This window comes from Populus euphratica, unplaced genomic scaffold (assembly GCF_000495115.2).
Source record: "Populus euphratica unplaced genomic scaffold, PopEup_1.0 scaffold204.1, whole genome shotgun sequence".
NCBI lineage: Eukaryota > Viridiplantae > Streptophyta > Magnoliopsida > Malpighiales > Salicaceae > Populus > Populus euphratica.
The window spans coordinates 72,730-143,613 of record NW_011500087.1 but is presented as its reverse complement, the minus strand read 5'-3'; the positions used below and the strand labels follow the sequence as shown (position 1 = coordinate 143,613).

At 31.6% G+C, this 70,884-nt stretch overlaps 5 protein-coding genes and 3 long non-coding RNA genes across 24 annotated transcripts in view; 2 read left to right on the top strand and 6 right to left on the bottom strand.

The window, feature by feature from the left end:
* LOC105109006 (probable trehalose-phosphate phosphatase 4) overlaps positions 1–2,857 on the top strand; it is a 6,725-nt gene extending 3,868 nt beyond the window's left edge. For 2 of the 6 annotated variants that reach the window (XM_011003564.1, XM_011003566.1), the window contains exons 2-11: positions 3–70; positions 295–554; positions 654–794; positions 984–1,055; positions 1,171–1,296; positions 1,486–1,539; positions 1,640–1,741; positions 1,897–1,974; positions 2,070–2,210; positions 2,302–2,646. In XM_011003564.1, the coding sequence (XP_011001866.1) occupies positions 378–554; positions 654–794; positions 984–1,055; positions 1,171–1,296; positions 1,486–1,539; positions 1,640–1,741; positions 1,897–1,974; positions 2,070–2,210; positions 2,302–2,484 (1,074 nt within the window). In that variant the 5' untranslated portion in view covers positions 3–70; positions 295–377 and the 3' untranslated portion in view covers positions 2,485–2,646. Of the gene's footprint in view, positions 1–2; positions 71–294; positions 555–653; positions 795–983; positions 1,056–1,170; positions 1,297–1,485; positions 1,540–1,639; positions 1,742–1,896; positions 1,975–2,069; positions 2,211–2,301 lie in introns of all 6 variants that reach the window. The other 4 variants (XM_011003568.1, XM_011003563.1, XM_011003567.1 and 1 more) reach the window with 4 other exon arrangements.
* Positions 2,858–2,896: 39 nt separating this feature from the next.
* Positions 2,897–13,194, bottom strand: LOC105109004 (uncharacterized). Of its 7 annotated transcripts, XM_011003561.1 has the most exons (12): positions 12,879–13,194; positions 11,201–11,477; positions 9,913–10,101; positions 9,208–9,300; positions 8,913–9,095; positions 8,727–8,829; positions 8,429–8,614; positions 6,008–8,007; positions 5,519–5,848; positions 3,997–4,568; positions 3,468–3,590; positions 2,897–3,354 (listed from the first exon to the last, which is right to left on the bottom strand). In XM_011003561.1, the coding sequence occupies exons 2-11, from the start codon at positions 11,429–11,431 to the stop codon at positions 3,581–3,583; spliced, it is 3,897 nt and encodes a 1,298-aa protein (XP_011001863.1). In that variant the 5' UTR covers positions 11,432–11,477; positions 12,879–13,194; the 3' UTR covers positions 2,897–3,354; positions 3,468–3,580. The 7 variants fall into 7 exon arrangements, with proteins under 7 accessions (XP_011001863.1, XP_011001858.1, XP_011001857.1 ...); XM_011003556.1 differs by having other exon boundaries at positions 5,519–8,007; positions 11,201–11,506; positions 12,879–13,193; XM_011003555.1 differs by having other exon boundaries at positions 5,519–8,007; positions 12,879–13,193.
* Positions 13,195–28,700: 15,506 nt separating this feature from the next.
* LOC105109003 (abscisic acid receptor PYL8-like) lies at positions 28,701–32,086 on the top strand. The gene is made up of 3 exons (XM_011003554.1): positions 28,701–29,091; positions 30,608–30,823; positions 31,349–32,086. The coding sequence occupies exons 1-3, from the start codon at positions 28,951–28,953 to the stop codon at positions 31,565–31,567; spliced, it is 576 nt and encodes a 191-aa protein (XP_011001856.1). The 5' UTR covers positions 28,701–28,950; the 3' UTR covers positions 31,568–32,086.
* Positions 32,087–34,705: 2,619 nt separating this feature from the next.
* LOC105109002 (ATP-dependent zinc metalloprotease FTSH 11, chloroplastic/mitochondrial-like) lies at positions 34,706–43,269 on the bottom strand. 2 transcript variants are annotated; one of them, XR_839162.1, is made up of 18 exons: positions 42,456–43,269; positions 41,796–41,949; positions 41,597–41,689; positions 41,428–41,513; positions 41,221–41,344; positions 40,734–40,853; positions 40,339–40,389; positions 39,903–39,964; positions 38,681–38,738; positions 37,918–38,043; positions 37,757–37,837; positions 37,339–37,468; positions 37,093–37,241; positions 36,517–36,798; positions 36,287–36,376; positions 36,130–36,183; positions 35,356–35,570; positions 34,706–34,984 (listed from the first exon to the last, which is right to left on the bottom strand). XR_839162.1 is itself a non-coding variant. In XM_011003553.1 (17 exons), the coding sequence occupies exons 1-17, from the start codon at positions 43,022–43,024 to the stop codon at positions 35,415–35,417; spliced, it is 2,385 nt and encodes a 794-aa protein (XP_011001855.1). In that variant the 5' UTR covers positions 43,025–43,269; the 3' UTR covers positions 34,706–35,414. The 2 variants fall into 2 exon arrangements, 1 of the variants encoding a protein (XP_011001855.1); XM_011003553.1 differs by having other exon boundaries at positions 34,706–35,570.
* Positions 43,270–46,874: 3,605 nt separating this feature from the next.
* On the bottom strand, positions 46,875–53,696 carry PTB2 (polypyrimidine tract-binding protein 2). Of its 5 annotated transcripts, none has more exons than XM_011003544.1 (11): positions 53,548–53,696; positions 52,861–53,095; positions 52,578–52,787; positions 51,318–51,380; positions 51,163–51,236; positions 50,709–50,804; positions 50,427–50,484; positions 48,444–48,548; positions 48,272–48,353; positions 47,762–47,874; positions 46,875–47,574 (listed from the first exon to the last, which is right to left on the bottom strand). In XM_011003544.1, exons 2-11 carry the CDS (start codon positions 53,044–53,046, stop codon positions 47,215–47,217), a joined length of 1,347 nt encoding a protein of 448 aa, XP_011001846.1. In that variant the 5' UTR covers positions 53,047–53,095; positions 53,548–53,696; the 3' UTR covers positions 46,875–47,214. The 5 variants fall into 5 exon arrangements, with proteins under 5 accessions (XP_011001846.1, XP_011001847.1, XP_011001849.1 ...); XM_011003545.1 differs by having other exon boundaries at positions 53,638–53,688; XM_011003547.1 differs by lacking the exons at positions 52,861–53,095; positions 53,548–53,696 and adding an exon at positions 52,383–52,440 and having other exon boundaries at positions 52,578–52,765.
* Positions 53,697–63,888: 10,192 nt separating this feature from the next.
* The window catches only part of LOC105108999 (uncharacterized), an 18,791-nt gene continuing 11,795 nt past the window's right edge, over positions 63,889–70,884 (bottom strand). The window contains exon 2 of the long non-coding RNA XR_839156.1: positions 63,889–64,163. This is a non-coding gene — a long non-coding RNA (uncharacterized LOC105108999). The remainder of the gene's footprint in view (positions 64,164–70,884) is intronic.
* Positions 64,285–65,079, bottom strand: LOC105108995 (uncharacterized). The gene is made up of 2 exons (XR_839152.1): positions 64,640–65,079; positions 64,285–64,448 (listed from the first exon to the last, which is right to left on the bottom strand). It is a non-coding gene; the product is annotated as an uncharacterized LOC105108995 (long non-coding RNA).
* LOC105108996 (uncharacterized) overlaps positions 70,413–70,884 on the bottom strand; it is a 530-nt gene continuing 58 nt past the window's right edge. Inside the window, exons 1-3 of the long non-coding RNA XR_839153.1 lie at positions 70,865–70,884; positions 70,639–70,707; positions 70,413–70,505 (exon numbers count right to left, since the gene is read on the bottom strand). The exon at positions 70,865–70,884 is cut by the window's right edge and continues 58 nt beyond it. This is a non-coding gene — a long non-coding RNA (uncharacterized LOC105108996). The remainder of the gene's footprint in view (positions 70,506–70,638; positions 70,708–70,864) is intronic.

The following is a 70,884-nucleotide window of genomic DNA, read 5'->3' as shown; positions in this document are numbered from 1 at the left end:
AGGATGCATGTCAGAAGAAAGTTTTGAGCCACACTCCAAAACCCACTCCTCATCAGTCATTCTCATCTTGGTATGCTTTGACAATGATAGAAATTAATATATGATTCAAACTTTAATATATAGAGGTAACTGCATGGATGGGTCAATGTCATTATTAATGCCCTTTTGCTCATTTTTTAAAAAAGATTAATCACTTTGTTTATTAATTAGAAGTTTCAATGATATTTTCTCTTTATATTGGTTTTTGATCTAATTGTGGGTACTCGAATGTTTGATATGTTGGTTTCATTGCAGATTCTTTAGATATTAGCTTGCTGAAGAACCCCCGAAGACGCTAACTGAGACAGAATGTAAGTTGATTTTTCCGGTAAACAGATATGTTTAAGAGAAATTTTGCAAAGCTTAACCAGGCCATGGGATTTCAAAGATCTTCCAACAGGCAAAAGGTGCAGCCTGGTATTAGTGATCTCTCTTCAAATGAGAGAGCACCAAATTCATGTCATCCTGTAATCAATGGAGCTGTTTCTGATGATGCAAATAACAGTTCATGGATGGTGAGTTCAATTTCACCAGTATTTTCCATTGCATTAAAGTCAAACTTGCTTCTAATTTCCAGCAAGCATCTGACCACGATATATATACCAAACTATTAGGTGGACCATCCTTCAGCATTGACCTCATTTGATCAGATGATGAAAGATGCAAAGGGGAAGAAGATCGTCGTGTTTCTAGACTACGATGGGACTCTCTCGCCGATTGTAAATGATCCCGATCGTGCTTTCATGTCTGATGAGGTAATCACTAATGCTAATGCATGTAAATGAGGAGAAACTTTTCCGAAACATGATGACGCAACGTTTTCTCTCTCGTATCTGAGTTAAATCCACAAGTATAAGAGACCCATGTTGAATGTATTGAACAGTTACATGAAAATAATGCGGACTATAAAATTGTTGTTAAAGCATTAAACCCTCAATGTGCAGATGCGTGCAGCAGTTCGTGAAGTTGCGACATACTTTCCAACAGCTATAATCAGTGGTAGAAGCAGAGATAAGGTAACTACATAGGAAGATTTTTTTGCTTGCTTTTAGCAATCTTTCTATATATTAGATTTTTGGTGCAATTTATGAGGCAAAGTTTGATAATGTGTTCATGGTGTCCTCTCGGCAGGTGAAAGGATTTGTTCAGTTGAATAACATATATTATGCTGGAAGCCATGGGATGGACATTATGGCACCACCTAGGCCTGTTAGGTCTAGTGATGGGAAATATCATACTGTATCCCTTGACAGAAAGGTAAATATGAGTAGTCCATTTTTCCTGTTTTTTGGTCTGGAGACACGTTCTTTGCAAAGAAGCATGAGAATGAGTTAACGAAGAAGACAGGGGGGGATGCTCAATCGTAGTAGAACGGTTTTCGAAAAGAAGAACGGACATTCGCTTAATTCCCTCATAACTGATCACATGCTTTGTTCCCTTTGGCAGGGCAATGAAGCTGTCTTTCAACCTGCTCAGAAATTCTTGCCTTCAATTCAAAAGGTAGGTCGGCTTCTTTATTTGTGAACATCCATTTTAGTCTTAGCAGACACCAATTCCAACTCATGGTCATATAGTGACAAATTCTGTGTGTTTGTAACAGATTCTGAAAGAACTGGAAGAGGCAATTATGAAAATACAAGGTGCCAGTGTAGAAAACAATAGATTCTGTGTCTCTGTACATTTTCGACAAGTTCGAGATGAGGTAAAAATAAAGCCCTAAGCCCAAATCTTTTAGTTCTGTTTCATTCCAGCATCGCCATCACCACAAACTATCTATATAAAGCATGACATTATGAGTTAATTTGCATGGGAAGAAAGGATTTTGAAATACAAGGATTGTTTTCGTATCGAATCCAGGATTATGGGATCTTAGAGGAGAAGGTGAAGTCTATTCTGAAACACTATCCAGACTTTCGTTTGGGTTGGGGTAAGAAGGTACGCACAAGTGTCCTTAACATTCTATCAATCTCTAAATGTCTGTAACTGATTAACATGATTGTCGTCTAATGTTTCTGTGATTCTACATGAAGGTTATGGAAATACGACCATCAATAGAATGGGACAAAGGCAACGCCCTGGAATATTTGCTCGATACTCTAGGGTTAGGCAACTGCACCGATGTTCTCCCAGTCTATATCGGAGATGACCGGACAGATGAGGATGCTTTCAAGGTACTGTTCAAGGAAACGGTTGCTTTAGTTCAGAATTCCTGCTACAAGATCAAGTTGCTTAACCAGTCTCCCTTTGTTTTCACTCTTGCAGGTGATTCAAAAGAGAGGCCAAGGGTATCCAATCGTGGTAGCGTCCAGTCCGAAGGATACGAAAGCTTCCCACTCCCTCCATGACCCGTCCGAAGTCTTGACTTTCTTGCTACGTCTAGCAAGGTGGAGGAAGGCCTCTAGTTCGAGCAGGTCTCTGTCTCAGATCTGGGGTGTAGGTAGCTAAAAGTTGAGACAGTCCTGTGCGGAGAGGAATTTTGTATGGAAATAGATGTGTGTTTATACATACAGTGAGGAAAGCCAGGAGCCATTTTATTTGTTGTTTTGTATAGTAGTATCATATGCTCACGGCTTGTAAATTAGCCAACATAAATAAAGAAAAATGTTTGTGAATGACTGCATCCTGACTCACCCAGATTGTATCAAAACCCAGTAGTTTACTTCACCACATTAATGTCGAAAAATCTTTTAACTGTTTTAAAATTTCTGGCCAAAACCCCCTAATGATTTTTATTATTTGAAAGACTTGTCAAAAAATATTTTCTTAAAAACTATTTGAGCCTGAAACTTTACACAAACAAGACTGGGTGGACTATGCTCAAAAATAAATAAATAAATAAAGGGAATGGGAGGAGCAAAAATAAATCAGAGGAGAAATTACCGTTTCAAGATTAGAATCTGAATCTCATACAACTCAAGATGCCCAACGTTGACAATTAAACGCCAATGGCTTCCAATAGTTGGCTGGGCATATTGGTTTGAACCCTTCTCTAAGATAACTGCCACTAAAAAAGATCCAACTTCGATATTCTCCTGTCTAATCATTTTTTTAACACTGTTTCATGTAAAAACCTAATGGGTGTTGAAACCCATGGTTTGTATTGAAGAAACTAAAGCACAACCTGTACTTCTCATCTATTCCTCCGAGTCTCGTCTCTCAGGAACCATTAGGGGGGCACTCGGAACAATAATCCTCTTGACCTTCTCACCTTTTCAATTTGCCATCTACCACAGCGTGCACTCCCTCCTTCCTTGCATTTCTTCATCACGTCTTTCAGATCTTCATGAAAATGGGTATAGTCGGTATCTATCCTTTCTGTAAAGCATGTGCAGCAGGCATGCTGGTATAAGACATTGTAAACCAGCGACCAAAAGTTCAACCTTCCCCTGAGAGGGGCAAACTGAGGGGCAGGGTGAAGTGAGGCTTACCCGTGTAGTTCCTCTTCATCCCACCCACTTCGTCTGCCTGGTTCAGATATGCAAGAGGAAAATCTGGTTTCTGTGAATGAATCATTCTTTGGCATGCTGATCTAGCCACGTAATCAAACCCTCCTGAGAAGATAAGTACATCAACCATATCAAACGCTACTCTGATGAAATATGCAACAGGCAATTAACGTGTGTAAATCAAAAAAATTCAAGGTACAAATGAAAATGGCAATTCAAGTAGCTTGGCAAGAATGCTATCCAGCTGAATAGTTCCCCAAACATGCTTGACCATAAATTTTATAATCTCCAAAATAAGTTTGTCCTTGTGTCAACCAGTAATAATGAGCGGCATCCTATCAAGCACATTTCCACCCAAGCTACTTGAATAAACTCGTATGGCCTCAGTAGGGGCAATCCACTTTTCAAGACACAACTTCATAAAACAACTCGGAAGCTCTTTCTAGAAACCTCTTAAAACTTTATAGCACACATTGAATAGGCCATCTATGACAAGAGGAAGAGAAAATACCTGTGAACCCGGGGTGAGGATGGCTGATCTGGAGAAGAAAGATCAGAATCTCTTCGGGTATCTTGTTGCTCATTAATGCCTCTTGATGAATCTTCACGAAGATGTGGTGATGCCTTATCAGCTGTGAAACGAGCTGGTCCTGCAAATTCTAGATGCTGATCAGGAGAATTGTAGCCTGCATTTTGGTCATATGGATAAAGCATAACTACAGATGCAGAAACTCCACTAGTAGTCACAACTGGTACTGGTGGATACATGCCATATGCCGCATTGGTAGAAACACGGTCCGTGGAGTTCGAGAACCTAAATGAATTGCGGGGATGGTATCGTGGAAGAGGATCTTGCTTTGAGTTCCATGACCTGTCAGAACGGCGATTATTTGCTGTACTCCTATCCATCCTAAAGGATGACTTCTCCCCCTGGTTCTGACTTTGACCACGAGCACCAGATCGTGGTCTTGGGTTGTTGTTCCAATTTCCTTCCCTTTCATCATGGTGGTCCTTCCGGTCATAGTTGTAATTTCCCCCATGATTTCTAGTATTGGAAGATTGTCGATCCCTGAAAGATAATTTCTGAAGACAGAAAAAAAAACTTTACAATAAACCACAATCCCCTCCAAACATGAAAAATAAAAAGGAAAGGTCGATCAACATCAAACCAAAACATGAAGAGTCACAAATTCAATTAAAACCAGTATCGAGATACAAATTACAAGAGGTCTTATCAGTTCAGAGGCAGCACAATATGGCTCAAAGCGAGTCATTTATCAAAATATTACAGCTTCACTGAGCCGCTTCTACAGAGTTATCTACAACTATATTGCCATTCTCATACTTCTAAGAGGGCATATCTAATACTTATTTTGCATCACCCGGAAGAGCATGCAATGTATATATGAGCTAAGATGACCTTGGATAGTCTGCAAGTTTATGAAATTTTTCTTTCTAGTGACCCAAGTATCAACTGAAATCATAGACAAATCAAGAACGAACTAATCACCCTTAGCCAAGAATTCAAGAAATCCCAACTCCTATCCTCCAGAAAGCCCTCTTTTCAGAACCTCTAGAGTTAACCTGTTGATAGAAAGAGATCACCACGGCATTACAGAACACATGTTTACATTTCAACCCAGGACCTATTTTCCTCCTTGCATCAGATCATAAGGATACCCTCCTAAACAGAGACAATCCTTGGTTTAAAAGAATGAGGTAAAGCTTAAATTTTAACATTATCTATTGGAAAGAAAAAAAACCTTTCGCCTCCATTAAATGGCATCCATTATAAGCCACATAAGAAAAATATCTTTAGCAATTGAAACTTGCTGCAAAACGAAGAAAATACAACTACGCGAATATACTAGTAGCACATACAATGGAATCAAACTTTCATGAGATATAATAGAACAATAACCATGGCAACAATTCTTGCTGATATCCTGGTCCTCAAGTTACATAGAGAAATGAAAGATGTCAAGCATAGTTCTTTACCAAAAGAATTTATTGGGGGAAAGATGTCAATTTACCGGATTGGGCAGGTAAGTTCCAGTTCCACTACGGTATCTAGGAAGATCATCTGCATAATGTTGATAAAAGCTCGTCTGCCTACTAGATCCTGGCTGGACAGGAGATACAGGGATAAGATGAGGACCATTCATATGTTGAGTGAAGAGATTCATGTTTGCAGGTCTTCCAGGACCATCCCACGGGAAATGTCCCTGGAAGTACATCGGTGGTACCACAACAGGATATGGAATGGGCAAGGAATCTTTATTTGGAGCATATTGGCAAAGCCGCCCATACTGTAGATTATTCCAGTGGCTTGCAAAATCACTATTCAAAATGTCAGATCTGCTCTGTTCAGAATGCACTAAGGAAGAAGCATTATTCACAGATGTAAAAGTATTTAAATTCTCTGACTGGTCAACATTCTCAGATGAATCTAAAATTTGATTCGAGTGATTATTTTGAGAATTGTTGAATTCTTCGTCCCTATCAGATTTTCTGGTGGATACAATTGAGGTTCCTGCTTCAGTTGGAAGGTTGTAAGATGGAAACGTAGTTAGAAAAGGCACCGGTGGTCCTGCAGGATAAAATGCAACAGGTAGTGCTCCATGGTTAATGTTAGTTCTCTGATGCGATTCGGGACCCACAAACATTGGAGCAACTGGAAGCATTGAATTTGATCTACTCATTGATGATGGATCATAACTAGGTATTTGATGATTCCAAACATGTGAAGAAGCACCAACACCAGAAACCACGCTTTCTGACAGTTCAGTGCCTGAGGTTGACAGCCGAACCAACTCTCTGTCATCATCATCCGGCTGAGAAGATATGTGATTAGCTGATTCATCTCCATGCTGCCTTTCATTCTTATCCATCCCATATGCAATAGGTGGATCTGTAGAAGGAAAAGATTTCTTTCCCTGCTGACCCTTCATTGACTTATGAGTCCTCAAAAGTGACCCATCACCATTATCTTCAGATTTGCTTCCTGAGGAGGATGCTTGTGAAACGGGTACAATTCTTAAACTGGCCAATGAATAAGCATCAGACTCCCTATGTATTTGATATTCAGCACCCTCACTGTAATTTTCCCTAATCAGATCTCTGTCTTCTGTAATTAATTCATGATCCCTTGGTGAGAAACTGCCGGAGGTACTTACATGGGTTGAATGGACATGGCTAGACTCAACAGAAGCAAAAGGTTGCCTATGCTCCTGCAATCGAGATTGGGAGCTTCTGTTCTGTTGATTTCTTACAGAATCTGCAACTGGCTTAGACCAAAAACCATGATCGCTCACCTCTTGCCTAAACTCTGTAGATGCCAATTTAGCATCAACCTTTTCAATCATCACTTCTTGATCCAAGGTCATTCCAATGCTTGGAAAATAGTGGGAAAATGGATATGGAATAAAACTTGGATGATAATGCATGTTCGGCACCCAAGGGGACTCAAAAGGAGGAGCATTTATGGGAACTGTACCAGTCATTTGTTTTTGACCATATCCAAGATTAGCAGGTGGTATTGCAAAAGGCAGTTGACCAGAAGCTAAATTCACAGGCATCTGACCCTGTTCGTTGACACTATAACCACTGAAAGATGCCATGTTAACACGATCTTGCTCTTCCTGATGCAACTGCATTGTTTCAGAAAGAGAAAGGTGGTCTTCCGTGGTTCCTTCACCAGAATCACCAAAATAGCTATTTGAAGCACTAGTAGAATCAACAGCAACATCAATGCTCTGATGGGATAGGCTATGCCTTGAAGATAGTGAGTCGTCAGTTGAAAATCTTGCACCATGGTTCTCCAAAACCTCAGGAACCAAATTTCTCCTCCTACTATTTTGTGACCTCATAGAAGCAGTCTGGCCATTTACTGTCTCTGATGCCTTGTTACGCCTCCCTCGAGAAGGGACTTCACTGGATGTAACAATTAGTTCAGGACTGGATTGAGTCGTTGCGAACTGATATCGAGAATGCCCTTCATTCCCCAAGTACTCTGTTCTGGAACTTGTTGTCTTTTCATTATGTGCATTCTCATTCAAACTATTGGATCTTAAATTTTGATTATTATGATCCGAGTCTGTGGAGTTAGTCAAGTTGGCCTGCATCCTCTGGCCTAGATTTCCAGATATAGCTGATATCTCACCAGATGTGGATGTTAGTTTTAAAATGTGGTTGCCATGCTTGGAGGAAACACCATCAGATACATGAGCAGCATGAATCACCCCAACCTTAGATTGATGACCAGAAGGATCCTCTTTTGTCTTTTTGCTGCTTGAGTAATTTCTAAAAGTCTCAGAACCATCAATTATATTTGACTTGATTGGCCATTGAACAATGTGATCGGGACTTGGAGCATCAGGGCGATGACCTTTACAATGCCTATCCCAGGTATTCATGAAAAACTGGTTGAATTCAGCAAGTAGATTCTCTTTTGGACAGTCAAGTAATCTGGCCAGACGCTGAGCTCCAAAAGCAAAAGCACTACGAATCCTATAGAAGTTACCTAGCAAAACAATGAGGAATTAAGCAATTAGACAACACTATAAATGAAAAAAGGAACATAAATAAAAGATGCAATCCCTATCTGATATTTCCAAGATCACATTTAACAAGAGAAGCATGTGACAACCACTGAAACTGCCTCAGTCCTCAAAACATAGGAACAAAACATAAATCATTGCTGAGAGACCATTAAGAAAGCACTCCTGCTGACAAACAGCAGGCATGTTTTTATTCAAACCAACTCAACCAGGCCTCAGTTATGTGACTTCATCATATCAAAAGCATAGTGTGTGTTTGTGTGAGTGTCTGACTGCAGGGATATCAAATAAGCACATACATTCATGCATGTATGCATAAATGCAAACAACTTGCTAACTCAACATTAATGTGAAAGTTATTCCAGCTTTAGTTTGGAGCAATACCCTTACTGACACTACGGCCAAGATTGTTATTTGTACGCAAAGGATCAATGACATTAAAATATTTGGAAACGAAGGATTGCTCCTGATTTTCCTGCTGGCTAGGAAAGACAGCATACACCGAGCTGCACACTTCTAGAAACAATTGGCTGAGGAGTAACTGTCCACCATCTTCGCGCGGAGAGAGAGCTGTAACATCTCAGAAAGTGAATTCAGAAACAGCCATTGCAATACAACTACTAGCAGAAACATCACTAAAAGCACTGGTTCTTAAAATATCATTCACAGGATGCACACTTACCAGTCACATTAGGAAGTGAATTAATTGGAACTGGGCCCCATAGACTAATGCAAAAGTTTTCCCAGTCAAATTTACTGAAAAACTCCAGAAAGCGATAAAGTACCTGCAGATACAATGAAAAGATTTTCAGGTTAAAAAGCCAAATGCATTGAAAAAATGCAAATTTAAGAGAAACAGCAACTTCACCTCAAGTGGCCCAGCAAATCTATTATTGAACACATGGAATATGTACAAAACCAATGTCTCTAGAGCATAAGTTGAAATAAGGCCATGGTGAGCACCCAAAATACGGCTCTCGTAATAACACCAAGCTTTAATCAATATAATGCTGCGCTTGAATAGATGGTTTTGGCTTATCAGTTGGTCAACCTTGAAAGTGAGAGTTGTCATTAGTGAAAGCCAAAAGAGATAAAGAGAGAGATGCACTCGGAAAATCACAAAAATAAATTTGGAATCTCTGTCCCGGAGTTAAATATTTCACCTCCTCGAGGAAGCAAAGGGTACACAAACCACCAAGCTGGTTAAAGGATATGTCTACTACAATATTTTCCACAAGACACTTTATGATCTTCACCTGCAAGATGATGGAAGCTACAATCATGAATATTTGGAAAGTGCTAACTCGTACTTCAAGAGTGGAAGGGAAGACTACGTCATCAGTATTGTAACAAAACAACCAAAGAGTAAGTTATATATGAGTAGGATACAAGCAAAAGAACATTAGAGTTAATTAATCAATTAAAAGGAATGAAGCATGCGACACAAATTACCCACACAAACACAGTTGAATAAGCCAGAGTTTAGTGGAGCCACATGAGTAAATCAAGAGTAGAAAATGTCCAACAACAAGAACAGGAAAAACAAAATGAGCACTAGAAAATTGTCCTTTTTGTCCTCTTTATTTTCCCTCACTGCATGGTTGATGTTCTTTTCAATCATCACTGCAACTTCATTTCTTGATTTCCATATGGCAGAGAAGAAGCATGACATTCTGCAGAACAGCCCAGAAGACTAGGTATCCTAAGCCCTCTAAAGCAGATATTAACCAGTTTCAGACTCACAACATGATTATTTCAGTCCAAACCATTTTTCAGGTGGTAACATGGCAGTAAATGTAAATCAAGTAAAATAGAGAGAAACATCTCTATGAGGAAAGAAGCATCAAGGATATACTGAAAGAACATACCTCTGCTTGGATATACTGAACCTCTTTTACATGAAATTCAGCATTCTCACTCTTCTCCTCGTGCTGTAAAATATCCTTCACCTCATCAGCCCAGGTTTTCTTCAAATCCTGGCTCTCAGTAAACACTGTTATATCGATATCTCCATCAGGCAGATAGGTCTTGAGGGGCACAGACCCAAAGGTGAACACCTATGATTATAAAATGCAATGAAGCAGGAAAACCATTTCAACTTAATGCAAACCATTTCAACTTAATGCAGGTAACACATGCAAAGTTTATAGAAGACCTAGTGTTAAAACAAAGTTAACCAGTCAACTTCTTCAGCATTTAGTGACTTACCAACTAGCACGAGCTATGGTGCACCACCTTATTAGCCTATATATTTATTGGTTGTAACCCCCACTTTTAAAGGATGTTCTTACAGTGAATGGAATTCAGATTTCAACCTTCAAGGTTAGGATGCGCTGCCAAAGAAATCCTAGGAGTGTTTTCTCGGTTTATTTTTCTTTTAACTTACTTGATCGTTAGTTCCTTATTTGCTTCGTTTTCTAAAGCACAACCTTAAGCTAAACACATCCCAATCCCTCCCATAGCCTATTTCTCTATGTCCTAACGCACCAAATCTACTATAACTAGCAAACCATAGTATTTAGGTGCTGTAATAAACATTCCACATCACAATTTCACTCATTAGAACTAATTGGAAGAAAAAATTTTGACACGATATTCTCTAGATGTCTGGCATCATTAAGCAAACTCAACACATATCCACCACAGGCTACATGTGGAAATTTCAAAATAACGTTGCAGGGTGTACGCTAGTAATGGAGATATCTTGCACAGAAAATTATTAGATGTCCTTTTTCTCATCTTTGTTTTCCCTCACTATGCGGTCAATGATCTTTTCAATCATCCCTGCAACTTCATTTCTTGATTTCCGTATGAAAGAGAAGAAAGTATGACATTCAGCAGAACAGCCTGGAAGACTGGGTAACCTAAGCCCTCTAAAGCAACAATTAATCAGTTTCAAACTCACATAAGTTAGTTATCCAGTTTTCCCTGCCCTCTTATAAGTTTTACATCGATAAAACATCGAAGTAAGTGGCATGACTCTCACTGTCTCACCTGGTAATTCATAGTCATGATTGCTTGGTTTTTACAAAATGACTAAAACTATGACAACCTCCATCCTAAAAACACTAAACCAATCTAAAAGCCAACATTTAACAGCATTCAATAAAATTAAGATGTAACTAAATATAAACAAATAAGGAAAATTATCCAAACCTGACAGGGGAAGCATTTCATTATAAGGCGCTGAACATAGCCTAAAACAGCAGTTCGGCGCTCCTCAGATGGTTGATTGGGCTGAATACAAGCAATAAGTTCTGCAGTTCTCTCCTCAGCAACTGCCCATCTCTCTAGCTCAAGTGCTCGAGTGACGGAGTTGGCTTCATTAGGCAAGAGACCATTAGGGGAAAAGACACTAGGCAGGACCGAGTCCTCTGGACCACCCATGCAATACTTACCCTTTGCAATCCCAATCTGTATGAATTACCTTCTCCTTTAGGCATCATTTAAGAGAATGCATATCTATAAGCATATCTCAAAATATTAGGCAAAGAGCGGAAGCAAATTAATTCTATTTTATTGAAAAGATCACCACCACAACTATCAGCCTTATAATCAGTACGAGATAAGATTCCAGAACACTTACTATCCGTTCCTACGGGTATAAATATCAGGACAGAGCACACAAACACACATGTAGGATGGGGACTATTAACAAGTTAAGACCCAACACATATAACCAAGAAAGGAAAATTATACAGGCCAACATATTGTACGCATATATACATATGTACATGCAATTAACAACCTTCAGTTGGCAATAAACCCAGAGGAAGACAGTTAAAAAAATTGCCAAAGCTAAACATATAGAGTCCACCTTTTGGATTTTGGCAGGTAACTAAAGAACTATTATGCATGTATACATATGTACACACAATTAACAACCTTCAGTTGGCAATAAACCCAGAGGAAGAAAGTTAAAAAAAAAATGCCAAAGGTAAACATAAGGAGTCCACCTTTTGGATTTTGGCAGGTAAGTAAAGTACTAAGATAAAAAGTACTAGCCCAAAATCACTAAATTCTTTGCCAAGTTTGACAAACGATCAATTCTTGACAGATTCAAGATAACATCAATTCACTTATTGATATTAAGAATAACACCAGGCCCAGCTCCTGTGTAAAACAAACAATGCAACTTGAATTATACATTCTAACATTCCTTTTCTTAACATTGCCATTGATTGGGTTTGAACCTAAAATCCTCTGCCATCCAAAGGACATCCGGTTAGACATACATACACACCACTAACTTCAATGTAACCACCAAAGAACCTAGACATAAGCAATGCAAGATTATTGAAAAACAACGTATCCGGCTCATATTTCACAGCAAAGTCACCAAATTAGAACCGGAATGCATTAACTCAAGCATACAATTCTCTTTAAAGCATGAAAAAAAATGTTTCCATATGTAAATCTAAACGTCGAATGCAGCATCAAAAACACCCACAACCACATACAAATCCAAAGATCTCATTACCAAATTTGTTCACATTGGCACACGTGCGCGCGCGCATTTATACTCTTTTTGGTTATCAACCAGAATGCAGGTAAATCACCACTAACAACCACTACAAAATGCAACTGTTAGGCTCACCAAACAAGCTCTGCTAAAGAAAATCAAGAAAGAAAGAAAAACGAAAACGAAAACCACAATTCCTCCTCTTTAGCTTAACAAAAAGAAACCCTAACCTGAATTTCACACAATAAAATCAAGCAAAATAACAGATAAGAGCTCAAAATCAATAAGAAAAAAACACTTCGCCGATTAAAAACGAGCAACAAGTGGAAGTAACGAAAGCTAACAAGAAGTGAAATTCGAAGAAAAACTCACTCGATCATGCAAATTTAACCAAGTAAGAAAATAACCGTATTCTGCGATTCCACGGCTGCTGCAATGGAAATGTATAGAGAGAAATGACGAGAGAGAGAGAAGGGGTTAGGGTTTTAGCGAGCGAGCGGGGGAGAGAGAAATCCTGATTTGGGATATTTTACAGTAGGAGGAGGACAGAGCAGAGTTAGAGGAATAATTTACTTTCTATTTGTTGATTATTATAAATTGGAAGGCAGAGGAAATAATGGTGTGCGTGCGTTTTTGTTGCTGCTCTGGTGGTTGTTGGCTTGAGTGTGCTTCATCGCATAGTTGGAGGACATAGCTCGAGATTTGCATAAATTATAAAATATAAACTCGGATTATTAGGTTATCAAACAATTCTAAAAATAAAGTTTTTTTTTTAATAAAATGAGTTTTTTTTCGCAAGCTTTTTTTATGAAAGAAAATTGAAGGTGGCCTTATAACACTTCGGTTTTATTGAGATTAATTTAATTAAAAATTTTAATTTAACTAAAAATATTTAAAAATATTTTTTTAAAATATTGATACAATAATATATCCAATCTAGATCATGAAATCTTTGATGATGTCATAAAAAATAAATTTAAAAAATTATTAAGTTTAATTTTTAATTAATTTAATTTAATTTTTTTATTATTTAAAAATTATTCTAAAATTGCGTATAAACTACATACACACACATTAACAAAACACAAATTTATTTTCCCGTAGCCCCACTGCTACTCTTTTCATTGCATCCCTTTGAATGTGCTGAAGCCCACGAGCCTTTGCAGCCTCCCAAATCACACGAACCAAGAGGTGTGATTGGGTGGGCAGCTGGTGCTTACCTACCAAGCTACCTCCTCCTCGGAAAATTTCCCTTTTCGTTTTACGGCTACAATGCGAGAACACTATTGTTATTTTAAAATAATTAAAATATATTAAAATAATATTTTTAATATTTTAAAATAATTATTTTTACTATTAAAATAATCTAAAAATATTAAAACAAATTTTTTTAAAAAAATTAAAAATATTTTTACATAGAAAAAACAAACCATGCTTAATTTTCACTAGTATTTCTTAATGGATTGATTTTATTTCAATATGATGAAGCAAAAGATGTCGAAGCCACCACAAGTTAAGAAAAATGATATTTTATTTTTTTATTATTAAAACTGATATCTAGATCCTATAAATCTAAAATTAATGATTAGGTAAACTTTCAACAATTTTAGAATTTATAAAATTTAAAACAATGATATCTATAAAGTAAATTTAAAGCTTGATCAATTAAATTATACTTTTAAAAAATAGCATTTTATATCAAGGCCTAAACACTGTATTGGTTGCATATTTTATCATAGGAGAAGTCATATGAAATGAGTGTATGAAAATTTTTAAGAGAATTAATGGATTTCTTGCAAATTTATTATGGTGACCAAGCTTGCTTGGAGCACCACCTCTTGTTTAGGTTTTGAGCTTCGGAGATTATAGCGTTTTGGAAGGTATAGGGCCTTAACTGTTTTTTCAATGGACTCTAAGGTCATCACCGCATTATTTTGGTTATAAATCATCGTCTCCCTTTTAAACATAAGCTAAATGATCAAGAATTATTTTAAACTTTGAATCAAATTGAGCTTAGCTTTACAATTATTATTTTTTTGAACATTTTGAATTATTTTTTAACAAATAAAGCTTTTTCATTAATTTTAATAGCAAGCAGTCTAGAAACATTACATGTGTCATGAGAATACATAATTAAAAAAATTTTAAAAATCACAACAAAGAGATGCGAACTTGGAAAGAAAAACCTTTTTTAAGATGTTAGTGAAAAAAAAAAATCAGTGATTGATTTATGTACTGTTTTGGCAATGCAATTCACCATGGATTGCACTTGTGCTTTTGATGGAGAAGGGGTGTTGAAAGTATATTAATAATTATTTTTAAAAATATTTTTTATTGAAAAATATATTAAAATAATATTTTATATTTTATAAATTATTTTTAATATTAACACATCAAAATAATTTAAAAAAATATTAATTTAAAATAAAAATATTTATTTTTTACATAAAAAACAAATAGGTTTGAATTCTAGTTGTACTGCATTATAGTACTGTTTGGATAACCAATCTAGGGTTTGATGACGATGCATTCCATTATATATACATATATATATATATATGAGTTTTTATTTTTCTCAATATTCTTTTTTAAGTTTTTGAGTTACCATAATTGAGTTGATTTTATTCCTAAATATAATATGCTTGGTTTCTAATATGTCATTAGAGTAATATTATTTTGAGGCAATTGATCTGAATTAGTCATGTGATTTGCAATTGATAAACACGACTTAAAAACTTAACATATAGTTAAAAATAAATCTATTATCATGTGTAAAATAACATGACTGATTCTGGTAGACTAAGCTAAAAATCTCACCTAAAGAATAAATTAATTAGCTTAATTAAAGATATAAAAATAAATTGAATAAATACCATAATATACACTACCACGAGGAGGAGGATGACTTGTATTTGCAGCAAACTTGCCTACCAAGAAAATTTTATTGAAAACTTACCAACAAATTTTTACAAGGTCTGCAATCCTATCTGGATTTTAATATTTCATATACTTGCAATAATCAGTATTATTGAAATTATTAAACTTATAACAATTGCTAACGTTCATATTCCCCAGGAAGGAAAAAGGAAAAAGATACGATCCGTGTATGATTCATGATATCTCACTTTTAATTAAATGGTTGTGTTTACCGTGGTTTCTGTTGTTTTTTTAAATTATTTTTATTTTTAAAAATATTAAAATGATATTTATTTTATTTTAAAAAATTATTTTTAATATCAGTATATTAAAATATTCTAAAAAATAAAAATAATAATATTTAAAAAATATATAATTTCAATTGTATTCTTAAACAATTCTAAATAATAACACGAGAACTATATATTATATAGTGCCCTAAAATATCTCACTGCCGATTAACCATCTCTTAATCAAGGTTTTGTGTCAAATGCGGTGACTCGCAATAGCACTACATCGCATTTTAATTTTTAATTTCAGGTGGTCGATCTACACCAATATTCGCACCATGATAAAGATTTTCCGATGATTATTAAATTAATGACAATATAGTATGAATAATAAGCACATTAATTAAGTGGATGCTGCCTTTTGATGGGTTTATTATTAGATTAATGGTTATATCAAGCTGCTAATGACACCTATAAAATTCGGGCTAGGATAATTGGTTGAGCAATTAATTCATGAAATATATAAATCTCTTTGAATATACATTTTGGTGTATTCCCCAGCATGAAAGAGCTCATTTGTCTATCTGTAAACAAATAATAAAGGACAATAATATGCTTTAAATTAATTACGAATGCTACACAATGTGTGGATCTCCACTCAATTAATTTTATTATTTTAGGTAAATACTCCCATAATTGCTGTCCTTGTTTAAATTAAAATATAATTTATCATCTATTGCATGCATAGGTTAAGTGCTCTCTTACACCGGTGTGATTTGCGGGTGACTTGAATTCATGTTAAAAGAAACAAAAAAAAAAAAAAAACTCTTCATGTTAAAAGAAACAAAAAAAAAAAAACTTGGCGATGAGTTACTTCATTGACGTGTGCTTGAGCCTTGGGGAGAACCATTTCATTTTATTCACATTAATTATTTCGAGGTAGAACAATTAAGAAGAAAGTCATTAAATTGATCATTAATTAAACAAAGAAACCAGTTGTTCGGTTGGTTAATACAATTAATACAGTGAACTTGAATAAATTTCATTGTTAATGTTACTGGTATTAAAATAAAATAAAAAACTAATGTAGCGGTGAATTCACTGTTCATCTAAATACATTGTATCATGAACAAAAACAATGAATTTACTATCTTACCCTAAAAAAATATGAGCTAATAGCATGGAGGTATGGTCTTCTTTTTAATTTGATCATTTTAATATTTTGAAATTGATCAAAATAAAACAAAAATTTTACTTTCTTTTTTAACAATAAAATTACTTTTTTGGGCAATAAAACACAAGAACAATTGAAAAAGCTTTATGTTTTAGGAAAATAAAAATTTATTTCTTTTATATTTTTAACTCTTTAACCAAACATATTTTTACCATTAAAAATATAAAAATTTATTTATTTTATATCTTTAACTCTTTAACCAAACATATTTTTACCATTATGGGATACTAATTCAACGCTATTTTAAATAGTGTTTCGTTACTATTTTTTAACAAGAGAGATGAAGACAGTAAATACATGTTTTCATGTACTTCTTGTTTAGCATGTGTGGAAATATATTTTAAAAATTTATTTATTTTATATTTTTATTACTGTTTCTTTAATCAAATATATTTTTATTTCTTTTGTATTTGAATTTTTAAAAAAACATTGATCACATAACCTTAAACATGTCAATTGCGTTTAATAATTTGATAAACTCCTCACTATATTAAATGTATCTAATGAATTTAAACTTTCCCAACTCTTAAGCTTCTCGGCTATTCTTAAAATTCCTTTTAAGGTAAAATTAAAGTGGTATGAATCAGGTGCCGAGCTTAATAAGTTAATATAAGTTAATATTATTTTTTTATTAGAAATTTAACTTTTTAATTTAGTTAGAGTTTAAGATTTCCATGTTTATAATTTTAAAAGATTAAATTATGGTTGTATTTTCAGCTGAATTTATTAAATCTAGTTAATCTGATATATTATTACTTTAATATTTTAAAAAAATATTCCATCCATCATTTAATATATATTATTTTTTTTACTTTCTAATATCTTAATATTTAAAAAAAAAACCTGATAAAAATAAACCAGCCTGTGGCTTGGCACGGCAAAATAGCTAATCTCCCCGCTAGGTGGCAACATAGCCACACGCAGGCTGTTAGGCTACAAAACGTAGAGTGACCCAGAAGATCGACCTATGGTTAATCCAACGGCTACCACGTACCTTCCTGCTTAAGAAACCAGTTAATTGCAGGACTCCTTTGCTCATCAATAATGGAGGGTTCAACAAGATGCATACGGTTCCTCCAGGCATGACACGTGTCTTAAAGTAGTCAATTTCCTTTAATTGTGCTCGTCAATGGATTCCATGAACGTGGCTGAAAAGGTTCGCCCATCGAATTTAAAGCGTGAAAAGGGCCAGAATCTATGAATGTGGCTGCATGCATGCATGCACGCAGGCACAAGTTGGTTTTCTGATAATTTCTTCGCGAAGCAGAATCCAGCAATATGTCTGGTCTTTATATAGCTGTAGAAGATAAAGAGAATCCCCAGCACACTTTTACTTTCCATTAATGGGTATCAAATCATCAAACATCTCATCTGCACGTTTAATCTTGTTTCAGAGCCAATGGCAAATATTTCAATAACTTTCTTCTTTCTCGAAAGACTTGGCATCTCTGCGCTTTAACTTGGGGCAGAAGCTATCAATTGGCTTGTGCAATGCAGTTACGTACATGCATGGACAAATACATGACCACTTCAGAGTATTAATTAGGTTATCTTCCAAACCCTAGTTTGCATTTAACTTTGACAAGAAGTCCTGCTACTATTGAAGCTATGGCTGGAAATTATGACTCCTAACCACCTCTGTTCTGGACGTAGATCACAAAAAGTCATGCGTTAAGCAAGCTAATGATGAATTTTGCATTGAAAATGTTCCCACTTGATAGTTGATTGATTTTTGACCAAGCATCATGACCAGCTGGAAAATCTTATTCCACGGTTTAACGAGGTGCCGGTAGAGGTTATTTTTAAAATATTTTTTATTTTAAAATATATTAAAATAATATTTGAGCTGTACTCAAAAAAAAAAAAGTGGGGCTTGATGAAAACCGGCCGGGGGAGGGCAACTAAATGTAGTTGAAACGTAAAATCAATTTATTTATGAACCGGCCTTGGAAACTATACCACTTCCGTAGAAGAAGAAAGGAAGGGGAATTAAAGTACTAAATCTGTACAGAAGTCCTTTTTATTCTTTCATTTCTGCCGACAAAATTAGGTTTATTAATGACAGAGACAAATAATTTATGAACCAGGCGCCGACCTAGGGTTAGTAAGTAAATAATATTGCTGCTCAAAACAAAAGGCTAATGATCAGTATTGTTGCATTCTATGACATATCTTCATATGTTTCCTCTATGTTTTTTTCTAGCAAAAATATATTTTTGTCTTTTCTGTTATCCAAAACGCAACATCGCGCCCATTTTTTCTCAAAAAGAGAAGCCATATATGTGCGGCCACTCCCCCATTGATAATTTCATTTTATAATGAAGCTTAATAGTCCTTTGACCTTAAAAGCTCACCTAAATTAACAAAAAAAAATTAATAGAGGAGGACGAGGTTTTATTATACCATTCCTTGTAAAATAATATTTACTTGAATAGTTTTTTTTTCTTTCTTTAAAATTATTTATTTATTTATTTATAATTTTAATTTTATTATTTAATATTAGATTTATTAGAGATTAAATTTTATAATTTATTTTTATGAGATTGTTCAGTCTCATGACCATGATCGCAAGTTTGATAAACTAACTCGACTGACTTGAGTTTTTTTATTTTTTAATTAATTTTATTTTTTTAATTTCATCTTTTAATATTGAGTTGATTAAAAATTAGATTTCATGATTTATTTTATTTTGATTTCTATGAGGTTATTCACATCTTATAACTCGAGTTACAAGTTTGACGAATCAACTTAGGTTTGATTGAATTTTTTTGTATCCTTTTTTAAATTGATTTATCAATTTCAATTACACCCTTAAGTATTAAGTTTATTGATGATTGATATTTTTAATTTTTTTAATTTATTTTTTTTATGAGATTATTTTGATTTTATAGTCCAAAAGGCCAATTTGACAGGTTAACTCGGTTGACTCGAATTCCCTGCTTTTTTTAATTGACTTTTTATCTCAATTTTATCCCTTAACATTATGTTGATTGAGAATTAAGCTTTGTACTTTGTTTTGATTTTTTTATACGAGACTATTTTCTTCTCATGACCATGCGCATGGATTTAGTAGATTAACCCAGGTTGATTTGAGCTGGTTTTTTATTTTTTTTTAATTAATTTTTTTTTACAATTTTATTTTTCAACACTAGATTGATTGAGAATTGAGCTTTATAATTTATTTTTATTTTTTATTAAGTTAACCCGGCCTTATAACTTGGGGCGCAAGTTTGTTAAGTTAACTTAAGTTGATTCATGTCATCTCTTTTTATTATTTTTTTAATTGATTTTTTTTTCAATTTTATATTTTAACATTGGTTTATTAGAAATTAAACTTAATAATTTATTTTAATTTACTTTTTACAGGGTTATTATAGTCTTATAATCGAGCACGTGGATTAGTAGGTTGACTCTAATTGATCCAATATATTTTCATCTTAGTATTTTTATATGAAAAACATTATCTTAAATATTTATTAAGTCAAATCATATTTTTATTAGTCCTTAAAATTATTTTTAAACCTATTAAATCAATCGGGTCACATTAAATCAGTTATTATATGTTTTTTATAAAAAAAAAATATTAATAATATCTCAATATTTTTTATATTAAAAAATTTTAAATCTAATCCTCAATACAAAGCAAGATAATGAATCAATGATCTATTGACTTCTCCCAGAAACGGAGACTGATTGTGTGAGGTTTTGGTCCTGAAGACAAAAACAGAAACTAAAGTTGGGTAGACTTAGCAATGGTAGCAGGTGGGGCATTGTAGCTGTCTGCTCGTTGGGTGTCTTTCGGTTCACAATTAAATAGGTGCATTTGCAACTTGGAAAGAGTGCTTTGGGGCACCAGGGGCTGTGCTGTAGTTTGATTTTTGTCCCATCTTTACAGCCTTAAATTCCTGTTTTGTAACCCTTTCCGGTTTACATCCCACATGAGATTTTTTAAAAAAATAGATTTTTTTTTGAAAGATTTATATAGTTTTTTATATTAAAAATAATTTTTGAAAAATAAAAAAATATTTATTTTGATGTACTCCAAATCAAAAATATTTCAAAATACAATCAATATTTCATTGTCATCTACTCTTTAAACACATTTTTAGGTTATTAATTAATTATTGATTTTGTAAATTTAAATGAAAAGTTGTAAAAATAAATGGAAATCTTTGAATGGGAGTTTTCGAAATCTAAGAATAAAAATTAACCAAAAAAATATTTAATAATAAATTAGAAACTACGTGTATATATGCACACACGCGCTGTACAAAATTATATAAATTACAATCCCTTGAAAGTCAATGTACGAAAACCCTCTTCTTCTTTTTGTCCACAGATAGGTAGACCCTCCTCTCAACATGCTCAATTTTAAAAGCAAGACCCTTTGAAGATATTCTGCTGTTGGTCAACAGAAACTCATTCTTTTGATGACAGAGATAACTAGAAGAATCCAATACCCACAATTTTTTATATATTTTTTTGGTAGTTTTCATAGCTAGCTTGGCCTCCAATGCATCAAATATAGAAATTTCTTGCCTTTAGTATGCTTGATGAGGCATTGCTTGAGTGAAATGAGATCTTGCTTGACAATCACGATATGCTTTTACTCTAATGGATAATATTATTCCCAGTAGGAAACATGCTTAAGCTCGATGACGCTTATGGCCTCAATTGTTCACTTTCTTGGTTAAACTTGGTAACTGGAAAAGGCAAAAGCATGTGCCTAGAGTCTAGATATAATTTATTTTTTTAATCTAGATGGGGTGTGTGCTGATCGGGCATGATGATTTTATTTTGCCAAAATCAATGTTCAATTGGGCGTAATGTTTGCAATTACATATTTACATTTCGCAACCAGCATTTCAAATTTGAGAATATTGAGAAAATATTTACTTAATGTATAAATAATATAATCTAAAAATTTTTGGTTTCTTAGATGCTTGACTAGGAGTGTGAAAATTAAAATTAATGGAGAAAGACCAAAAAATAAAATAACATTTGGGTGTTTTTTTAGTTGAAATCATGTTTCATGATTTTTTGAATTTTTTTGGTTAAAATTAATTTTTTTCACTTTTTTTTTATCATTTTGATTGTTAGCATAAAAATAATTTAAAAAATAAAAAAATATTATTTTTATATTTTTATAAATAAAAAAATTTTAAAAAACAATCATTATCATAATTCCAAACACTATCTAACCAAAAAATATTTTAAATTACCACACAAATATATTTTTAAAAGCTAAAGCTAAAGGTTACCACACAAATATATTTTTAAAAGCTAAAACTAAAGGTTATGTTTTTTTTTTTTTTTAGAAGCTTCATATTGAAGCCCTTTTAGCTTCCTTTTCCTTCTATATTATTTATATTATTCGCATCTCTTATCATCAATATTCATAGCCACTATAGTTATACCTACACCCCATTTTTTAAGTAAAGAAATATTCATATAAAAATAATTATTATAAATTGTTTCTACAATTGAAAATCTCAGAATATCAATCAAAATCTAACATAAAATGAAGATAAAAAAAATGAAATTTTGATATAAATAAAAATCCAAATAGGCATCAAATTGAAGTCACTTCGACTTCATTACCGAAACCGAAATAATCATTGATTTGTATGTAAGGTTTATATATATTTATATATATATATATATATATATATATATATATATATAATTTTTACGAAAATCAAAGTAGTTTACATCCTTTTTAGTAACAGGTACAAAGTCACCAAAATGTTATCGTGACAGGCACCCAAATCTTACGATTGAGTAGAAACTACCTTACCTGACACGTGCCTATGACAGCTCCCTCGCTATTTGCACGCACTATGTAGGAGCACGCCCTGATGGCTTCAAAATGTCAACTTGTCAAGCTGCGACAAAAAACGAAAACGTATCTTCACAAACCTCTCTTATGGAGCGCGTGCATAAACTTTTCTTCTATCATTTTTTTAATAATATTGATGAATATTTTTCAACCAATACATGAGTCAATCTAGAATTATTTGTAGAATGATCTTATGATTACGCGTTTTATATAGATTTAGCGTATTAATAAAAAAATCACTTTTTAAATAATGACCATAAGTTTTATTTAAAAGTTAAAATCTTAGCTATTTTTTTTTAAATACAAGCTCCTTCTACAAATTTTATTATAATTATCAATAAACTCAGTTTAGGAAAATAAAATTAATATTAGTTTGTTTTATATTAATTTTGTTACACCGTTTGAAATAAAATGAAATATATTAAAATGTTATATTATAAAACCTTTACATTTTCATAAATAAAATTTTCTCTAAGAAAAGGGATTAAAAAATAGATGAAATAAAAGAATAATTTTTTCCACTCCATCAGAACTCGCTATTATTTTTCAATTATTATGGCAAATAATATTATTTTAATTTCACAGTAGATGGGAGAGTGTTGTGCACGCACCTTCCATTAACGTGGAGAAGTAACCTCTAACATTACTGGCTCTTGGACCCCCACGAGGGATCATTAAATTTTGCGAATGTTCGAGAAGTGTGCTGGTGAGAAGTATAAGACGACATGCAGGTGATCTAATCAATGATTATTATTTTATTATTTTAGACCACTTCACTAATTTTTCTTCTTCTACTTTCTTATTTTGTGTCAAATCTAGTTGGCTACACCTAGTGATGGCTATCTTTAACTGCAATTTTGTTTTTAATTAATCTCAAAAGTATTAATTTTATTTAAGTAGCTATTTATAAATTGATTTACCATTTTTATCCTTTTATTAGCATGATGAGTTCCTAGTGTTCTAAGCTAAAAGTGTTTTAGATTTTTCTTTTTTTTTAGAATTGTGATTGAAATAATCTGGATTTGGTTTAATTTATAATTTCATATTAAATTTAAGCCGGGTTTCAGAATAGATTTAATGATATTCATAACTTATTTATTATTCATTAAATAAGATAATTATCTAAGAAAATCTATCTATTTAGATCGGTATATGCTAGTCTGTCAATTCAGTAAATATTAAAAAAAAATGAAATTGATTAATTATGAAACAAAGAAGGCCACGCCCATCATTCACCATGGCTTTTACTCTTCGTTTCAAGAAACCCCATGATACAAAATTACAGATTGGTTTCTTTTGAATGGATCACAAGGAGACAAGACACATTTGATCCTTCTGCTGTGCTGTGAATTATTTTAGCATTTACTAGTATGGATCACAAGGAGACAAGACAAGACAAGACACATTTGATCACCATGTACGTCGTTGATACTAAGTTTATTGGCCAGAAAATAATTTTTAAAAAATAAATTATTTTATAATATTTAATAATATAATAAAAAATAAAATAAAAAAAATTAAAAAAATAATAAGAAAAAAGAAAATAGCAGTTATAAAAATTAATTTTTAAAATATGAAATTGAAAAATAAATATTCAAAACAAAATATTTATAGTAATCAAAAGTTTAAGGATCAAATTTGACATAATCAACAAATAATGACATTTCTAAATTTTTTATAATTTTCAAAAAGTGTTTTCCGTCTAAATTTTTTAAGAAAACACTTTCCTGAAAACCAAACCAAATTTTCCTTTGACTGAAAAGTATTTTCCGTTAACTAACTTTCATAACAATAAACAAACACATGAAAGTTTAGAAAGTGATTTCCTGAAAACCACTTTCTGGAAAACAAACACAGTAAAAAAAAAATATTTATTTGAAAACCAAACCAAATTTTTCTTTAACTGAAAAGTGTTTTCCGTTAACCAACTTTTTTAGTAGCAAACAAACACAAAAAAATTTTAGAAATTATTTTTCAGGAAACAAACATAGTCTAAGAACTTTTATAGATTATAGCATTTACAGGTATAAGATTATGTTTATTATTGTAGTTGAATTGTATTTTTAAAAAAATTATTATTTTATTATACTAGTATTAAAATGATTTTTTTTAAATATTATTTTAATATATTTTCAAGCAAAGTACATTTTAAAAATAATATCTATTATATTTTTAAAAATTCCTCTAACTTATCAACCATCCTTCTTTTTTCATGGCTATCCCACCACTTCTATTGATAAAAATATTGTCATCTCTTGAAAAATGAAAACCAATAGCTAAAAATAAATTAAAAGACAAAAAAGAAAATAGAATAATTTAAGCTCTCTTAAAATTGATAAAATACTCAAATATTATTAATTTACAGTAGCTTTATTGTTATTTAAAAGAAAATCTAATATAACCATACATAGTATAAACTATAAAGAATAAAAATATCCATCTCAATTCCACCTCCCAGCATGCAAAAGAATGAAAAGATAAGATGTTCAATTAAGAAGCAAAATCCACGACCCCATACCCAACTACATTGTAAATAATTTGGATTATACCATTGATAAATATTGCCATTTATAGACCACTTTTCACAATCCCAAACCTTCTTCTTCTTCTTTTTTCTCTTTCTAAAACAAGACAAAAAAACTCTTCCCTGGTTTATTAATCTAAGGGTGTTGTTAACAATACATAAAATAACAAAATTATATTTTCCCTTATATATTAACCCTTTTCTTTTCAATATTCTCATAATTATCTAAACTCAATATTTATTTTTTATAAAGGTAAAATAATCATATTAAAACATAATTTTTTTTAATTTTTATAATCATATTAAAACATAATTTTTTTTAAAAAACTTTTTTATGGATTGACGACATAAAGAATTATTTTATTTGATTTAAATGGTATATTTATTTAAGCAAAGGAAATTACTGTTCCCCTCCTCGTCCTTCTAATTTATTGTTTATTACAATAGTAATATTTTTTTTTTATCATTCAATAGTATTTTTATTAAAAATTAAATTTTGTATTTATTTTAATTTACTTTCACGATCTTAGAAAAATATATTAGCATCGAGTTGATATTTTTTTTTTGATTATCTATATTTTATCATGTTATTGAATAAAAATAATTCCAAGAAAAATATAATTGTTGAGAATTAAATTTCATGATTTATTTTAATTTATTTTTTATAAAATTATTGTGATATTGGAAAAATATCTCGGTAATGAGCCAGTGCTTGGTTTCTCAATCATTTATTTTTTTATTATATAATTAAATAAAAATAAATTTTAAATAATAAATCATTAAACTCAATGGAGTTTATGATCGAGGTTGTGGATTAACTTAAGTTGATTTAATATATTTTTATTTTAATATTTCTTGAAAACAATGTCCTTTGAAAATTATTTTTAAAATCAAATCATATTTTTATCAGTCATTCGAGTTTTTTAATCCGTCAAGATGATTAAATTATATCAAAATAATTTTTATACAATTTAATTTAAAGCTTGAGTTAAATAAAAAGTAGATTTTATATTTAACTTATTGATATAAGTTTAATAATATTATCAAATAATTTTTATTAGTCTAAATATTTATTTTTACACATGTAAGATTTTTGGGTCATCTATAAAAAAAAACCACGAAAAATTATATAGTTGCAAGCTATATGCAGTAAGTCTATAAAACTACACCTTCATTGTAAAATATGTTTATATTTTTGCATTGTCAAATATATTTGAATTCGATAATCCAATAAAGAAAGCAGATATGTTAATATAGTATGTTAGACAAATATGTGCATGCAGTCTGTATTTTTTTTTTGTATAAAAAATATTATCTAGGTGTTGTAAGTATATTTTTTAAAAACAAGAAAAATACATGATTTGTATTATCAGAGGCAAGCCAATTCATAAAACTTGTGGGGAATGTTGCTATTGAAAAATATAAATAAAAAAACTAATGGTAAATAATAAAATAAAATAAAACAAGAAAAAAATAAACAATAATTTTTCAAACCTCATGACCATGATAATTATATCAGAAACACTTTACATAAAAAAAAAACTATAAAATTCAACTTTCATAAATCAAATATGAAATGATTAATTTTAAAAAAATTAATTACATAAAAACATTTAAAATAAAAAAATAAACATTGTAATTAATATTTTAATCAATATTAAAAAGATCAAAATGCACTTGATTATCATTGTAATAAAAAAAAACGAGTGAAAAGATCAAAAGCCCTCAACCTATGGGTTAATTTTCTAGATTCTAAGGATATAATTGTCAATGTATTATACCTAGTAGATATAAAAACATTTATAACCCTTTTCACTAATTCTATCAATTTTGATTTGAGAGTAATAAAATCATTTGATTATGTTTAAAAATATATATTTATATTTCTAAATAAATTTTTAATAATTAATTCACAGTAAAAAAATACATAAAAAAGACCTCCAACACAAAAACTATTGGTTTTTGCAGGAAGAGCAAAAAAAGTTACTTTAAGATTGCAGTGAATAGTAAAATAAGTTTAAATGCACAGTATTTTTCCCTTTTAGCTTTAGTGGTTTTTTATACATGTTAACGTATTTGTTGCATCACATATCCATCTCAGGACATGTCCCTTGTCTGCATTATAGCACTCCATAACGTTTTGTTTGTCCCCGTGGTTAATGACCGAGACAAACATACTTTAAACCCGGTTTAGCTCAATACCTGAATTATAGATCGAGAAAGTTAACTTATGTTGGTACCAAGATCTCTAAAATAATTTGATTTTAAGATTTTTTTAAAAATTAAAAGTGACTTTATTTTAATTTTTTAAAATTAATTTAGATTTTAACTAGATTGATAAGTAATTAATTGACTGGACGGCAAAATAAATCATACCATATTAACTTTTATATAATTTAAAATTTGATTAAAATTTGGTTTTCGAGTTGATAGGTTATGGAATTAACATGTCAAATCATATTAAGTTTAATAATATTATGTATTCCTTGTAAATCAAGAATTACTTGTTTTTTTAAGAATATATTAGATACTGTTTAGCTATTATCTCATGACAAAGGAGACACAAATAATAAAAATAATAATTTATTTGATTGAAAAAACAAAAATATGAAAACAAATTAGTTTTTAAGATATAATAAATTTATATATTTATAAATCATATAAAATATGTCTCTAGAGGCAATTATTATTATTATATATCCTAAAATATCACTGTAAAAAACTTTTAACTCAAAATATGAATGTTGTTATGTTTTTAAAACTTGATTTTAGAATCGACCTGGTAAAAAGAACTTGTCAAGGGCTAAAAAAGTTAACTTATGTCAATTCTATTTTATTTTAAAAAAAAATTAAAACAACTTTATATTTATTAATAAAATTAACAAGTTTTAATTGAATTTTATACAAGACTGTAGACCAACCTATAGTCCTGACTAGGTTATAAGTTTAGTCTTTTCTCTGATTTTTCTTGAATTTGCATGCTCTTGGTCAATTGAGTCTTAAATTGACTTTTTAGGTTAATCCAAGTTTTATAACATATTATTATAATATTATTAATTTTAATACTTAACATAAATTAAATATAAAATATAATATCTACTTATTTTCTTAAAATATACAAGTTTAGAGTAATGGTAAAATAATTTTTATTTTGATATTTTACCTATATTATCAATTATAAATAGAATAAAAAACAGTTATTCTATCTTATATATGATTATTAAATACAATTAAATTCTGTCTCTAGCTACTATTTTATATTTTATATTTTATTCATGCTGCGATCGTCCTTTTTTACTGAGAGTATCTAAACGGTAAGGAGCAGTTAAATTTGTTTGTTTTTATACGGATAAGAAACTAAAAAGGAAATTCTTTCTTGTTTTAGATAAGGGCAATTCGGTCAATAAAGCAAAATAACAAAACGATAGTTTTTAGCTGTCCTTTCTACACTTTAATTTTAGGTAGGTGATGATATCATATGATAAGAAAGGATTTGAGGTTATTTCTTCTCACACACAACACCTTAAACTTCGTTACAATTCTCACTGGCCGGTGACTGGAGAAGGCTTCCGGCGAAATAGAGAAGTAATTCTTGCAGAGATACAGAGTGGTTTGCTGTCACTATATTGATCTCTTTCATGGTCAATAGAGAAAGCGAGAAATAAAGAGTGTTTGTTTTTTGAAGGAAAAAGAGAGAGAAAATGAATGAAAATAGCAATGGAAGAGGAGGGATAGGAAGTGTTGAGAGTGAATATATAAGAAGACATCATAAACATGGTGATCTTGCTGACCATCAGTGTAGTTCTGCTCTTGTCAAGCATATCAAAGCTCCAGTTCATCTTGTAAAGTTTTTAACTTTTTTCCCCGGTTTTCCTTTTAATTTTCTATATTTGTGTCCATGCGCTGTATGTATTGATATGTTTGTGTGTGTGTCTTTTCTTTTGGATTTTGGTTTCTGGGTTTTCTTTATATTGCTCACTGCTTTGGTTTTAAGTGTGTTTTGTATGTGAAGATTCTGAAAGTGTGGTTTTTTATTTTTATTTTTGGACTGGTCCTGATCTATGATCATGTTTCCTTTTTTTAGTTTAGATGACTGTCTATTGACTATGGAGTTGTTTATCTCGTTTTTGGTGTCTTTGATTAATGAACCTCTTTCCTTGAATTCTGTTTGGATGCGAAGAAAAGTCAGGAAAAGAGGAAGGAAATAATTATTCATTTTTTAGATTTATAATTGCAATGTTTACAGTTCAATACTTCAATGTAACATTTTGGTTTGGAATATGCAAGTATCGGTCTTCTGTTTTTTTGTTTCCTCTCGAATTCAATGAAACACAAATTTCTTTCTTAAAGTCAGTTTTTTTTTTTTGGTTTTCTTTCTTCATTATGATTTCTTGAAGTCTTTGTCAGGCACAGCTGTGAATTTTCCATCTTGCCACTCTTTTCTAAACTGTACTGTTTAGGCTCCTGGAAAATTATGGAACTGAAGAATCAAAAGTTTGAGTTCTGCCCAATAGAAAAATGTTCAAGTTTGAAGTAAAGAAAACCAGGCAGTCCACTACAATTTAATTAATTGAAACTATTCATTTAGTTGTTCTTTTTTACTTTTTAACTGGGACGAATAACGTGAGATGTGCCATGGATGTCTTTTTATTTCTTACCAGACATCTGGATGGTTTGTATTAGAGAATCATTTGGAAAATAGGATGCATGTTAAAGGGGATTCAATTGCGGAAACGATTTATTTAAACCCCGGTAAAAACATATCTATATATATATATATATATACACGTGTGTGTGAAAAATAAAATGTCTTGAGAATTAAGTAAATTAACTGATATGAGCAAGTTTGAAATATAAAAATCTGAATTTTTAAATATCAACGGATGAGGAATCAGTGGTAAAAACATATCTATATATATATATACACGTGTGTGTGAAAAATAAAATGTCTTGAGAATTAAGTAAATTAACTGATATGAGCAAGTTTGAAATATAAAAATCTGAATTTTTAAATATCAACAGATGAGGAATCAGTTACTGGTCTTATTAGTAGTGCTGGTCTCTTACCTGTTATATGTATTGTTTACTGGTCTTATTAGTAGTGCTGGTCTCTGACCTGTTATATATGTATTTTGTATTTTGAGACATTAGGCTGTATTGTCGGAAACAAAACCATGAAAGCACAAGGCCCAAAACGAACAATCTTCCTTCAAGGGAGAGGGGCCGGGCCTTACAATTTGTCCTTCAAGAATATCTCAGATTCTATTCTCGTTGGAATTTGATAGTTAACTAATTTCATTTAGTTGTTTTTTTATGGTTTACTTAACTCATTTCAGAAATATTCCTTCTATCCAATAGGTTTGGTCATTGGTGAGGAGATTTGATCAACCACAGAAGTACAAACCTTTCATCAGCAGGTGTGTTGTGCTGGGAAATCTTGAGATTGGGAGTCTTAGAGAAGTAGACGTTAGGTCAGGGCTTCCTGCCACCACAAGTACTGAAAGATTGGAACTTCTGGATGATGATGAACATATCTTCAGCATCAGGATAGTTGGCGGGGATCACAGACTTAAGGTATGGAATCCACCGGCTCTTTGCTTTTTCTTGATATATATATATTTGATCTCTATTTCCTGTAAATTTGTTTTTAGATTCCTGAAAAGTTCAAATTTTGCTGCACCCTCTGCCTTGTGATCTGGAATTCTCAAGTTCACACGCCTGTCTTGTGCATATCATGAGTCTGTAGGAGAGTTGATTTGTTGCCATTCAAAATTTTGCAAGAAGAGCATGTTTTTGAAATTTAGGTCTCTGAGTTTGACATGTTTTGAAGTTATACTCTGGAATATTTCCACTTGAATGGAATCCAAAACAGAACCAGGTTTTGCTTTCTTTGTCATTGTCTGCTTCCAAGTTACAGAGACTATTGTTAAATTGTTTAGGAATATGATTGTTGTATATTGGCAGGTAGTTGCAATTGAGTGACATATTGAAAGTCTCAGCTCTCTGTTCTCTTTCGCAATTCTTGATTTCTTCGATCTCTCCTTTCTTTTCTTGTAAACCCAAACGATCCCAACTTGGTTTTATTTTTCTTTGCCCCAGAACTATTCTTCAGTCATATCCCTCCATCCAGAGATCATTGATGGACGGCCAGGGACCCTGGTGATTGAGTCTTTCGTGGTGGATGTGCCTGATGGGAATACGAAGGATGAGACATGCTACTTTGTTGAAGCTTTAATCAAGTGCAATCTCAAATCACTAGCTGATGTTTCAGAGAGCCATGCAGTGCAGGACCGAACCGAGCCCATTGAGTGCATGTAAAAAGATTCCAGACCAGAGATGTGGTGGAGGCTACAGTTGTGAAGGATGAAGCTACCGGGGCTTTTGTATATAGGAGGCTCAAGAGACCGACTGGCAGCAGTAGTACTTTCTTCCATCTTTCAGACACTCTTGCACTCTCTTTCTTTGTGTTATGTCCTCTCTTTCATTGTTAAATCTACATGCTGAGTATCTTCAGTAGCTCATGAACCACACACTCTTACCAGCTACTCACGCTTGTTAATGAAAATGGACAGAAAAAAGAAGAAAGATCAGGCTCGCTTTCTTCATGATATAGAGTGTTTTGGTCATGGTGCCTTACTGCATGGTTGTATAAATTGATGCTGGAAAGAGTTGGCATTTCATGTTTTTGGTTTTTACCTTGTGTTTAGGTGCAAAATACGCTAGAAGTTTGGTAAAATGAACATCTAGAACAGCTGTAATTTAAGACGGAGAGGATGTGATGTCTTTTTCCTAGTAATTTCAATTACAATTTCATTACAATTTACAGGTTTTGTTACAGTTAAACATTGTCATTGCTGTATCCATAAACTGTCTGGTGGTGATGAAGCCTGTAATACGGGGAATGGCAGGAAAGTAGAGGTATAAGCCTTTAACCTTTGAACACGATTCTATTGTCCTGTCAAACATCTTAATATTTTGAATTGAATTATAAAAATTAAGCACAAGCTTTGAAAAAATGTGTTAGTAATATAAAAATTAAGTTTCTGGGTAGAGATGGGGTGTTTATATTTATTCTTGGTTCATGATTATCATGTGAAATAGTTCAAATAGCATGAGATAAAAGTTATGATAATAAATTAAAAATTGCTTGTAAGATTTACATCCTAGTTTTTGTTTTAATTTTAATCTAGATCTAAGAATAAAATTTCTTATATTATACAAAAACATTAAAAGACTTGAGGTGGAAACATTTTTTGTATGAATAGTGAATCATTTTAATTTGTTTTTCCATTTATATCTTTTTTTATTAGGTTCTTTTTTCCATTAAAATTCTTTTTTTTTTTATATATATTAAGTTCTTTTGCTTCGTATTTAACCATTGTAGTTTTGTTTTATAAAATTGATACTCTGTAAACTATGAAATAGTGTTTGAATTATAAATAGTAAACCATCCAAAACTATTTTTTTTAATTCATATCTTTTTTGTATTAAGCCTTTTTACTTTTTATTTAACAATTGTAGTTTGGTTTCATAAGATTAACCATTTGTAAACAAATAAAAAGGTGTTTAAAATCATAAACATGTAAGATAGAAGAAATATTTTTTAAAAAATGAAAATGCAACATGACAAAGACATAAAAAAGGCAAGATAGAAGAAATATTTTAAAAAAAAATAAAAATACATATTTTTTTTTAAAATAAAAATACAATATATGAGAAATATGCAATCTACAACGACTTGCACTAGTTATTCATATTTTTTTAGTTACTTAATTTTTTTTTATTTCTAATTTAATCCTTTTACATTAATTTAACTTGTGATTGAATTTAATATTTTATTTTAATTAATTTTATACAGAGCTCTTAAGATATTCAAAATAAGTTTTGATATTAGGTTAATGTTTAATAGAGCAAAGAAAAAATCAATTTTACTTATTCAAAGAATTAAAACTCTAAAAATTTAATTTTAAACTGAAATAAATATTCAATCTCTGTTTTTTTTTTCAAAAATAATATTTCTATCTAAACTTTAAACCCAATCTTTGATTAGAATTAAGAGATTTGTTTTTATTTATTTAGCATGTATAATTTTTAATCTATTTTATTGAATACACATAATTTTTATAAGAATTTTTTTTCAGTTAAAAAATATATAATTTTTAATCTATTTTATTGAATACACATATAATTTTTATAAGAATTTTTTTTTTCAGTTAAAAAATATATATAAAAAAATAATATCATCCCACACCATTGCACGAGCATCTAGCTACTACCAACAAAGAACTAGGAGTAGATGTTGGATGCTGATCAATAAAGGACAAAAGGCAATACTTCAAAAGATTATCAAATGCTCAAAAACTTTCTGGGTGGAAAGTAAATATCTTTTTTAAGTATCTTTTGGTGAGAAACCAGAAGGATGGGCAAGAAAGAGAGAGGAATATTTTATATTGGTTAAATTTAGCAAACGTCAAGGCTTCTGTCACAATCCATATCAAAGAACTTTTCTTTCTTTTATTATTTAAAAAAATGGCAGCTAAAGGCATCTAAGTAATTGATCGTCATGCACGTTTCCCTGCAGAACATCTCGATTTCAGATGCTCTCTCTACAAATACAGTTAACAAATATCACAATTGGTTATTTATAATTTAAGCAGAGATTGAAACTCGGATGCATGAAAATCAAGTTGAAATATTCTGAATCTTCAGTTTCGTTATAAGTTTCTTCAATCCAAACAAAAATTTATAGTTTAGCTCTCTGGTCCTCCTCTAGGCTTGATTCTCTGTCTTCCCTCCTCCTGTAATTAAACTCATCTTGAGTTGACGGATTGATCCAGTACTCGAGATGGATAATGGATAATTTGACCCGATCAAATTCCCGTGACCTTGCAAGTCAATCTTCGACCTGATATTCAGATTTTTTAACATGGCATCCCTCTTCACCGTCTTCTGCTATTTTTTTTTTATGTAAGAAAACTTTATTTTTTAAAAAGCATATTTCATAGGTTTTTTTGAATGTAAAAAAACCTTAGAAAACATATTTTATAAATTCAAATAAATAAAACTTCAATTATCCTAAGCTCTTATAAAAATTCAAAATATACAAATTATCCTAAACTCTTACAAGAAATATACATCCTAACTACATCTTAACTTAAACTAACTCAACCTGTTATGCAAATCTCAAATCCTTTACTATCACTCAAACTCACACCTACTCACACCTACTATCACTCAAACTCATACCTGCCATTCAAATCTCAAATTCTTTGCCACCACCCATCACCCATGCCTCTTGTAACTCTTGAAAACTTCTGCTTCATTATTGTGATTAATAGAAATATTATACCTCTTGAAAACTTCTGCTTCATTATTGTGAGTGACAGAAATAACAATTCTGTGTTGACTGGACAGTGTAGCAACCGCGAGAACAAAACAATTAAGACCACTTCTAAAAAATCAATGAAAGAATCAAGATTTCTATTTTTATTATTTATCACGCTTGTAAGCATTTTTACATTGTGAGTTATGTCCAACCTTTATTTCTACGACAGCTTCTCTCATGTGAAATAACCATTACGACAATAAGAGATCCATCCAATCTGGCGGTAGTCTCAATGTAAACAAATGTAATGAAACTCTCCATCATAAACATGTACTTGTATACATTCTGCTTCATAATATAACGAGGGAGCTTTCTGACACGTGTTATGGTGTCACTTCTGCTGCCAATATCTGGATTGTGCGTGGAGCTTTTTAGTTAACATAGAACGGATGATTGAACAGAAAGGAATATATCAATCTTGACTAAAATCATGAGCCAGAAATGTGGGGGGATATCTTAAGGGAATATCATGAAGCCTGCCCTGCCTATAACATCGAATATTATATGTTCAAAATTTTACCCACGATTTCGGGGTAAACATTCAGATGAGACATGTAAGAAATAGAATACGATCTGTCATTGCTGGCTCTGTCATTGCCTGCTCGGTCGTTACGGGAGAGCTTGTTGGATGCTTGGGGTGTATGAATATAATTTCTATCCCACCATATCTATGTATGGAACATGAAAGGGGAGAATTAGAGAGGGATTGATGGATAATCACCTGTACTGCTTTAAATATACTGTACAGAATCTCCCCCCATGGTCGATTAGAGTGCATGATCAAGCCATTACAAACTCCCCTTCTTCTTGCTCTACTTCTTGTTGCTCAGGTTGCCGTCCTTCCTGGTAAGGAAGAAGAATACGCTTTATTTCTTCTGCGCTTAGTGTTTCGTACTCTAAAAGAGCATTTGCTAGTGCATGTAATGCCTTCTCATGCTGCAAAAAATCAAACAAAAAATCAGTGACTGCTAGAATTTACAATACAGCCAGTTGTATTAACATTGCCTATTTGAGCACTGAAGGCACTTTGACTATTTGAGCACTGAACATTGCCTATTTCCACAAAATCAACACACTTAAGCTTGCAAGAGAGCCTTCAAGATACGAGTAGACAACTTCAATAGAAGGTTCAGGCATAAAAAGGGCCTGTCACTCAAGGGAACTAATTCTAAAAATTAGAAAATCAACTATCAACAACAAAGCTTATGTAAAAAGTGCATGCAGGAACAAGAACAGAAAGATTTTAACTGCTGACGGATTCATAACTTTCCATTCCATATAATGTTGTTCAAAATGAATGCTTTCCAAAATTTCCTAAGGAAAATTGCTGGAAAGAGAGGACACAAGGAATGTTTCATGTCCCCTTTTCTAAGCTCCACTAACACGATGTGCCCAGTGCAAATTTTACCGATGGGAAAAAAACACGAGGAAACAATGCCCAATAGACATGGATGTGTCCTTTTCGAAAACAAAATACTGAATCATAAGAACAAACCTTCTTCAGCAAGGCTTTCACACGATCATATGCTTCTCTCAAGAGTTTCACCACCTACAGAATGGATCAAACAAATCACACAATCATTCCAAACAATGACCACAAATTCACCAAAAACAAAGTCCATAAACAAGACTAGGGATTCAAAAAAACATACTTCAGCGTCAACACGTGACTGCATTTCTGAACTTGGTCTTTCTTTAATATGTACTGGTCCAATTGCTTCACTCATCCCACAATTTGATACCTTACATAGCATTAAGCAATCAGCTAATATGCATTTTGTGCCTATTGATTGAATCAAACTTAGATGTAACCATTTTACTCAATGTGGTTTGGGAGCTTGATAAACCAAAAGAAATTAAACTTTTACATGCAAACACATACCATATACTGTGCAAGCTCTGTTGCTGTGTGAAGATCACTACTTGCACCAGTAGTGATATAATCCTGTCCAAACACAAGCTCTTCCGCAACTCTTCCTCCCATACAAACATCAAGCCGAGCTAATAACTGCTTTTTGCTAATTGATGTCTCATCACTTGAAGGAAGCTGGGTGACCATTCCTAAAGCAGACCCACGGGGCATTATAGTTGCCTTGTGAATTGGGTGTGCGCACTCAGTATTGAAAGCTACAATAGCATGGCCACTCTCATGATATGCTGTTAACTGGAAACAAGTGCAATCAAATCAGCAATAAACACCAATGAATCTCACTGGATGAATCCTAGTACACTGAATTGAACATTTGCTTGCCATTGATGATAATAAGTTAATAACAAACCCCTTTCCTAAGTCTGTTATGCAACTAAAAAAGGAAGTAGAAAGAAACAAGATAGTTCAGCTTCTGCCAATAAATTAAGCCCAAAAAACACAAGTTCCACGGATAGAGAAATGTCAACCATGCATTGCAATCATCCAAACCTACTACTCTAGAGTGATTGCCTCATGATTGATACATACCTTCTTTGACTCTTCAGAAATGAACATTGTTTTCCGCTCAGTCCCCATAATTATCCTGTCTTTTGCAAATTCTAATTGTGCAGCAGATAACTTCTCAGCACCTTCTACAGCAGCTTTAATAGCGGCAATGTTTACCAAGTTTGCAAGATCTGATTGCAAAATGAGAAGAGACAAAAAAGTTTGTTGATTAAATTGACTAAAACTTGTGCAAGAAAACAAAATATGCTACTTCAATCAATGAGCAACCTGCTCCATTGAAGCCTGGTGTGCCACGAGCAATTGATTTAACATCTACATCATCAGCCATTGGCTTATCTTGCAGGTAGAGCTCCAAAATCTCTTGTCGACCTTTAACATCAGGATTTGGCACAACAATCTAAAAAGAGTTCTTGTTAGTCATATCACCAAGGATAACAATTCAAATAATAAATAGATGACATATAAACACAGTCTATGTAGACCCTCTTGATCTTTCTCATCATTCATGGATTTATTGAGCGAGACCATTTACAAACACCCATCCACAAACTTATTATAACCTATAAAGTAGAATTCACCAGCAGAACCACAAGTTTGACAGTTCGAAAAAACATATTCACCTTGAAACACCTTATCATTTCAATTTCAAAAGCTCAAAGAAATAGTAGCGAATAATATAACATACATGACGGTCAAATCTACCAGGCCTGGTCAAAGCAGGATCAAGAATATCAGGCAAGTTTGTTGCAGCCATCAATATTATTCCCTGCAGGGGAAAAAAAGGAAACAAGTTTAGAAAGGTGGCGATGAATTGACAGATTAAATTACAAGCCTGTCTATAGGTACCTCATTCTGTTCAAAACCATCCATTTCAACAAGTAGTTGATGCAATGTCTTCTTTGTATGGCCTTCCCATTGTTTCCTTGTTGACCCAACAGCATCAATTTCATCAATAAAAATTATACAAGGAGCCTGCAAAACATGAAATGGTCTTAGTTGCACAATAAAAAGGGAAAGCACAATATCAAGTCTATTCATATGGTTGTGACTTCACAGTTTCAATCATGGATGTAATTAAAGACTAGTTGTTGATGATTGACTTGGGAAACTAACACATTCCTATTGAATTATACAGTCTTATTTTATTCTGATTTTTAGGATTGCATAGCTGGCTGTGTATTTCATTAAGCCAAAGCAGAATGACTAAATCAATATGCTGAACTAGAATACTCAAAATAGTGAGAAAAGAAAACTCCAAGCAGACTATTCACCTTGGCAGAACAGCAGAAAGGGAAAAGAAACACCAACAACAATGATAGAAAACCACATACATCAATAAGATGTTATTTTAATGGTGCATACAGAAGAAAGCCAATCTCTTCTGTGCATTCTAAGTGCACTGATCTCTAATATCATAACAAAAACTCTACTTCAAGAAAATGTCCTCAGACACCATAAGGCATTGTCATGTTCAGCAGTACATATTGTTTTGCTAGACGAGAATAGAGTCCTACAGATGGTTAGCAAGACAACTTTAAAATTTATCTGTTCCTTTTTTTTTATTTGTACTGAATAGTCAAGAAAGAAAAAAGAAAATAGAAAAACAAACCTTTTTCTTAGCTGCTTGAAATAAGGATCTTACACGCCGAGCACCGACACCAACAAACCTGCAGTACAAATGGCAAGATAAGGCACAGATATTTTTTTTAGATTACAAAAGAAAGTATTATTAGAAGATGAAGATTCAATAGAACAAAATTGGAGAATTAGGCATACTTCCAGAAAGTGACCAGAAACAACAATCTAATTTCAAATAGTTAACCACTCCAATCCCTTAGTATAACTAGCAAACAGGTCCTGAGAAGAGTATCTAATCCCACAAGGCCACAACTGATTCAATTTGAGGATTATTAAAACTTCTTTCATCTCTCCATCCACATACACCAAAGATAATACAGAAAAAGCACATCTCCTAAAATCTTACAATCTCTCCCTTCCCAAACCCACAAAAGAAACCAACAAAAATTGTTCTACCCTCCAGATCACACAAAAATCACTACGAAATGCAAAGTCTTTGCCACAATCCAGCAGTCTTCCTGTCTAAGAAACCATCTGTACGAAGCACAAATGTCCAATTTAAAATGTTGCAAGCATGCTGTGACCACTTTATTGTTGGATCAGCCATTTAGGTACTCCAGGAGATTCAAAGGGCAACAGAGGCATTTCATCACTCAATTTAAGGCATTAAAAAGTAGATCCAGCAGCTTCACTGCAGCCTTTCCTCATAAATGCATAGCCAAGTCATTGTCCCCGCATCCTTTTCCACCAGCAACTTCTCTTACAACTAAACATGTTGAGGCTGCAGCCTTTTCTCATAAATACATAACCAAGTCACTGATTTCTGATCCTGTTTACCAGCAATTTCTTCAACAATTCACATGTTGCTACCAAACACAACTGTTTCTATACATGTATCAATTACTCGAAAAGTGATAAGAGTGCCATTCAACAGACAAAAGCTGGTGAACATGGCAGGCCCATTTCATCCACCATGACCAATATGGTCAAGCACACTAACGCATCTCTTTTTCATTCTTGCTGCCAAGTAAGAGAACTATAATATTCTACGCTTCTGCTAAAACTTAATCAGCACTCCAAATGCAAATTCATGCTGCCACTTGAAAGATTTACTGTTAATTATTGAAGCATAAAAGGAACTGGCTTTGTTGCATCCCCCAAGAAAAGAAGCATCAGTATAAGATACTAAGAAAATTTTCTTTCTATTATTAGAAATTAATGAAAGAATCTTTGAAAGGTAAAAGATGACTCACATTTCCTCAAATTCAGATCCTGCTCTATAGAAAAAAGGTACTCCAGCTTCTCCAGCAATGGCCTTGAGGTTCCGGATAAAACAATTATCAGAAGAAGCATATTAATATAAAAATAGATGACTAGCACTCATGATCATAAATTCAAGAAAGGATAGGCATCCAATAAGAGATTTTGCAAAACACAATCTTGAACATAGGAAATGACATGGTTCATTCGTTCAGGTGAATGGAAATTAGAATCTACACTCTCTCAGCACGTCATTTTGATATGTATAGTTAATGACACAAGGGATGTTATTTATAGACCATGAGCTTCAAAGACAGAAGTCCAATAGCAGAAAATAGAAGTGGTCAACAGCTAAAGACAAAGCATTTGAGGACAAGAAAGGCACAATATGTGAAAAACCCATCTAAAAAATATGCAAGTAGTAGTTACCTTGGCAAGCAATGTTTTCCCTGTACCAGGTGCCCCTGTCAAAAGAATTCCCTGCAGTGGAATGGTGTTAAACTATGTTTTCAGAAATTAAAAAAGAAATTCAAATTCCAATGTAAAATATGTTTGGTAATGAGTATTTTACATGTAGAGAACAGTACAAAAAGAACAATAGGTAATAGTATATCATTTCTCCCATGTAAAGAAAAGAATTGAAGTGAACGTTACTGCTGAACAGGAAGGTAAATGATGGAAGTTATTCATGACAATTGGAACACAAAACCTATTGTGCTTGGCCAATATATGAGCTACGACATGTATACTGCGCACCACAGGGTCCATACACAGTAAACAGAACCACATGATACATATCATAACCAACAATATTTCACACAAACCTTTGGCAACTTCCCACCTAGACGAGTAAACTTTGTTGGGTTTTTTAGATACTCCACTACTTCCTCAAGTTCTTGTTTTGCATCATCACAGCCTTTAACATCCTTAAATGTTTTAACATTCTGCAAATAAATCAAAGTCAAGACCAACTGTTACACGTTAAATAAAAGAGCAATATAGAATAAAAGAATGCAACTATCCAAGATATAATCTCTTTAACCATGTAACTGTTGATCTGAATTAAGAGTTCAACTGGGAAACCAGAGTTTTCATTTTCTTCTTTCCTATTCCAAGTTAAAATATATAATCTAGCTCTATCCCCTTGCTAAGAGACACAGAAACAGGAACACATCCAACAAGTTAAACAAATACTATTAATCTTCTTTACACCCTATAAAGAAATGCAGACAAAGTAATCTTGTATAACTGAAGGTAGCAAGATTCTAAAATACCAACTAATATCTGAGGCACAAAACATTGAAAGCTCACTTTGTCAGGCGTGACTTCTTTATTCAGTTCTTTTGGAGTATAAGAAGAACTTGAGCCAACTCCTGAAGCTCCTATTCCACCCAGACTCCCTATATACTTTTGAAGTGCAGCAGCACCCATGAACCTGAAAAATGAATTATCTATAAGGCAGAGAAATAGAGCTGGAAATAGTGAAACAGTGCACAAATGAAACACAAGACCTCGTACCAAACCAATCCAACTGCAACGGTAAACAAGATAGTGGAGATAAGCTCTTGGGCAAACCGTGACTTGTTTGACGCTTTAGGATCAACCTACCAAAACCAGAAGCAGATACTATTAAACCTGTTCCTAATACCAAGTCACAAGCACAACAATTTTTACCATTAATTCTTACCATCACCACATGCAACGGTTGCTTCTCAGATATGCCAGGATTCATAAAGGGCTTATCCGTGTCCCCTGATGCATGCTGCTTCAACTCTTGCAACTACAGATTAAACATTAATCAATCAGATATGGTGCAGAAAAACTACAGCAACAAACATCACATACCCAACTAAATGAACGACAATAAAACATGCTCTTTAATTTACCAAAGCAGGAAGACTGGAAGGCTTTCCAGATTGTTCATCAGGAAGATATTCCGCAATAGAATTAGTAACTACAAGAGCTTTAAGATACTCGACGACTCCTTTGCTATCTACTGCATGGTCTCTTTGTTCAAACCTCTTAATCACAGACTCAGGACTGCAAGAGTTAATAATAATTTCACTTCTCGTACCAATTTCTCAACAATAACAGAAACACTAAACTAGCACAGAAGGCTTCAAATTTAACAAAAAAAGGGGATAAACTCAATTTCTTTATCAATTTCTAAGCATCCAAAAGACAATATATTTTTTTAAAAAAAAAATATTCTAAAACTTCAAACAAAAAGACTCATAAAATTCAATTATTCTATTAATTCTCACAAAACAAACAGATAAAATCCAAAACCCAAGAAACAAACCATTAATTTTAATCAATTAAACGATTTCTCAGTACGCAAACAAATGGCATAACAAATTCAAAAAAAAAAAACTCAGCTCTTGTACCAATTTCTCAGCAACCAAACATAAAATAACAAACCAAATAAAAAGTCAAAAATTCATCAAAACTGATAAACCGAACAGATATCAAAGCTCCAAACATTAACTTCACATAACCAAAGCAGAAGGAACCTATAAATTTTTTATCAAAAACTAAAGCCAAACCTGTGCTTATTAAGCTCAACTAAAAGAGCAGTCTGTTTCTCAGCATCTTTAGGATTAGCTTCAGCTTCAGCAATCAATTTCTCTAATTTCTTCTCTTGTTTCCAAAATGGCCACCAATTAGAAGAGTAAGAACCCAGCAACATGAACAATTTCTGAAACCCATTTTTCATTGTGGCCCATATGCCCATAAAAAACACCACCATTCTAATCCTCCCATTCCTATCATAAACCCCACCACCATCACCTTCTTTCTCCTCCACTAAATTACCTCCATGTCCCTCCACCTCCCCCCTTCCACTCTCATTACTCTGTACTACATCCACTACCTCTTGTGTTTTTTCGGGATTTGAAATCGGAGGTACCGTGTCGGAAAGTGGGTCAGCAATGTCAGGGTGCAATCTACAAGGGATTGAGTAAGGGCGTAGTCTGAGATTTAGATAGGGGGGAAATGAGGTTTTAGATAGGGAAAGGGGGGAGTTGATGGTATATTGAAAGCCGTGTCGTTTTGAAGGAGAGTAAAGAGAGAAGGATGGTCTGCAAAGAAGGGAAGCTTGTAAAGTGATAGTCATTGTTGTTGATGATAATGAAGAAGAAACTTTAGGGTTTATGAAGGAATCTCTCACAACAAAAGAAGAAATCTCTCTGTTCCTCTCTCTATCGTTTTGAAGAGAGGGGGGGAGGGAAGAAGGGGAGAGAGGAGAAGAGAAGAGAAGGGAGTTTTGAGAGCCACAAAAAAAAGTGAAAGAGAGGAAGTGAAGAAGAGGATATCTTATCTTTAGTTGGAAGGGAATTGGATTGATTGAAATTGGCGCCGGCTTTTTGTGTGAGTGTCACCCATCTTATATTCTTACTGCCCTTTACTTGCTTACACTTATGTTTGGTTTGACCTGTTAACTTGGAACTCAAAGTATCTCATGAGTTAACTTTCAGTTTTTGTACGGTTATTAATCCCAACATGACTGTCTATCTGGTCTCTTTGTCCGGATAGAGAGTAAAAAAAAATAAAATTAACTCAAAGTTAATCTAGTTATACTGTTATTAATCCACGTCAAATACATGATTTGATTTTTAAAAAATAAATTATCTATTATCTCGAGTTATTGTGCTTGACCAATAATACTGGACCAAATCAGTTTAAATAATTACATATTTTTTTAATTATATATGAAACCTTGTTAATCTTCATAAATTCAATCTCTTTCTTTCAACAAATAAAATTCTCCTAGAAATTATCAACCAACACCTCTGGCTTCTTCTTTTTTTTAATATTTTCATTTTTGTATAAAAAATAATTTTTTTTTAAAATATTATTTAAATATACTTTAAAAAAATATATTTTAAAAAACAATGTTACTGGCTCTCTATCCTTTGTCTCCCAGCTAGAAAGGTAGTAATTATATTAATTTCCCTCCCATTTTCTATCCAATCAAAGGTTAATTTATTTCCTCCCATCCCCTTCTTGGCCAGACGGAGGATAGAACATTTCACCTCCCTTCCCTTTTTCAGCTGAGAATAATTTTCCCAGGCAAATGTAAGAGAAGCTTATTATACATGAGAGATTAGATTGCTCAGCAAGTGTTAAACATGATTTCCTTTTTCTTAAAAGAAAAAAACCTCAATCCGGTTGAAATTACGTAAGACTGGATGATTATATGCATTGGATTATGAGTTAGATCAATCTTTTATTGAATATAAAAAAGATATTCACGTGTTTTTCTAATAAAAATAAATTATAAAAAAATAAATATTTGAGTCATTAACTCGATTGGATTTAATAAAATCAAATAATTTAATAATTTTATTTAAATTATACGCAACAATCTAATAATAGCAGACTAACTATAAACAAAACATTTAACAATAATTAACAAAAAAAAAAGAGCCAACGATATTACAATTAGGAGCCAAAACAAATTCATTAGAACTCACCATCACTTCATTGTAAACATCATTCACCTAAAAAAAAACTTATTAAAAAGGTTTAAATTTGACTATAAAATATAAACAATGATATAAAATGAAGTTGCATAAATCACTAAAGTAACAACTCTGAATATGAAATTCAACAAAACAAAATAACTTGAGAATTTATCTATATTAAATAAATAAATTTTATTTAATTTAATAATATTTTTTTATTAAAAGAACACGTAACAAGGAATAACAAATAAAAAAGCCTTGGGTAACCTAATTAAATAAATAAAAAAACCAAAGTCATATCACGGAAAAAAAGAAACTCAATCTCCAACTAAATAAATATTAAATAAAGAAATAGAAAAACATTAATTTTTAAAAATGATAGTAAAAAAAAGAAAAAAAAAACAATCTTAAAAAAAACCTCGTGGAGCTAAGTTAATTTGAAAACCTATAACCGTGAAATCTTAAACATGAAATGAATAAAGATTATATCCAAACAAAAAAATATAATTTTGAAAATTTTGTGAAAAAAGAAGTTCCCTTCTTGGCCAGACGGAGGATAGAAAATTTCACCTCCCTCCCCCTTTTCAGCTGAGAATAATTTTCCCAGCCAAAATGTAAGAGAAGCTTATTATACATGAGAGATTAGATTGCTCAGCAAGTGTTAAACATAATTTCCTTTTTCTTAGAAGAAAAAAACCCCAATCCGGTTGAAATTAGGTGAGACTGGATGATTATATGCAGTTAGATCAATCTTTTATTGAATATAAAAAAGATATTCACGTGTTTTTCTAGCAAAAATAAATTATAGAAAAACAAATATTTAAATTATTAACTCAATTAGATTTAATAAAATTAGATAATTTAATAATTTTATTTAAATTATACACAACAATTTCATAATAGCAGACTAGGGGTAAACAAAACATTTGACAATAATCAACAAAAAAAAAAGCGAATAATATTATAATTAGGAGCCAAAAAAAAATTTATAAGAACTCATCCTCACTTCATTGTAAACATTACTTACCTAGAAAAAAAACTTATTAAAAAGATTTAAATTTAACTATAAAATATAAACAATGATATAAAAAGAAATTGCATAGATTGCTAGAGTAACAACTCTAAATATGAAATTCAACAAAACAAAATGACTTGAGAATTTATCTATATTAAATAAATTAATTTTACTTAATTTAATAATATATTTTATTAAAAGAACACGTAACAAGGAATAACAAATAAAAAAGCCTTGGGTAACCTAATTAAATGATAAAACCAAGGTCATATCACGGAAAAAAAAAATTCAATCTCCAACTAAATAATTATTAAATAAAGAAATAGAAAAACATTAATTTTTAAAAATGATAAAAAAAAACAATCTTAAAAAAACCTCGTGGAGCTAAGTTAATTTAAAAACCTATAACCATGAAATCTTAGACATGAAATGAATAAAGATTATATCCAAACAAAATAAATATTGAAGAATTAAATTGGATAAAAAAAATTTAATTTTGAAAATTTTGTGAAAAAAGAAGACAAGTGCTATTTTACCATGCAACATAATTGGATGTTACAAAATGGCCCTCCATCTGTTTGTTTCCTCTTTTTTTTTTCTTTCTGCTTTCAATAATAAGTAGGTATTTTTACTGTGCGCTAAGGACGTTAAAATACAAAACACCCTCATGGTATGGAAAAAAAAAACAAAAAACTTTTTAAAAGCAGCGTTGTAGTTTAAAAGCATAACAAATAAAAAACCAAATTACCCATGTTGCCCCCACTCAATTTCAGCACACTAAAATTATCTTTACGCAAAAACAATTATACCCATAAAACTTGCCAAGGTCTGTAAAAACACTATTGCTATTCATGGTGACGTGTGTGTATGTGTAGACGATGTTTTTCCAACCTCTTTTAGTTTTTTATTTTTGTAATTAGTTAAATAGCTCAGGCAAGATGTCTAGTTACAGACTTGCAAGAGTTAGAAACAGCTCAAGCATAAGCCAAAAGGTTCATAACTAAAATGCACCACCAAGACGGATTTAGATGGTGTTTAGAAATACTGTCAAACAATGATTCTAACAAATTTATTTATTATTTTTAAATTGTTTTGATATATTAATATTAAAAAATAAATTATAAAAATATCTTAATACATTTTTTAAAAAATACTTTTGAAAAACAACCTTTAACTATTTTCAAATATAACCAAAAGGTTGTAAAAAACAACCTTTAACTATTTTCAAATATTTTTAACAGAGTAATTGAGGGAAAAAAAAAAGAAGAGAAGAAGAATGACAAGCAAGACCACAACCACACCTCCCACCCTGCAGCAAGAGTTGCTTTCTCCAAATCCTGAAATGGGTGGTCAAAATCCTGACAAAAAAAGATCTTTACTTCTAATGGCACTACCATCTTCAAAACTAGAGGTTGCTTGAACGGGTAAGTTCAAAAAGAAAACATCCATGCATGCTGGTTTGAACGCTGCGTCATTCGTGGGCACAGAAAGGAAAATATTTTTTGCAATGATAACTTACGTCCATTAACTTTTTATCCAGGTAATAAACAAATGGTGGGAGTCGAAATATTTCACAACACCGTCAAGGACAACCAGAGTTCAAAACAATCCTAGACCCAAACAAAAGGTGCCTGAGCTTGCTGTATACAAAATCTCACCTACAAAATCGCTGAAAGAGAAGAAATATTTAAGACACTTCAGCTTTGAAACCGTGAGATCTCCAGCAATTAATTTTCAACGATAGCATTCTCCTTCAAATAGCTTGCTCCACTTCTGCTGATTCTTGAATGTGAAAACAGATTAATAGGACTGAATGATGGCGTGCTATTGCATATGACCAGGTCTGTAAGGAGGCATTGCAGGAGCATGTGGCAGGCCACCATGGCTGGGCATCTGCATCATTCCGTGACCCATTTGAGGTGGCATGGTTCCAGGTGGCAAGTAAGGATTATTATTCATCTGGGCAGGCATAGAATGGGGTACCGGTGGACCACCTGTGGCCCATCCAATAGAAGGCTGAGGCATCATCGGATGATGCTCTGTAGTTGGAGCAAAATGAGCTCCAGTGTATGTATGTGCAGGAGGACCATGTGTTGCAACAGGCTGCTGCCCCAGAATTGAAGGCTGGGGGTTCATCATTACAGTGTTGGGAATTGTGTAGTCTCTGCTCCTATCATTATTGACCTGTAATCCACATCAAATTTTGAATACATTACAAAAAGTCTTCAAATATGTCTAGAATCAGTCTTTCTCAGTTCTTTCAAAAGTATTGAAACAATTAGACTGCAGAGCGTTCTTGAGTTTATAAGAATGTACACAGTATCATGGTGAGCAGGAAAAAAAACTTGATTCTCAATGCATGTCTGGTTACCTTTATACTGAGATCACTATGGCGCGAGTATGAGAGGTGAAGTTTGCAAAACCCTCCATCATAGATGCAGTGTCCTTCCAATGCTTCTTTGGCAACAACAGCTGTCTGAACATCTGCAACCCATGGCACCATGGAAACAGCTATTTAGTATCTTCAGAATTCAGAATTAAAAGCGCAGAATAACAATAAATCTGCAAGTTATTCTCGTTAAGATCATATTAGATGATAAACTTATTACTTATTCTGGGTTCCAACTGCAACCACCTCATCCTTGTCCGTGGTAACACATCAAGTCTCATATCTACTACTCACTGTCCTCAAAAACGATTGTAGAGATTGGGTTTCCAAAAATATGGTCTGCGACAAACTTATAGTATATTCTTTGGATTTTTGAGATAGTAACAGAAAAGTGATCAAACCACATTGAATCAGTTTGGTGACCTCTAACCTACTCTTTAACTGCTCAATAATTGTTCAGTTAACAAAAGTACAAGGATATTTAAATCATACCAGGGTATTGAATTAAAGCCTGAAGTCCACCATTCTTATCAAACATGGCAATCTTCTGAACAGGACCAAAAGAAGAAAAGACCTAGCATAGCATTGAAGGGAAAACATATCAGCAATGAGGATGGCTTGGTGAACTACAAATTTCTGGAACAGTTATGAAGAGTGCAAATACCATGTGTAAAACATCCAAAGTGACAGCATACTGCATGTTCTCAATAGAAGCAAGAAGAACATTGCTCTCAGGTTCTAGTTTTTTCCCATCAAGGCCCACGCTAAACTGCAACAATAAAGAAAGAAAAAAATTACACTCACTCAACTTGACAGTTTTAGCCTGAATAACAACGAATGCTTGCACTGATAGCTAGGAGCTGAAATTACACATTCATATCTGAAAACCATGCACAGTTAAATTGTCACTAAATGCTTCCGTGCATAAAGAAATAGTTGCACTCAAGCATCTTACAGTTAAAACAGGGCCTTATGTCTATATAATAAATGAAAGACTTTATTGTACATTTTGTCCTTGTACTCTTGACATTTTCTTTAAGTTCGTCCTTGTACTCAGCAGATATTAGAAATGCAATCCCTCCATCCACTTCTATTATTAACGGTGTTATTTATTTGTTAGTTCAAAACAGGTCACAAGAAATACATTGACCACAAAAAAAAAATTAGTAAGAAGAAAATAAGGAAACAAGAAAATTTCCATTTAGAAACGGGGAAAACAAATAAAAGAGATCAAAACATATACAATTAACAGGTGGATAAAAGATAATTTAAAATACATAACTAATAAATAGAACCACATGCAGCTCCTCAACCACCAGTGCAGCACATATGCCCAACCCAAGTAACCAACATCAAAGCCCAAAATAAACCAGCCAACTGTACATCACTCCAACACCATCCCTACATTTAGTTCTGGTGGAATCTAGGCCATCAAAGCACCATAAAAACCTAGTTCAACTACCATACTCCACTATGAAAACATTCACTCAAAGTTCCTAAAAAAATGTAGATACAGCATTTCTTCTCCTCTAATTCAAAGTCCCAAAATCAACCTCAGATTAGCATTTTGGCACATTCCTCATGGAAAACAATAAACCACATAGGAAGTCCTACATCGTGTGCAAAATATTGTTGTTGAAAGCTCATGCCCAAATGTTTCCCTCACTGGTATTTATTTATTTATTTATTATTATTATTATTTTTATTTTTTTTTGGGGGGGGGGGGGTTGGAATCAAATGAGAAAAAAAGAATCAAGGGAGAGTTATGTGACAGCATTTGCAGATAGGTTTGAAAAAAGAGAAATATGAGGCATGGTAAAAGAGAAATTTGGCCCAAGAAAACTTTGGACTCAAAAATCACTTATACCATATGTACAAAGGGCATAAAACAGTACTATAATACCATGGAATTAGGATTCTAAGGGCTGTAAAAAAATAAAATAACAGGGCATCCAGGAGAGGGCATCTCTTATAGGCACAATAAGATGAAAAGACCGACCTCCTTGTCTTTAGAAGCCATTGATCTTATAGGCACAATAAGATGAAAAGACCACATCAAGTGAGGTGAGAGAAGGCAGTGATGGCAATTTGAGGTAGAGAGACAACAACAAGGTATGTGTTTATGAGGATAAACAAGTCTTTTTTGTTTTTGTGCAGTTGTTTCTTATAACGATTCTTTTTATGCAGTCTAATTTTTTTTTGAAAAGCATTGCTTTTTGCTTTTTTCCCCTCGTTAAATATATAATTTATTTATCATGACGGTATTAGTTATTTTAGTGCTTCCTCTATGTGACACTGGTCTCAGATAACAGAAAAGTGATGCCTTTACTAATGGGGGTAGACAGAGAGACTAGATTCCCAATGCTTCTAGAGTACAAGGATGAATTTAATAAAAACAATGACAGAGGGCTCATGTTAAGGAAATGTCAAGAGTAGGACAATAAATGATTAACCACAAATGTAAAATCCCATGGTATGCAACAGGGTGGCTGGGCTAAAATAAGGAAATGGTGCCACTGCAACCCTCGTAAATTCACCAAAAGTAAATCACAAGTACATTTAGAGAGATTCACAAGGCAAGCAATTATATGGAATTAACTGACTGCCACTTCTTAGAATGTGTTAAGTGAAATTTACAGTGCCTTACCATTCCATTTGCATCTATAGCTGATGGTGCAACAGGAAGGTTTGCATTGGTGTAGTCCCTGAATCAACAAAATTTCAAATGCAGAAAATTAGGAAAACAGTGATGATAATGAAGAATACAAGCTTCGAACAGATTAAATATGAGATGAAATTTTAGTGTGGAGGACAAAAAGAACTACACAACAACATGAAGCAACTAACAAGACATTGCTTATGAAGCAAAACTCCTTGCATGTAAAATAATTGCACCTGCCAAGATACTGAAAAAAGGCCCAGGAAGTACCTGCTTCGATGGCTCTGGAATTTTACACTCAAATCTGTATGCGCAGAATATGTGATCCTAAGAGTACATGGCCCAAGATGTTCAGGAAGCAGATAACTGAAACGTAGGATGAGAGAAGTTACTAGATCATCAGCCACTGACAGTTCAAACTAAGAGAAACATTAAGCAAAAATAAAGCATATATAACAAGGACAGGTATATCTACAAAGCATTTTAATGTTCACTCCTGGCCCAAGTTGACAACTTTTAAGTGGAAACGTTGTTCTCGGGGATATAATGGTGTGTCAAAGATAAATAGGTTATATAAAAGTTGACAATACATCTAAAGTATTCTGTAAACATAGACCAGGAGAGAGTAACCTAAAATTGCAGAACAGGTGTCTATTTTTTTTTAATTCATTTGCACCGATAATAGTTAGACTAAATACCATGTCAACAATTAAACAACTGTCACCTAGGGATGTTTCTTCCATCCAGGGCATTTTTTGCAGAAGAGGCAGTTTCAGCATCAGAGAATTGCACCAACGCCTGCAAAGATCACACACAGAATGAGCTTGTGTTGAAACCAAAAGACAATGATAATTTGGTTATAAGCTTGAGAATACAGACCTGGAACCCAGCTGTCTTCTCAAAGGTGGTAATCTTATGAACAAACCCAAAAGCAGAAAATACCTGCATAAATGAAAATTTTCTTTTAAGAATTAGATTAGCACAAAACACTCTTCGAGCTAAGAAGGCTACTAAGACCCAAAATCTGTCTGGCAATAAAAAAATATCAAGAATAACAATAAAAATTCTACAATAGAAACAGGAAAAGCAGCAATTTTGCCATGTATGCATGCATTACATAACATTGAGATCATAATTAAAATTAGAATCTAAGAATTCTTTAGAACTTCCAAGGAGAAGTTAAGGAAATCCTACAGGCGCTGTTACTGTGAAACTCAGTAATACCCATCTCAATAAAGCCCAAGAATAACCAATGACGTAGAAAAGTAAAAGACCAAATGTACATAGAAAACAAAGTGCAAACTTGCATGGTTGTTGGCAACTTCACTTTGTGCCAACATTTTGAAGAATGAATTGCTTTACTTCAGAATATCAAACTAATATACAGTTCAAGGGATCAAATTAATAACTACATTCCATAAACCAGTACCACATAACTTTGAATGCAAAAGAAAAAAAAAAATGCTTGCATATGATCTATGAATCTTCATCCAAGGAAACTAACTGTTGCTTCTATCGGCCAGCATAAACAAAAACTTAGCATTCTATGCATCTTTCTCTTAGATTATGAAAAGTTGTGATATTATCCTCCATTTGACAAAAATAAATAGTTAGCATCTGATGATAACAAATCAACAATGTGAATCTTGCATAAAACTTGATACAAAATCCTAATTTTTCAAAAATGATTTTAAGAAGTCATGAATAAATCAAAGACTCGCCCCCTGAATACACAAAAATATAAACTACTATGCATCATTAACCAGAAAAAAACACTCTAAACCAGCACAGATCATGCAGATATTTAAGGTAGAGGGTGGGGAGGAAAAGGAGAAAAGATATGCAACATCCTAAACTATTTTAATGGTAGGAATAGGAAGTTGAGGATGAAAAGTAGGGAAGAAAGAGGCAGTGTTAAGGAAAGGAGAAAGGAGACAAACACACATGCGCTCTTTCTCCCAAAGCACTAAGCTGCCATCGAAGATATTCCCTTGACATGGGCCTGCTGATCCATTCAATTCATGTCAAACAAAAGCTATCCAAAGCATGACAAACTACAACCTAAGAACAGAATCCGTGACATCCTCAGGAGAATGTGTTCACCTACTAACCATAAAAAAAATCATACAATTTGCTTACCAGGTGCAAAACATCAATGCTGACAAGGCGTGCATCTGCCCCTTCAATGGTAACCAGCAATACATTTCCACCAACATCAGCTGTTGTTTTGTTGTTCACTATTTCTTGCCTGTTAGAATACTGCAAGTAAACTGTCTTCCCTCGCACTTGAGCAGGCTCCGAGGATGAAGCATAATATGATATCATTGCAATAGCTTGATTCAAATCCGACTAAAGGAACAACACAAACAACATTAAGGATAAAAAAACAACAACAAAAAAAATGAAAGCCAATCACACTCACAAATTCAATAAAAGCTTGATTTCTGTTCGGCCCGACATTACACTTGGTGTTAACAACTTTACCAAATGGCTTCCCAAGCTCAACTAATTCCTCTTCAGTACACTCCCATGGCAAATTTCTCAAATGCAGCACCTTTGACGGTGGTTGGGTAAGACGGAACTGCGGCTGACTTGAGACAGAGGACATTATTCTCCCAACCTACACGACACCTCAATAATCTCTACTCCCTCAAACCCTGCAATACAAAACCCCAAAACCACATATGAGAACACAAATCTCAACATTAAAAAAAACATCATTTTTTTATAAAACATATGTGCTTAACACAACTGAGCTTTACACCCCATATGAAATTAACATAGATTATATCTTCCAATAGTGCAGGATGTATCAAAAACAAAACCATGGATGAAATTGAAAAAAGGCAGTGCCTTTCTTAGTGACAGCTTGAAGAAAAACCAGAATCGAAAACCCATAAAAAGGAAAGCAACTTTAGTTCATAAAACAAATAAACAACACAAAAAATCACATTAAACAATTGAATTTCAATTATTTAAACAATTAAAAGAAAAGAGATTGTGTTATTGTATTTTATAAATAAAAACGAATTATTCGTATTTTTTTGCAATTAAAAAAAGGAAAAATAAGAGTAAAGTGAAGAGTTGGAGATTAATAGAATTGAAATACCTGAGAGAATTGACAGGACGCAATTTACCGATTGCGATTTCTTTTGAAAATAGGGTTACGCAGAGAGAATGGTCGAGTCGAGAGGAATACCTTTTATGGATGATTTTACTTTGTCTGGCCGACGAGTCGGTATTAAGATATCGAGATGAGTGGTCCAGCCGACCGAGTAATCTTAATGGAATTGAAGGGTATAAAGATCATAATTTTTTTTGATGTAGGGTAAAAATGTCCATGAGTGTGTAAATTTCTTAAATTACAATTTAATCATTTTTAAAGAACGAGATTCAAATTCCATCGATTAATGAATGTTACTACTAAACTAAAACAAATTATTTAATTTCTTTTTTTATTTTTTTGATAATTTTCGTTAAAATTATAATTGAAAAGGTTAAATTTTACTTTTAAGATGATATTAAAAGTTCTTTTATTTGCTATTTTAATTTAATATATTAATTAGTTTGATTTCTCATACTACAGTGTAGAATAAATTTTTTTCTCAATGAAAAAAATAATGTGAATGTTATTAATATTGTTTTAACATTTAAGATTTTTTTAACTGATAATTAAAAAGTTTATACATGTATTTAATAAAATAAATTAATAATTATATGTGAGAATAAATAATAATAAATCTATTTATTTTAATCAAAGACTAAGTTAGAAAGCCAAGATAAAGATATTATTTCTTATAAAAAAAATGATTGAATATTTATTTTAATTTAAAATTGAATCCCTAAGTTTTAATTAGTCTAAATTAATAAAATAAATTTTTATTCTGCCAAATTGAATATCAACTTAACATCAAAACTTATTATTAACACTACAGGAGCTCTATATAAAATCAATCAAGACAAAATATCAAACTTAATCCCAAATAAATTTTATAGTAGATGTTTGCTATTGTGGTACAAAGTGTTTTCTAAAAATTATTTTTTATTTAGAAATATATACAATTAAAAAGTTTATACATGTATTTAGTAAAATAAATTAATAATTATATGTAAGAATAAATAATAATAAATCTATTTATTTTGATCAAAGACTAAGTTAGAAAGCCAAGATAAAGATATTATTTCTTATAAAAAAATGGTTGAATATTTATTTTAATTTAAAATTGAATCCCTAAGTTTTAATTAGTCTAAATTAATAAAATAAATTTTTATTCTGCCAAATTGAATATCAACTTAACATCAAAACTTATTATTAACACTACAGGAGCTCTATATAAAATCAATCAAGACAAAATATCAAACTTAATCCCAAATAAATTTTATAGTAGATGTTTGCTATTGTGGTACAAAGTGTTTTCTAAAAATTATTTTTTATTTAGAAATATATTAAAATATATTTTTTTTACATCAACACAACAAAATTATTGAAAAACACTTAAAAATATCAATTTAATACTTTTCCAAGTTAAACTCACTTTTAAAACATAATTGCAAACTCACTTTCAAGCAGTAATGTGAAATAATTAAATTAAAAATAAATAAAAAGTCAAATAAAAAAAGTTAAAGTAAAACAAAACATAGTCGATGACTATTGAAACACGTAATCTTCTCTCCTATGTTGTATTTTTATTGTTTTATATATTCAATCAAAACAAAACATTAAACTCAATCTCAAGTAAATTTTATAGTAGATGTTTGCTATTATGGTAAAAAGTATCTTTTAAGAATTATTTTTTATTTAAAAATATATTAAAATATTTTTTTTTACATCAACACAATAAAATTATTGAAAAACATTTGAAAATATCAATTCAATACTTTTTCAAGTTAAATACACTTTTAAAACATAATTACAAACTCACTTTCTAGCAGTAATGTGAAAAGATTAAATTAAAAATAAAAAAAATCAAATAAAAAAAATTAAAACAAAACAAAACATAGTTCTATGACTGTTGAAACACATGGTCCTCTCTCCTATGTTGTATTTTTATTATTATATATATATATATATATATATATATATATATATATATATATCTATTTCCCACATCTCATGTTGACTCATTTATTTATAATTTCAAATATTATTTCACGATCTACCAAGTATAGATTTTATAATATCAAACTATAATTGGTAAATAAAAAATATATATATAGTTATTAAACTTAAACTGACCAATAGGACTCGGTAACTAAACCGATCTGGGTTTGTTAAAAGATCGACCAGTACAATAATCTGACAAAATCTTGGCTATCTAACGAGTCGACTCATAACCCGGACGAAACCCTTTTTTTTAATGTGGTTTTTCTTCCATATCTTTTTTTTCATATTTTTTAGTTGGTTACTAACACTTTTAAAGTTTATTATATAAATATTAGATTTTTAAATATTTTTTCATTTTTTTCTAGTTAATCCGAGTTCACTCATGACACTCTAAATCCGACCCCTTGATCAAGTCAATTTTTTAGTTAGGTTTAATAACTACGAGAAAAACTTAATAAAAAAAAGTGTCTAAATAATTATTTTTTAATATTTATTTCATTTTATATTGATTCATCATAATTCCAAACATCATTTCATTACTTGCTAAGTGTAAATTTTACAAAATAAAATTATAACTGTTAAATAGAAAACAAAGTAACCTAGCAAAAAAAAAAAGGGAAATGAAAGAAAAAAAAATCATATAGTTCGCTATTTAGATGAATAGCGTTACTTCTCCCAGGAAAGTTCATAATTGCTTTGATGTGTGTACTTTAACATTGTAACTAAGTATAGTTGATCTTACTAATAATCTCATGCAATACATCCTTAAAAAAAAACATTGTTAATTGCAGGTGAAATTATTGCCCATTAAGATAGCATAACACTAGTTTTGCCTTTCATATAACAAATCATGAACTAGTTATAGAGGAATAGATGAATCAAAATAGTTTAATGTAAAGTTTTTTTTTTAAAAAAAGACAATATAAATCTTCTATCATATTTTATCAACACATTTAAAGGGTTATAGGAAATATTCAGAGTAGAATAGGCTAAAATTTCTATTGAAAAATAGATAGTTTTCAAGTTCAGTTATTTATTATTTTTTATATTATAATTGTTATTTTGTTAGGTTGAGCTGTTATAAGTGTCTGCAATCCACAATTTATTTTCATTAATGAGCAATAAGATAATTTTATAAAATTTATTAGTCATTATCAAATGATTAACAACTTTTTTATATATTTTAAAAGCATAGTAAAATAAGATACAATTGGAATAAAAAATTATTAACTAGCATACAAGAGGATTTCATATTAGTTTTTTCTTTTATTAAAGTTGATTAAAAAATAATCTGATATTTTGATAAATATAAAATATATTTAGAAAATAAAAAATTGCTATAGCATGTGTGGGAAGAGTAGACAACCAAATATCAATTTCCGCGGTTGTAATGAAAGTGTTATGTTGTAATCTTTCTTTTAGGACAACACATAGTAGTGGTGGAGTGAAAATGCGATGTTGATGTTTTTTTTTTCTTTCCTTCCACTCCTTTCTGACATCCTTAATCTCTGACACCCTCAGTCTCTGAGTTGACTCTTTAAATTTTCAAAGTAACCTTTTAAATGTTTTTCCTTCACATTTGATCAATGCTCTTTTTATCACTATTTGTATTATTTGAAAGAATTTACAAAATTAGATTTTTTTTCAATTTATCATCTTTGAATTTTTTTGTTGTATTTAGTTTTAATTCTCATGATTAATATTTGTTTTATTCGAGATAGTTTTAAAATTGAATTCATTTTATGATTTAATCTTTCATTCTTTTTCCTCTTAGATTTGAGTTTTATTTTTTTTCTTTATCTTGAAAATGTTTTAAAATTGATATTTTTCAATTTCATCATGAATTGAGGCTCTTAATTAAGTCTGAGTGTAGAATTTCATGGGTTGTGAGTATGAGAGACTATCTTGAATTTAAGGGATTCATATAGGTTTCATTATTCTCCTCCTTTTTTTCAAGCTTATGTTTTTTTTTTCAATTTTATCATTTCAAAGTTTATTTAATTGGAGATTGAATTCTATTATTTTTTTATTTGTTTTCTATATGATTTTTTACTAATTATAAAAGTGACATGGATTTTCTTAGTTATTTTTATTTGTTATTCTTTATTAAATTTAGTTTTTTAAATAAATTAGATTTTAATAATTAATTAAACATGAGCATAAGATGATCACGTTGTAGTTTTTATTTTCTATATCATTGCTCCGGTGGTGCGTGCAAATGTTTTTGATATTGTCATACAATCTTTTATAATTGCTCTAGAAACATCTTGATTAGCTCTTTATAATGGTGGAATAATGTCTACGGTAGAGTAACATCAAGCATTTTTTCTTCTTCTCATGGATATATATCGACAACTTATTTTTTAGTTAATTATTACTTTTTTTATTTATCTATTACTATTGTTTATTTTTATTATATTATTAAATAAATCAAGCTTATGAAATTTAATCAAGTGAATAACTCAAATCTCATTTTTTTTAATTTCTTTAAAAACATTGCTTTGGTTTTGATAAGTCAATAACTTTTATTTCTCAAGTATTTTTTTATGTTAGAAAAAATTTGATGTAGCATGTGATGTAGCGCAAGACACTTATTATAAGACTACAAATCCTAATATTATGTAAATTCACTAAAAAAATTTAACAAATCTTTACCGCTTGTTAGTAAACTTGAATTTTTTTTGTCAATAACAACATTAAAATTACTTTTTTTATCGAACTCTGACAAGAGTTGATGTTTTTAGGATTTTCATCTTTGTAAAATTATTTTTCATATATCTTTGTTGTCAATTAACTCATCTCTCTATTAAAAAAGTCGATCTTACACTTGAACCAACTGGTTTGGTATTGACAATCTTATAATCGTGGTTGGTACATCTAAGTTCATTCACTTTAATATTATTTAGTTATTCAGTTTTGGTTTCAATAGATTCGATTTAATTTGTAGTTAATCAAACCTTTAAAAATCAAAATCAAATCTAACTAAAGTGTTTCTTAATGGTGGAACATATGGTGACGCGCGGATGCCTATTTAAATGCCTTGTTTTATAAATTAACAAGTCGTCTCAATAAACAATTTGCAATGAAAATAAAACACTAACTGATGAAGGTTTCAACGAATTGGGTCATCATCTCCTCACGCATTCTATTTAATTTGAAGCATAAGATATAATTGAAATTTTTTATTGTTTTTTTAATTACCATAGATGTTTAGAATAATTTGTGTATATTTTAATTAATTTTATGAATCCTGAAACTTTAATATTTATATGATTGATAATTTTTTTTAAATAATTTTTTTTTAATTTTTTTTAACTTAGTTAATTATAGCAGTTTTAGATGAATCTTAAAGAATACATCCTCGTAGAAGAAAAAAATTAAAAATTTTGCACTCAATTAGGAAAAAAAAAAACACATCCATTCCATTCAATTGTTTATTGAGACGACTGAAATCCGGTGTATTTCTCGTAGACTGAAACAAATAAAACCCAACGCATGCACCCAGACAGTGACCTTCAGTTTAAAAATTTTGAGATTTGGATGTCATATTTAAAATAACAATGACGCCAGTTTCTAGTTTTTTAGTTGGTCAGACGCTTTCCTGTTATGCCTGCGCGATCCAATAGTCAGTGACGAATGTTCAGACGGGAAATTTGAAGAAAGATAAATGCTAAAAAAAGGTAAATTTAATAACTATGTATTAAAAATGTAAATAAATTAATTAATTAAAAGGTAAAATTACAATTTTTTTTTAAAAAAACTAAAACTCATGGAAAAAACATTATAAAGCACCTCAGATTGATTGCATTGTTCATCGAAACAATGCTGAATTTCTTGTTTTCTTTAGAAACTTTTTGTTTGAATCACCAATATATTTTTGTAAATTAGTCTTCAAAAATTGCAGTATATGGAATTTAAAGCTCATAATTTATTTTAGTTTTTTTCTATAGGTTTTTTTATCAAATAAATATATCAACATTTGATTGGTGTTTAATTTTACGGGGAAAAAAAAATTTGGTTATGCTGATTGAAAAAATTATAAATTTAAGAATCTAATTTGATATTATAAAAAAAATTAATGGTTTTTCTTTTTATCTCAATGTTCAAAATGTATCTGTTTTTTTTATTCATTTAATGTTTCATAAAAAAAGTGGTCCCTTTGGTTTTTAATTGAATATTTTGGTCTAAAATCTTATTCTTTTTAATTTTTAATGGCAAATAATCATTTTACCCTTAAGAAGTTATTTTACTTTTATTTGATGGTTTTTTTTAGCACTACCAAGTTTCCTTCATCTTAAAATTTTAACAAGATTTTATTCAATATATTTTAAGATCCCTTATAAAAGTTTAGCTCATTCTGATGGTTGGATTAAAAATTACATCCAATAATATAAAACTGGTCAAATTATGATTTTTTATTAAATTTCTAAATTTCTCCAAAAATTCTAAAATTTTAACCCAACCTAAAGCATCATATTAGAAGGCTACATATAAAGTTTCAGATTTTTTTAATAACTTAATCGAGAATTACAAAAAAATTTACATAAACCTTGTTGCATTGTGCGGTGTCACGACGATCATCCACCACTCAAGGAAAATTGTAAAAGTCTATCTGAAAAATATAAGGAGATAAGAAATTCTTGTCTTTTATCGGTAAAAAAATTGAATGGGAGTCGTCATCTAGTATTCTGGTCATTAAAAACCCTAATTAGTCTTAGAAATCAAGTACAAAGAATGATTACAAGGAAGGTATTAGCATTCCAATTATGTCCTATTTAAAGTAGGTCGCATTGTTTTAATGTCTGATAAAAAAACTATGGTCTTATTGTGTTTTATAATTGTTAGTCTGTTTAAAGTTCAATAAAAGCTTTCTTTAATAAGGAGTTTCTTATTTTAATAGGATAAAATCTAATTGTTCTAGCATTAAAAAAAAGGATTTAATATCCGAAATACATATTACATGTAATGTCGTACCCCAAATACTAAAAGATAAACAAAATAAAATTTTTATTGTTTTTGAAATTTTGATCAATGTTTTCTTGACTTTAAGAAACTAATTATTAAAGCCAAAATGCATGCTAAAATATTGTTTTTTCGTGTATGAAGAACACAATATGATTTTTTAGCTTTGAGACACTTGACCTTATACACAAAAATATTTTTTTTTATTTTTTTCAATTTGTTTTTGTATTTTAGAAGTTTTGACGAAAATCATGTATTTTAGTACTGAATTTGTATTTTATGACATAAAATATAGACTACTATTAAGTAAAAAAAGAAGAAGCATAAATTAAAAAGTGGGGAAATCACAAATATTGAAAAATATTGTTTTCTTTTAATTTGTTTTGAAATGAGTCGGACCAGACCCAAATGCATGGGCTGGGCTGCGGGGCTGGGCTCGTGTGAATAGTGCCTCCCACTGTTCACATGCTACTTAAACAGTGGAGGCGTTGTAGGGATGAAGCGGGAGAAAAAGGAAGGGGAGAAGGGATGACCTGCGGTGGTTGCTGTCGTTGGCGGAGTTGCTAGAGGCGACAGACAACAGTGTTGGTGGTGGTGTTAGTGGTTCGCGATGGTGGCAGAGGCTATGTTTTTTTTCTTCTCTCTCCCCTCTATTTTTCATTCTTTTCTCTGCCTTTTCTTCTTCTTCTCTCTCGGTCTTTCCTCTCTTTTCTGCTCTCTTTTTTCTCTTATCCTCCTTTTTCTTCGCTCTCTCTTTTCTTGTTTTTATAGGCAAAAGAAAAGGAAAGAGAGGCCAGAGTGGCCACTGTAATGCCTTCCCTCTAACAGGTGGAAAGCTTTGGGCAAGTGGGGGTGTGTTGTTGTCTTTTTGAAAGGAAGTCTGTGTTTTTTTTAAGGGGAAGGCGATGGAAAACAGAGGAAAAAAAATCTTTTTCTTCCCCTGCTTTGCGCGTCTAGGGGAAGAAAAGGACTCACAATGTCGTTCAAAACAATATTATTTAAGGCTTTTTCTTCCTCTTTTTTAATTAACAGTGTAGGAAACGAAGCCGTTTTAGATAAAACGTGTCGTTTCATTTAAAAGAAAAGGGAGGAAAAAAAACATGTCAGAGTTCACATCAGTCCTCAATTTATGATTTGTTCAATCGAGTCCTCAATTGTAATTTTGATTTAAAAAATTAAAATTTTGGTCTTTAGGCTTGAATTTATATAATTTGACCCTCAATTAATCAATAAACTTTTAATTTCTTCAATTTGACCTCTGATTCAGTTTAATTATAGCTTCTCTATTTATACATATTTTTCATTTTGGTCCCTAGTTTCGGATCTTTTAAATTAAGTCCTTAATTGGCTATCAAATTTTAATATTTATGCAATTAAGCCCTTGATTTTATCAAATTAACTTATAAAAATTATAATTTAACTCCAGAACTTTAATTTCTTCCAATTAAAGCCTAAACTGACTTCAAAATTAATTTTTCTTGCAATTAAACCCTCCATAAATTTAATTAAACCTTCAATAAAATTTAATTGAGTCCATAAACATCTAATTTTGGACTTTTCTTCCTCAAATTGAATTTTTTTTATCAACAAGGCTCTTATCAGCCTATAAAATACTGTCACATTTTAATTTTTATAATTTTGAACCTTCTAAACTAATTTTTAATTATTTTTAGAGTGCTCTGACATTTTTTTTTTCCGGTTATATTTTTTAATAATATTTTTGAATTTTTTGTACTTTTTAAAGAGAGAAACAAATATAAATTAAAAAATAATCCAAAAATAAATTATAATAAAACTAATCAAAAAATATTGATAAAATCTTTACTTTTCTTTGATATCAAAATTTTTCAGCCAGCGTCAACCCCAGGCCGCTAAGGCTGTTAATATAAATATGCTATAGCAAACCGAATTTTTCGTCAAGCATGCATTCCCACCTGTGCAGGGTGTTAATATAATATAATATAATAATATGTTATAAAATTATAATATTATCATCAACCGGTTCTATTTAACGACGGCGGAAACCTCTGCTCGTATGCCCGCTGGTGTTTCTTCCTCATATTTGGTGATGTTATCAATACTATCTCTTTCTAATCTCACTTGAGACATTACTGTTTTTTTCTCTCTAATTAATCATTCCTTTTAATTTGTAGTTTTAAGCCATGGATGGCACTTACACGCTACACGCCCCTGCACAAGACTCGGCCACGGAAGGCTACTCCTCAGCTGCTAAAGGAGGAGTTGCTGGTGTCCTCATCATGCTCCTTCTTGCTGTCGTAGTTTATGTATTCTTCAAGTGTCGAAACTGCTCCGTAAAATTTGAGGTGGATGTTGAAATGCCAGAAAGGAGCGTCCATGCTGGGAAATAAGGAGGTAGCATGTCATAAGAAGTTGAAGCTGATTAAGATTCATACAATGAGATTCTTCTAATCTATCAATATAAATGTTTTCGTATTAATTGCAGGTCTTCTTCTTCGCCGAGGTAGCAATCCATTCAGTACTCGGGCGCCACCACAATTGGTTTCTAGTTATATCTACTGTATTATTGCAGATAAATATTTGGTCTGTTTTCTCACGACAAAAAACTCAACATCAGACCATTTTAATTTGTACTTTATATATAAATAAACTATGGTGTGAGTTTTGTTTTGGAGTTAAAAATGTTCAATTAAAATCGTCAAAGCAGATAATGAATTTTGGGTTTTTTCCCTTAATTCTTTTTTTTCTTTTTTTGCTCTATACTTGGAGTGGGGTTTTTTTTTTTATTATCATTTTACTGCGTTGCCACTGTAACAAATCAGTGTGGACTTACTGGTAATTTTGTTATCTGCTGGGGCCCGCTTTTGGATCTTCCATTTTATTACCGTCTCTTTTTAACGAAAAGAAAGTCGTCCACAATCACTGCAGTCACAGCTAAACTCTTTGTTAAATCGATCGCAGATCCCACTCTATGTCAAACCCATGGCGTTCCGGTGCGGTGAGTGTCGGAACGGTGCCAACTCCATCTCCTCTGCGCGTTGATGAGAGCGGTTTTTCTCGCCGCTATCCAGTCTTTCTGCCTTCTGTTGCTTTCGCTTTTTTTTTTCTTTTTAAAATTTGAGGTGTCGGCACACCACGATTAATCTCTAAATTTACTGAATATCTTGCAAGTTGAGTAAACAAATGAAACACCGCGAGAGTGATAAATATGCTCGTTGAAACTTAAATCCAAGATACATAGATAGAGAAACTCTACCAGGACCGCTGGACTACAAGCCTCGCTGCTGATTTCGCTTTTGTTTTCTCGCGCCTTCCGCCCCTGGTGGAGTTACTAGCGGCGTGGTCCTGGACGGTTGCGTTGATTGTTGTGATCGCTTGAGTCTGTGGGAACTGTCTCTTTTCGTGTTCTTTTTTTTTTTGGCTCCCGGCAGCTGGATCGTTTCGTTGTTGACGGCTATGCCGTGGTTTGGTGGTTTTATTGGTAACTGGTTCATTGGTGTTGTTTTTTTTTTCTTTTTCTCGAGAGAGAAGTGAGAATTGCTAGCGGAGATGGGTGGCGGTGGTGGTCCGTGGGTTTCAGTGCGTTTAGTGTGGGATCGGTGCCAACTCCATCTCCCCTGCTTGTTGATGAGGGCGGTTTTTCTCGTCGCTATCCAACGAGGGATGTCCAGTCTTTTTGCCTTCCGTTGCTTTCGCTTTTATTTTGGCGCTGGATCGTTTCGTTGCTATCGGCTATGCCATGGTATGTTGGTGTTGGGCGTGCCATGGTGGAATTGCGCTGGGCAGTTGGGGTTTTTTTTAAGAGGGAGATGAAAATTGCCAAGGGAGATGGGTTGCGGTGGCAGTCCGTGGGTTTTGGCTTTGTTGAGTACAGAGGCATCAATCTTCTATTACAAAGAAAAAAAATTGCAACCGCGACCTGGAGGAAGGGAGAGACAGAAGGAGATTAAAATTATCGACCTTGACTGGTAATTTTCTTTGATTTTCTTAAATGGATCTTTGAATTAATTGTTTATTATTACCTATATTGGTTGGTTGATCGTTCCTCCCCAGTGGAGGAGTGTTGTGTTGCAGTGATGGGGCATGCTAATATCTATGTTCTAATAACTGATTGGTTGAATGGAATGAATTGGCAGGCTATGGAAAGGAGCAGGACATGGGAATCGAAGCATTGGAAGCCATGCTTATGGATGATGAATTTAGAGGTGCTCCTCCCTTTCTTTCTTTTTGATTTTTTTCAAAGCAAACAAACCAATGATATGCAATGGCAGAAATTCATTCTAGCGAGAATGGCCTTCATACTTGTAACCATCGCTTCAAAATATCAATATTTCCACAGGTTATTAGGTTGTCTGGCTGTTCTATCATCCATGGCTTCAAACTAACTACAAAAAGGAATGGTTAATTACAAGGAAAAAAATCAGCAATTTCTAAACCCACCAAACAAAGGAAGAGTGAAGGATGGGCCAAGGGGAATCGAAAATCTTTGTGCTTGCTCTCAAGGAATATTGTCCCGTTTAAATAGTTAATCATCGAATTAAAAACAAAAACATAAATTTAAAGACAAAAAAAACAAAAACAAAAAACCTAAAAAAACCAAACAAATTTCCTTTAACTTGTGCTAATCTTTCAAACTCATAAAAATAAAATTCTATATCGGAATTTTAGTTAAAAAACTTAATTCCCAATCAATTTTATAGAGAGAATGAAACAAACAAAGCAATTTAAAAATTTATCAAAATAAAAAAACAATTATCAATATAATGAAAATTAAATCTTATATGAAAGAAAAACTAAAAAATGATGAATTTTTAAAATAAAATAAATTTTAAAAATCATCTCAAATAAAACAAACAATAATAAAAAGAATGAAACCGTATCAAATAGATTAAAAAAATAAATAAGAATAAAATTAAAAAAATTTTAATTTTATAAATTATCTAAAATAAAAAAAAATAATAAAAAAATAGACTATATCTAAAAAAACAAATTAATAAACTGCTCTAAAAATTTAAAGAATCTAGTATGAAAATCAATATAAAAAAAAAATTATCAATATCAAACCATATTTCAATAAGCTATGTACGATGTTTAGAGAGGAAGGGTCTGTTGATTCTAAAAACATCAGTGAACTACGCTTTTAGTATCCACTTGAATATGTCGGATGAATGGATATATTTTGCCACTTCGGCAATGGCGCCCATTTTGTCACTTGGGCAACGATTCCCACTTCGTCACTTTGTCACTGTCCATCGCAGATCTTCCATTTTCCTTTAAATCCCTCCTATTTGTTTCCTTAGACCAGCCAAACAGCCTTGTCATGTCATGCGTTCTTAAAGCTCCTTATTCACAAAATTAAGCTCCCACTCTTGCTCTGCTAACTTTTCTCCTCCCGCGTTTAATTCCTCCTCAAATTTGGTAATATTATCAATGCATGCGACCTCTTTCTAATCTCACTTGAGACATTACCGATTTTATTTTCTTCTAATTAACCATTCCTTTTTGTAGTTTTAAGCCATGGATGGTTACATCCCACACCCCCCTGCACAAGACTCGGCCACAGAAGGCTACTCCTCAGCTGCTAAAGGAGGACTTGCTGGTGTCCTCATCATGCTCCTTGCTATCGTCGTTTATGCATTCATCTCAATTAAAATCGTCAAAGTTATTTTTTATATATTTTTTTTACTTTACTTGGAGTGGGGTTTTACTCCCAAAATAAAATAAAATAAATCCATATATTATAGCATGATTTTATTTTCCTCCTATATTTATTTTCCTCTTTGGTTAATTTCTAAATTGTCATTTAACTAAATTGTGGTCGTGCTGCAACGCTCCGGGCAAAAAAAATATCAACATCTACGACACATCCCTATGGTATCCATTCATTATCGGATTTGGACCCACCCGCACAGATTCCCCCTTCATGCAATCTTAAAATTAAAATTAAAAATTAAAACAAGCTTCTTAGCTTAATATAAACTTCTCATGCAACACAGATGGCCAAAGAAAATTAGTATACATTATTAAACTATACAAATATGGTCTATTTTCTGTAATTTATTTTGAGTTATCTGATATATATTATTAAAAAAAATTAATATTAATAAAAACTCTATTAAACTAAATAATTTTATAACTGAGAGCAGGCACGCTGGCCTAGTCCACAAGAAAAATCATGGTATAAGTTCTAATTCCTTAAAAACTATACAGGATAGGTGTTTCTTTGATATCTAAATTAACAAAGTATTTCAGAAAAATAATATATAAAAGAAGAGAATCAAAATATAGGAGAGTATTATTTTAAATTATTATGAGTGTAAATAGATTATTCAATTTTTTTTATACATCCTTGAATATTTATATACCACTAAATCACAAGAAATTGCAATATGGAGTTAGGGATACGGAGTTAGAGATATAATGTCCATGTGCATCCTCTCGTAAAATTAATAAAATATTCCTATTGTATTTCAATACTTGACGTAGCGGTGGAAGGAGTTTGTCTCTTTTTACTATACCTGGGTTCGAGCCCTGGCATGCACGTCTGTCATCCCCACAGTGTTTTATATGTCTACTGCGTTTGCAGGGTATTCAGTGGGCCATAAGGATTAGTCATGGTACGCGCAAGCTAGCCAAACACCCTATGTAAATAAAAAAAAAATAATAATAAAATATTCATATTTGTTTGAAATTATAGCAATGATGGTGGTTTAAAATATTTTTTATTTAAAAATATATTAAAATAATTTGTTTTAAATTAGCATATTAAAAAGATACAAAAATATAAAAAAAATTATTTTAAATAAAAAATTTTAAAAAATTTTAAAATATAATTTACATTGTGTTTTCGTATAGATAACTTGTAGTGGTCCTAAACATGCCTTGAACCTCGTTTGACAACGCCACGTGTGATAAGAACTTAGTGCTGCTATCACAAAATGGATCAATGGACTTATTGGTTTGAATTGGTTGCCTTTTATTTTACTTATGCATTGGGTTTGGTTGGGACTTTTCTCTCATTTGTTTTTTTATCCTCTCCTTTCTCTCTCTCTTGTGTGATTGCTCTTAAGGAATATTTTCCCATTTAAATAGTTAATCATCAAATTAAAAATAAAAACATAAAAAAGGAAAAAAAAACTTAAATAAACCCAAACAAATTTTCTTAACTTGCGCTAATCTTTTAAACTTATAAAAAATAAAATTTTATACAGAAGTTTAATTAAAAAACTTAATTCCCCATTAATTTTATACAAAGAATAAAATAAACAAATCAATTAAAAAAATTATTAAAATAAAAAAAATTATCAACATGATAAGGATTAAATTTTATATGAAAAGAAAACTGAAGGAGGATGAATTTTAAAAATAAAATAAATTTTAAAAATTATCTCAAATAAAACAAACAACAATGAAAAGAATAAAACCGTATCAAATAGATTAAAAAATAAATAAAGATAAAATTGAAAAAAATTCTAATTTTATAAATTATTTAAAATAAAAATAATAATAATAAAAGATTATATCTAAAAAAACAAAATAATAGGCTGCTCTGAAAATTCAAAGAACCAAGTATAAAAATCAAGATGAAAAAAAAAAAAATCATCAATGTCGAACCATATTTCAATAAGCTATGTGCGATGTTTAGAGAGGAAGGGTCTACCGATTCTAAAAACATCAATGAACTACACTTTTAGCCTCCATGATAAGTTGCATACCCACTTGAATATGCTGGAGCAATGGATATATTAGTACGTGTGATGCAAGCACCAGCCACTTATGATGTTTTTTTATATATATATTTTGCTATGATATTTGAAGCTTTATAATGTTTTATTTATTTAGAGTGATGTGTACAGTGTTTACAATAATGGTTTATAACTACACCTCTCTCTTTTTTTTTCCTCTCTCCCTCCCCAATTAAATTTGATGTTGACTATTAAAAAAATTATAAATCATGTCTTTTTATTTTATAACATCTTATATTTACCCCTTAAAATTCTGATTTTTAAGTTTGTTTCTTAACCCTGTTATAAAGTTTTAATTTACTTTTTATTTCATTTTTAGATTTATAATTTTTTTAAATTGGTTTCTCATTCTCTAGATTTTTATTTTTGTTTTGGATACTTTAGAGAATTTTTTTTAAATTCAATGTTTAATAATATTTAAAGTTTAACCTTTAATATTTTAAGTTTAAATTTTGATTCAAAGCTTAATTTATTTAATAATATGATTAAAAAAATAGATAACAGTAGTAGTAAATAAATAAAAATAAAGTAATAATTAATTAAAAAATAAATTATCAATATCATATTTATATATAAAAAAATTTCGCTGGAATCTTGTCGTTATTCTACCATAAACATTGTCCCACCATCATACAGAGCTATTTCTAGAACAACCACGAAAGATTGCAAGACAATATCGAAAGAGGCTGTAAACACTGTCAAAGCAATGATATAGAAATCAAAATAAAAACCATGTCGTGACCATCCCATGCTAATGTTTGATTAATGTAATATAATATAATTTATTTTAAAAAATTAAATTTAACAAATAACAATAAGTAAAAAACCCTAAGAGAATTCACGTAATTTTTAAAATTAGTAAAAAATCAAATAAATAATAATAAATAAACTTTAAAAAGATAAAATTGAAAAAACAAAAACATTAACTTGAAAAAAAAAGAAAAGAGGGATTGAATTTTTTAAATCCAAGTTAGTTTTTTAAATTTAAAACTCGTGAAATTATAAATCTGAATTTAATCAATGATGGAATTAAAAAAAATTTCAAAGTAAAAAAAATAAAAAAACCAAATTGAAAGGAAAAAAACAAAAAGAAATGAAATCATAAAAAAAAAAAATTCAATTTGTTGATAGTTTTGTAACCCACCATCCAATTGTGGAAATCAAAGTGGCAAATGGACTGGTTAAAAACAGAAAACATAAAACAAAGTAATCATTTAAAACCAACAGAATGGAAATTCTGTTGTTGATCTTGAGCAAGCCAACTATGCGATCAGTACGGCACCATAATCACATCATATATCTGTGAACCTTGTCCAAGACAAAAAGGAAAGAAGAAAGACAGGATGTGAGCAATGGTTTCAATGTCAATACAATGCATAGATAACAAAAAATGAAAATAATCGGATGAACATAGCGGACAGATCAATGGAACGGGCACAAAGTAGAATTTAATCTTGGCTGTGAGATACTGAATAAAGCATTTAGAGTTTGATTGTACAATCTATCAACATGAATCTCAGAAAGAAAGGGAATGGATGCCCCCGTGCAACAGCAGCCACAGATCTTGTTTGCTATTTTTTCTGTTGGAAAACTTGAAAAAAGCTCAGTATTTGCCTGAAGGCATGGTCTGCTATTTCTGTCCTGAATAGTCCATATGCCATAATCAGCAAGTCTGAGATCTCAGTCAAGTAAACTCTTGGATCTTGAAAATCCTAAATTCAACCACAAAAAAAAAAACATAGAATTCTCACTCAAAAGCCCAAAATTCACTCTGATCACCCCTCATCTGCAGGGGAAAAAAGAACACAGGGTACTTAATTATAAGGCAATCACGATGACAGCTTAACCAAATAAAAAAGATTGAAACTTTGAAACTTGATGACAGAACTATCGATGTTGTTATTAAATAAACGTGTTAGAGGTCAAAGTTTTGCTCGCTGCTATCAATTATGATGCCATGTTGGAATCGATTTCCAAGGCAAACTTTAGCAGATAAAATAATAATTTAGGGAGATTAAGCATACAAAGCAAACCACATATAGATCTTGAAAGAACTCACAGCTCCCAGTTCACCTCCTTTTCCCACTGGAAATAAAACACAGATCTAGATAGAATTCACAGTTTCCTGTTCACCTTTTTCCCCACTGAAAATAAAACTGATCGAGCTAAGAATCCAAAACAGCACAACTAAAGGAGCAGAGCATAAGAACAGGACCAAACTCCGGGGAAGAGAAAAAAACACAGCACCATGATGATCGAACAGCCAGCCAACCTAACCTGCGGAGATATTGATATGTTGAAGCGATGGTTAGAAGTATTAAGGCCATTCTCGCTAGAATGAATTTCTGCCATTGCATATCACTGGTTTGTTTACTTTGAAAAAATCAAAAAGAAAAAAAGGGAAGAGCACCTCTAAATTCATCATCCATAAGCATGGCTTCCAATGCTTCGATTCCCATGTCCTGCTCCTTTCCATACTCTTTCAATTCATTTCATTCAACCAATCAGTTATTAAAACATAGATACTAGCACGCCCCATCACTGCAACACAACACTCATCCACTGGGGAGGAACTAGCAACCAACCAATATAGGTAATCATAAAAAATTAATTCAAAGATCTATTAAGAAAATCACCAGTCAAGGTCGATAATTTT

What these genes read in the sequence shown, in the direction of transcription:
- LOC105109004 (XM_011003556.1), bottom strand. Translation starts at nt 11,431, where the DNA reads ATGGGTGGTCCAGAGGACTCGGTCCTGCCTAGTGTCTTTTCCCCTAAT. An exon ending in GATTTGCTGGGCCACTTGAG is followed by an intron (nt 8,830 to 8,912) that starts GTGAAGTTGCTG and finishes TTGTATCTGCAG; the next exon opens with GTACTTTATCGCTTTCTGGA. An exon ending in TGGCCGTAGTGTCAGTAAGG is followed by an intron (nt 8,008 to 8,428) that starts GTATTGCTCCAA and finishes TTGTTTTGCTAG; the next exon opens with GTAACTTCTATAGGATTCGT.
- LOC105109003 (XM_011003554.1), top strand. Translation starts at nt 28,951, where the DNA reads ATGAATGAAAATAGCAATGGAAGAGGAGGGATAGGAAGTGTTGAGAGT. An exon ending in TCAAAGCTCCAGTTCATCTT is followed by an intron (nt 29,092 to 30,607) that starts GTAAAGTTTTTA and finishes TCTATCCAATAG; the next exon opens with GTTTGGTCATTGGTGAGGAG. An exon ending in GCGGGGATCACAGACTTAAG is followed by an intron (nt 30,824 to 31,348) that starts GTATGGAATCCA and finishes TCTTTGCCCCAG; the next exon opens with AACTATTCTTCAGTCATATC.
- LOC105109002 (XM_011003553.1), bottom strand. Translation starts at nt 43,024, where the DNA reads ATGACTATCACTTTACAAGCTTCCCTTCTTTGCAGACCATCCTTCTCT. An exon ending in GGAAAACATTGCTTGCCAAG is followed by an intron (nt 39,965 to 40,338) that starts GTAACTACTACT and finishes CGGAACCTCAAG; the next exon opens with GCCATTGCTGGAGAAGCTGG. An exon ending in AGTCACGTGTTGACGCTGAA is followed by an intron (nt 36,184 to 36,286) that starts GTATGTTTTTTT and finishes TCCATTCTGTAG; the next exon opens with GTGGTGAAACTCTTGAGAGA.
- PTB2 (XM_011003544.1), bottom strand. Translation starts at nt 53,046, where the DNA reads ATGTCCTCTGTCTCAAGTCAGCCGCAGTTCCGTCTTACCCAACCACCG. An exon ending in GGCTTTAATTCAATACCCTG is followed by an intron (nt 47,875 to 48,271) that starts GTATGATTTAAA and finishes CATGGGTTGCAG; the next exon opens with ATGTTCAGACAGCTGTTGTT. An exon ending in ATAGTGATCTCAGTATAAAG is followed by an intron (nt 47,575 to 47,761) that starts GTAACCAGACAT and finishes TGTGGATTACAG; the next exon opens with GTCAATAATGATAGGAGCAG.